Source organism: Canis lupus, chromosome 1, assembly GCF_011100685.1.
Source record: "Canis lupus familiaris isolate Mischka breed German Shepherd chromosome 1, alternate assembly UU_Cfam_GSD_1.0, whole genome shotgun sequence".
NCBI classification, from domain to species: Eukaryota; Metazoa; Chordata; class Mammalia; order Carnivora; family Canidae; genus Canis; species Canis lupus.
Genome location: NC_049222.1, coordinates 102,417,306 through 102,488,018, shown reverse-complemented (window position 1 = coordinate 102,488,018; position 70,713 = coordinate 102,417,306). Strand labels below are relative to the sequence as shown.

At 45.7% G+C, this 70,713-nt stretch overlaps 3 protein-coding genes across 3 annotated transcripts; all 3 read left to right on the top strand.

Annotated features, from left to right (window-relative positions):
- Positions 1-294: 294 nt before the first annotated feature.
- Positions 295-7,182, top strand: GALP (galanin like peptide). The gene is made up of 6 exons (XM_038527681.1): positions 295-576; positions 1,846-1,968; positions 3,897-3,945; positions 4,590-4,667; positions 5,237-5,314; positions 6,739-7,182. Exons 2-6 carry the CDS (start codon positions 1,885-1,887, stop codon positions 6,792-6,794), a joined length of 345 nt encoding a protein of 114 aa, XP_038383609.1. The 5' UTR covers positions 295-576; positions 1,846-1,884; the 3' UTR covers positions 6,795-7,182.
- An 8,511-nt stretch (positions 7,183-15,693) lies between these two features.
- Positions 15,694-20,003, top strand: LOC100686431 (zinc finger and SCAN domain-containing protein 5B). The gene is made up of 4 exons (XM_038527684.1): positions 15,694-16,103; positions 17,962-18,171; positions 18,643-18,787; positions 19,096-20,003. The coding sequence occupies exons 1-4, from the start codon at positions 15,756-15,758 to the stop codon at positions 19,812-19,814; spliced, it is 1,422 nt and encodes a 473-aa protein (XP_038383612.1). The 5' UTR covers positions 15,694-15,755; the 3' UTR covers positions 19,815-20,003.
- Positions 20,004-31,678: 11,675 nt separating this feature from the next.
- EDDM13 (epididymal protein 13) lies at positions 31,679-59,511 on the top strand. The gene is made up of 17 exons (XM_038527678.1): positions 31,679-31,839; positions 34,871-34,986; positions 38,054-38,071; positions 38,361-38,366; positions 39,157-39,165; positions 41,612-41,620; positions 41,981-42,007; positions 45,167-45,220; positions 45,812-45,829; positions 48,175-48,180; positions 48,940-48,948; positions 49,992-50,000; positions 50,354-50,380; positions 51,012-51,038; positions 56,126-56,247; positions 57,778-57,815; positions 59,205-59,511. The coding sequence occupies exons 2-17, from the start codon at positions 34,902-34,904 to the stop codon at positions 59,227-59,229; spliced, it is 489 nt and encodes a 162-aa protein (XP_038383606.1). The 5' UTR covers positions 31,679-31,839; positions 34,871-34,901; the 3' UTR covers positions 59,230-59,511.
- The last annotated feature ends 11,202 nt before the right edge of the window (positions 59,512-70,713 follow it).

The following is a 70,713-nucleotide window of genomic DNA, read 5'->3' as shown; positions in this document are numbered from 1 at the left end:
CTCTTTTCCAGGGAGGGGGAGATACTCCACAAACAGGAGCAGATGTATCATGCAGAACAGCAGCAAGGGACACAGTGCAGAAGTGGAGAGACTAGAGAGAACCCAGCGCTGCAGGGACAGAGAGAAAGGGGGTGTGGATAGAAATGGGGTACGCGGGGCCCCAGACACTCGCAGACCCAGGCTGGGGGATCCTTAACTAAACGCAGAGCCTGGAACACATAAAGAGGCACAGAAAGGGAGGAGGAGGGGCGGCGCACATTTCAGATCAGAGCTCCTGTAGGGGGAAATCCAGGTGAAGTAGAGAAACCCTTCCCTGCGGGGAGCGGGAGCGGGGAGCGGGAGCGGGGAGCGGGAGCGGGGAGCGTCCTGGTTCTGACCTCACAGGCCAGGTCATGAAAGCCCTCCAGTGAGCCAGCGATTACTCCCACCTCCATCCTCTCTCCCATCTTCCCCCTAATTGCTGACCACGGCCTCTCCCCCTACTCTTTCTGCCTCCTTTATCCTCTGGAGGCATAAAAGCTGCAGTGGAGGAGCTGGACCCCCAGAGAGCTGGAGAGAGCTGCCAACTCCGGAGAGGTGAGAGGATGGATGAGGTGGGAGGGCGAGTGAGGGTTGGGAGGACCAGGAGAAACGGGGCATGCTGGTGGGGACGGCAGAACCGGCACCGGGCACCGGGGCCGGGAGGATGGAGAGGGGTTAATGTCTCTGTGATTCTTGACACTTGCTCACTCAAGGCTGGGGTTTTGAGGGGCCCTATTTTACCTATCTGGTATCCTATCGCTCACCTACTTCCTTTGGGGCTTTCCTCAACCAACTCTCGTCTTACAGAAATAAATATGTTCCAAAATGGAGCTCCCCGGGATCCCTGGGTGGCGCAGCGGTTTGGCGCCTGCCTTTGGCCCAGGGTGCGATCCTGGAGACCCGGGATCGAATCCCACGTCGGGCTCCCAGTGCATGGAGCCTGCTTCTCCCTCTGCCTGTGTCTCTGCCTCTCTCTCTCTCTCTGTGACTATCATAAATAAAAAATAAAAAAAATAAAAATAAATAAAAAAAAAAAAAAAACAAAATGGAGCTCCCCAAAATCGGCAATAAACTCAGAAGAGTTCACTTTATTGTTTATTGTCTGTCATATATTTGAGGCGGAAAGACACGAAGTTAACCTTTGTTCCATAGTACAGATTGGGGACTTTACAGTTTAAGAGTCAGGCAGTGTACGATCTCACGTTTGTGTGGAATGTGGAGGGAAAGAGATCAGGTGGGTGGGGCACCAGAGGCAGGGCACCTGGTAGGAGCACTCAGGTGTAAGGCGAGGAAGTACTGGGGATGCGAGGACGGCACCGAGACTGGGACCACTGGGACCGTAGCTGCCGCTGCCCTGTGGTATCTTTGAGATGCCGAGAGAGAGAGAGAGAGAGAGAGAGAGAGAGAGAGAGAGAGAGAGAAGATCCCAAAAGCTCTCAACACAAAGAGAAAGTAGTTTTTTGTGTAACCATACGAGGTGACAGAGGTTAATGAAGCTTACTGAGGAGATCCTTTTTCCAATATACACGTTAAGTTATGCTGCACACCTTGACTTACATGGTGCTAGATGTCCACTGTATCTCCATAAAACTAGAAGAAAAAATATGTCAGGAGGACTGATCTGATGTTCACAAAACGAAAAATTGCAAGGAAATATTTGAAGGTGATGGATATGCCAACTGTCCTGATGACAGTGGTAGAATCTTGGGTGTATGCATGTGTCCAAATTCATCCAGAGGTGTATGTTCAATGCATGCAAAGAATAACAATTATACTTAATGACCCTATAAATAAATAAATGCACTCGCTGCCCTCTCTTGGCAGTGTCCTCTAGCTCCAAGCGCCCACCCTTCTGGCCACCAGATGGCTCCCGCCGTCCCACTGGTCCTGCTTCTAGCCCTCTTGCTCAGCCTGGCGGAGACTCCTGCCTCAGTACCTGTCCACCAGGTGAGACTTCCCTGCAGCCCTCCCCACCCCTGGCATCCCCAGTCACTGCCCTCCTAGAAGAGCTTTCCTTTCCTTTCCTTTCCTTTCCTTTCCTTTCCTTTCCTTTCCTTTCCTTTCCTTTCCTTTCCTTTCCTTTCCTTTCCTTTCCTTTCCTTCCCTTCCCTTCCCTTCCCTTCCCTTCCCTTCCCTTCCCTTCCCTTCCCTTCCCTTTCTTTTTTTTTTTCTTTTAAGATTTTATTTATTTATTTGAGAGAGAGAGAGACAGCAGACTCCCCCCACTGAGCAGGGAGCTGGACACGGGGCTTGATCCCAGGGCCCTGAGATCATGACTTGAGCCAGAGGCATATGCCCAACCTACTGAATCATGCAGGTGCCCCTAGAAGAGCTTTCTAATTCTCCTGGCTGAGTCAGGAGCCAGGAACCATGGGCTGTGAGTTCCTTGGCCCCGGGAAGGCGCAGGCATGGAGTAGCCACAGGACATGAAAGTCAGGAAGCAAAAACTTGCTAAGGATTAGCATTGCCCAGAGGGTACAACAAGATGCCTTCAATGAGTTCTTGGTCATTCATTCTAAGTTGCTTGGTCACCAAGGGGTGGCCCTGCCCCAAGGGTTTCTGTGGAGGCCAGCTGATGCTCCTGACCCCAGGGTCATATTCAGAGAGTCTCTGATTGGGAGCACGGGCTGTGGAGGCCGCTGAGTTTGGAATCCCGGTTCTGTCCCTTTTTAGCTGCGTGACTCCCGGCAAGTTGCCTAATTAATGTCTCTGGCCCTCCAAGTTCTTTAAAAATTCACAGCACTGTGAGGGTTAACTGAGTTCCTCCATGCCAGGTTAATTAGCTGGCGAATTCCCCAATCCAGAGGACCCAGGCTTGGCACTCTGCCACCCTGGGTTTTGGTGCTAGCTACCTACCATGCCGCCAGGGTCCTCTGCAGGCCAGTTAAGTTTCTCTGAGCCTGCCAGAACCTGGAGCCGGAGCTGGGCTTTGGATGCGCAGCCCTGCACGGACTCTGGGATCGCACACCTAGAAGGCACCTGTGCTGGGTTTTGTGCTCCACTGTTGCCATCTTGAAACCTTTAATCATGTTTGAGCATGGGGCCCCATATTTTCATTTTGCTCTGGGCCCCCTAAATTAGGTTGCCAGTCCTGCTTAGGACACATGCTGGCATGTAGTAAACCCACAGTGAATATTAGCTGCTGCGATCATCAAAGGAACACAGCAGCTTGCCTAAAGTCATCCAGCCATGTACCCGTGCGTGTGTGCGTGTGTGTGTGTGTGTGTGTGAGAGAGAGAGAGAGAGAGAGATTTGTGATGATATGTAAAAGGCTTGTAGGAGTGGTATTTTAAAGCCTTCTTGGGGCACCTGGGTGGCTCAGTGGTTGAGCATCTGCCTTTGCCTTGGGCTCAGGTCGTGATCCCGGGATCCAGGGATCAAGTCCCACATCAGGCTCCCCGTGCGGAGTGGGGAGCTTGTTTCTCCCTCTGCCTGTGTCTCTGCCTGTCTCTATGTCTCTTATGAATAAATAAATAAAATCTTTAAAAATAGGAAGCCCTGGTGGCTCAGCGGTTTAACACTGCCTTCAGCCCAGGGCGTGATCCTGGAGACCCAGGATCGAGTCCCACGTCAGGCTCCCAGCATGGAGCCTGCTTCTCCCTTTGCCTGTGTCTCTGCCTCGCTCTCTCTCTCATGAATAAATAAATAAAATCTTTTTTTAAAAATCTTTAAAAAAAACAAAATAAAGCCCTCTCTTCATTCCAAGCTGCTATATTTTAGGAAGCCTTCTGTTTCCTCACTGGTGAAATATGGATTAAGTGAACCCACTTACCAGGCTCATGAGAAGGTGGCAGCTGGCACACATGACCCCGGGCCTGTGGGATGACTGCCACCCTTTCTGCCTGTCTGAGTCTGATCTCTTGGTCTCTGTCCAGGGGCGAGGAGGCTGGACCCTCAACAGCGTGGGCTATCTGCTAGGTCCGGGTGAGTGTGCCTGCTCTAGTGTTGTCGCTGGCGGTGGGAGCCTGTAGAGACCCTCAGATTCCTCAAGGTCCATGGGTTTTAATTCCAGAGCCATCTTGAGAGTTAGTCTCTCAGAGTGACAGGCGAGTGAGGTCCTGGGGCCACAGCCTTGTGTTCAGATCCCAGCTCTGCCACCTACTTGGTGTCCACGCCCTATTTCCCTCATCCGTGAAGATGGGTACAGTGATGGCCCTGCCTAATGCAGGGTGAGTTAGAGTAATACCTGGGCATCTTCATGGTACACTTGTGTATGTGGCAAATAAAGCTGTACATGTCTGTGATGCTCAAGGCAGGGACGACTCATCAATTCAGGAAAGCCTGGGCTCCTGGGAATATGTGGCAGCAAGGACTTGAGGTTTGGATCCAGATGTGGGTGATTTCAGGCTCCAGTGCTGCCACTTAGCCATGGGGTAACTTGGGGTGAAGGACTTGACTTCTCAGAGCCATAGCCTCCTCACTTGGCTGGAAGGATGCTCGGAAGGCCCACTGTCCCATGGACTTGGTCACAGTGCTCCGTGTAGTGAATAGTGTCACAGGATTGCTGGATTCCCTGTTACTGTTGCCACCTCACAGACCATGGTCCTGTTGTCCCCCCCTCTCCTCAGTGCTCCACCTTCCCCAGAGTGCAGACCACAGCGGGAAGAAGACAGTCCTGGATGTCCTAGACCTGTGGAAGGCCATTGGTGAGTGAGTGGGAGTGAGCAAGTAGGAGTCATCTCCATCACCCTCCTCCTCCACCCACTGCCTGGCAGATGTGGGGTCCATCCCTCACTCTGTCACTTGCTGGTCGGGGGAGGTTGCACAAGACAGTTCCTGGCCCCATAACAGGTCTGAGATCCCCCTTCCTTCCCATCCACATCTCAAGGGAAAGAATCGCAGGGCACGCAGGGTTCAGACTCTGGGGTAGGCACATGGTGAATGCAGCATGTGACCTGAACCGAATCTACCTGCTGCTGTTGCCTCCCAGGCAATCCAGTGTATCTGAGGCTGATGTCTCACCCTTGCACTGTCATCACTTGGTGCCCAGAACTCTGTGTTGTGTGTGCAGGATGTTTAGCTGCATCCCTGGCCCCCACACCCTAAGAGGCTGCACGTTACCAAATATCCCCAGGTGACGGAGGGGAGGTGAGGGGCAAAATGACCCAGGATGAGAACTGCTTTGCACCACGAATGCCAAGGAAATATGGGAACTACAGCCATGCACTGAACCAAATGGCCTGGAGGGTCATTGGTTTTTGGGTTTTGTTCCCAGATGGGCTCCCCTATCCCCAGCCTCAGCAGGCCTCCCAGAGGAGCCCGAGGGAGCCCTTTGCCAAAGCAGAGACTGCAGGTAAGCACGGGAAACATGGAGGAAACAGATCCGAGAGGAGACCGGGACAGGAGAAACAGTGGGGTAGTTAGGGTCACCTGTGAACTCCCATGCCTGCTGTGTGGGCTCACTTCCGCTCCCCTCCTTCACATCACAGCCCAACACAAATTTCCCATCCCATCCCAGATATTTCCTCACAACCCTCCTGCCCCCGATTGAACTACATTTACTATGCTGGCCTTCCACATGATCCAGAGCACTGGATCCAGATCCAGAAAGAACACTTTCTACCTCACCCATTCTCCCCTAAAGAGGTTGGATACGCTAACCTCTGCTATTTGACATCAAGGTTTCTTTGACAAGGTGGCACTGCACTGCAGTGATAACCTCGCTCCCAAACCTTGATCTCCCTTATATCAGCCCACCCCCAGGCTTTAGCTACAACACTGACTTCAAGCCCTCACTTTCAAGTCAGACCCCTGTACTTAAATGCCCCCTGGACCCTGTGCTCACCTCTACTCATGCTCGAGCATCTTCTACTCCCACTGAATTCTGGTTTTCTTAGAACATGGGGTCCCTTTTACTGGAGGGAGGATCTTGGCACCAGTAGATACCTCAGTCTGGAATGTTCTCTTTCTAGAGCTTTGCATGTCGAGATCCTTCATGTCATCCAGAGGTCATTTCATCCAGATCCCCCACCTTGGAGTCTCCCCCTGACCATTTATCTGACATAAATCTACTTTTCCTCTATTCTTGCCATCCCGTCTAATTTTCGTAGTGATATTTGTCAGTATGTGCATCTTCTTTACATGGTGCAATTAGTTCCTTGTTCTCTGTCTTCTACCAATAAAATCCAAGCTCCACGTTATAGGGACCTTTCTGTCTTGCTCACTGCCTATGCACAATGGATGACGCATAGTAGGTGCCTGGAAAATATTTGCTAAAGGCATGATTTAAACTCTCCAAGTACCATCTTCCCACCCAACCGTGACCTAAGTCAGCGGTCAAGCCCCAGCTACATCTTTCCTCCAGCTGGGTCTTGACTCTAACTCTTTCAACCCTAACTCCGTTTTTGGAAATGAGCACCATGCTTCATTCCAGCTCTACTAATCCATCTGAAAAACACTGATTGGACATCTATCGGTTGTTGGATGTAACACATCTCCTGAGTTCTGATCCCCATGCCTACCTTGGCTTCCCTCTGGCTCTTGAAAACGCCCACCACTACCATGTGCCATTGAAATGGGGTAGAAAAGAGAGATGTGTGGGTAAATGCAAGAAAGGAAGGTAGAGCAAGAAGGAAAGAGGGAGAGAGAACAGGGAAGGCAATTGCATATGGGATGAGCCAAAGCCATCTTTGTCACTGGTTTCATTCCCAGCCTGGACTGGTTTGGGTGGTGGCAGTGAGCAGAACCATTCAAAATTCACCTCTTTCCCTCCTACAGATCCTGGCAAGCTCAGCAAGAAAGCCTTCAAGGGGGGAGAAGCCCTGTGGTCCTAGACATCTCCAAACCTCTGCTCCACATCCTTCTCTCCATCTCCTTCTGAACCCATGTGTAGCTTCCTCCACTGAGACTAAGATCCTGAAATTAAGTCCCCAAATTCCATGCAGAAACTTTGTAGTATTGCCATACTGTCTTGGGTTTCACTGATTTATCCTTGGAATAAGTATAAAGTGTTAACAAATTCAAGAATAATTCTGGAGCATTTAGAAGATTCGGGGAAGTAAGGGAATATTTCAGCCTGTGTAAAGTAATTATATTCTTTTGGAATCATCCCAATTATAGCATGAGCTATTGACTAACAGCATATGAATATCCCATTTGCCTCTGAGAGTCTATGATGTTTTGACTCAAATAGATTGTGCAAAGTAGCGGGCTCGCCTTCCCTCATTCCCCCACCTCAGCTGAGCCTCTCCAGCTGGGAAGGGGCAGAGGTTCTCCAGAGCAGAGTGGAGAGAATAAAACATTTCAAATAATCCATGATTTCTCGTGTTATTTGGCATGAGAATTCTTGGTGGCGGCAAGTTCAAAGCTGAGAGTGTCAGGTGTGGGGTTGGGGGAATATATCCTGTTGGAGGCAGTGGATCTCGGATGACCTCATGAGAAGGCCCAGTTACAATTCCAGTTCCACCAGCTGTCCATATCTGGATACCTGACCTACTCTCTGTTCATTAGTTCATTCATTTTAAAACATTTACATATTTTGAAGCTTTTTTTTTTACATTTTATTTATTTATGAGAGACACACAGAGAGAGGCACAGACACAGGCAGAGGGAGAATAAGGTACATCGGAAGGAGCCTGATGGGGGACTTGATCCCAGGACCCTGAGATCAAGACCTGAGCCAAAGGCAGACATTCAACCACTGAGCCACCCAGGTCCTCCCAAAGGCTTTTCTTTGGAAGAATTGAGTGTGCCCCCTCCCTTAGCCGCCCCTTCCCCGGCCTCCTTTCTCACGGAGGTGGTGAGACATCCCCTTGGACCTAGAGAGGAAATTTCATGGCTGAAGACAGCAGAGCCATCCTGCCAGCCCCAGACTGCCTTCTTCTGGACCATTCTGTGAACGCAGAATAAATATGTATCTTGTTTGTGTTACTGCATTTGGGGAGCTCTTTGTTATGGCAGCTTGGCTTGATGAATGTCCCAGATAATAAGGCAAAGCCCTGACTACCATGGAGACACTCAGTCAACTGTCCCAACTGAACCCAGCCTCCTACCCACAGTCATTGAGGTACCAGAAACGTGACCCTCTAGATAGGTCCAAAAGCAAAAGGCATTGACAAGAATAAAGGGAGGCATCATAAAATGATAAAAAAGACTCCTCCAGAAACTTATAAAACTTATAAATTTATATGATGATTAAACATAGCTGGGGCACCCAGGTGGCTCAGCGGTTGAGCATCTGCTTTTGGCTCAGGGTATGATCCCAGGGTCCTGAGATCGAGTCCTACAACGAACTCCCCACAGGGAGCCTGCTACTCCTTCTACCTATGTCTCTGCCTCTTTCTGTGTCTCTCATGAATAAATAAATAAAATCTTTTTTAAAATTTAATTTTAAAAACTTTAAGTTGTGGCAAATACATGTAACATGAAATTTACCATCTTTTTTTTTTTAAGATTTTTTTATTTATTCATGAGAGACACACAGAGAGAAGCAGAGACACTGGCAGAGGGAGAAGCAGGCTGCATGCAGGGAGCCTGATGTGGGACTCGATCCCTGGACTACAGGATCACGCCCTGAGCCAAAGGCAGATACTCAATGCTGAGCCACCTAGGCATCCCTCTTTTTTTGTTTTTTAAGATTTATTTATTTATTTGAGAGAGAGACAGCACACGAGCAAGGGGAGGGGCAGAGAGAGAGAAGCAGACTCCCCCAGTGAGTGCAGAACCAGATGGGTAGCTCAGTCCCAGGACCCTGAGATCAGGATCTGAGCTAAGAGTCAGACACTTAACCGACTGAGCCACCCAGATGCCCCTGAAATTTACCACCTAAACTGTGTTTAAGTGGCCAGTTCACTGGCATAAAGGACATTGACATTGACGCTTGTACAACCATCACCACCATCTGCAGAGCCCTTTTTGTCTTGCAAAACCGAAACTCTGCCCCCAATAAAGGACCACTCCCGGGAATCCTGGCCTTGCCCCTGGCACCACTGTGCTTTCTATCTTAAATCATACCATCTGTCCTTTTGTGTCTGGATTATCTCACTTAGCATAGTGTCCTCAAGCTTCATCTCTGTTGTGCGGTGTGATAGGATTTTCTTCCTTGTAATGCTGAATAATATTCCATATCTCTTGGGTGCTTAAAAAAAATCCTGTTTAAGCCCCACCCTAAAGTAAATCAGACCAAATGAATCAAGGGTGGGGCAAAGCCACGGGTCATCCTGTTTGTCCTGTATGTTCCTGGTGAACTCTGGCGGAGAACCTCAGGTGAAGGAATGCTTCCTTCCACTGCTGGTTTTCATGGGGCAGGGGGTAAATATGAGGCCCCAATCTATCTGGGGTTTTACTTGGTAGGATTATCCTAAAGGGAGCGTTAACTGTGGATTAATCTGTCACTGAGGGCATTGGAGCTGGGGACTGGTTAGTCTCTGGCTTTCTGGACTCTGTCAGGTTTATCAGCTAAAGTCAATAACCCTGTTCCAGGACTTCTCAGCCTTGGTACTTACTGAATTTTGGTTAGGATCATTCTTCTTGTGGGGCCGTCCTGTGCATCATAGGTTGTTGAACAGCGTAGTGGTCTCTACATACAAGACAGTAGTGGCATTTCCAGACATTATTGGATGTTCACCTGGGGCAAAGCCAACCTGAACTGAGAAATTATCCTATCCTAAAGGATACTGATTCATGGGGCCAAATAAGGACACAGCTAAGAATATAAAAGCTGGATTGCTGATACTTTCAGAAATGGGGTATTAGAATTGTCATCCAAGAAATATAAGTAAACATAAGAAACATAAAAAAAAAGTCAGCAACATGAAATAAGAATGAAGATATTTTTTTAGGGGCACCGGGGTGGCTCAATGGTTAAGTGTCTACCTTCTGGCTCAAGTCGTGATCCTGGGGTCTTGGGATTGAGTCCTGCATGGGGATCCCTACTCTGCAGGGGAGTCTGCTTCTCTCTCTGCCCCTCCCCACCTCTTGTGCTCTCTTCTCGCTTGTTCTATCTCAAATAAATTTTTAAAAAATATTTTTAAAAATGCAGTGAATATTAATTAGGAAAAAAATACACAATAGCTGAAAGAACACACCAGGTGGAACATATGGCAGGATGGACACAACACAGAAACAAATTAGAGAAGATGAACAAAACATTGGAGACTCTCCCAGCAGTGAGAAGGTATAAAGAATCCAGGACCAACTGAGGTGAACATGAGGAGGAAATATTTGTAAGAAATGGTAAAGATAAATTTCATATGTTAAAGATGAAAGAACTCTCAGACCGGTAGTGTTCTTAAGGCTGAAGAAGAAAAATCTACACCTGGTCACGAAAGATTGAATTCCAAAAATGCCTGAAAGAAAGAAAAATCCAAACCATTTCCATGGGAAGGCTTAAATGGCTTTCCGGTGGCAGCCCTGGGTTTGGATGACAGTGAGGCAAATGCTTTTCAGGAGATGAAGGAAAACAATGTAAATCTATAATTTTCTATTCAAGCAAATATTCGTCTCAGTGGATGATGTATGAAAAGTAGATTCTCAACTATATGTGGTCATTTATAGCCACTTAAAAAATTAGAAGATCTTTTTCTTTTTTTTAAAGACTTTATTTATTCATGAGAGAGGCAGATACATAGGCAGAGGGAGAAGCAGGCTCCCTGAGGGGAGCCCGATGTGGAACTCGATCCCAGCATCCTGGGATCATGACCTGAGCCGAAGGCAGATGCTCAACCACTGAGCCACCCAGGCATCCCAAGATTAGAAGATCTTAAGAAACAGCACAGAACCATGGTTGTGTCACCTGTGTGTATATGTATGTATATATCTACCTATATTCCTAACTATGTTCTATCCAATCTATTTATCAGTATTTATATCTGGAGCATCTACTGTGCAAACTCTGCTCTGCGTCCCAAGCATGGTCCTAAGCACTGACAGAGTAAATGGAAATAGCACCAATCTTACCGAGCTTGAAGTGAATACTAGAAGGATACCAGCAATAAGGAAATAAGCAAGTAAATGCATAATATGCATAACGGTAGTAAATAATATGTACAAAAATAAACCAGGCCCTGGGCACCTGGGTGGCTCAGTCGGTTAAGTTTACAACTCAACCCTTCATCTCAGCTCAGGTCTTGATCTCAGGGTCATGAATTCAGGCCCCACATTGGGCTCCCTGCTGGGCATGCCTACTTGAAAAAAATAAAAATAAAATAAGCCCGGCTTATGAAGTTTATCAACTAGGGCAATGTGCCCCCCAGGGGACAATTGGGCACTGTGTGAAGACATTTCTGGTTGTCAGAACCAGGGGTTGCTGCTGGCATCTGATGGACAGAGCACAGGGCTACTGCAGCTCAGCATCCTGCAAGGCACAGTTCAAACCCCACAACAGAGGATCATCTGGCCCAAAGAGAGGCTGAGAAGCGCTACTGTGGCATCAAAGCTCTGTGGGTGGTTGATTCAGCACAGGCAGGGCAGGCTTCTCTGAAGAACGGAGAACAGAGGATTGTGTTGAGATGGGAACCGAGTGTGGGGGTCAGCCATGCCTGCCCCAGGCAAAGCATCCAGACAACAGGAGTGTGAAGCGAAACTGTGTGAACGAAGTCCTAGAAGTATACCATGCCAGAAGTATACCTGGCATGCTAGGGCAGCCGCAGGGCAGCTGGGAGGGGGCTTAGAAAGACAGAGCATCTGCAGGTAAGGCGCTGAAAGCCCCTGGGCCCTGGGAAAGGACAAGGCTTCTCCTCCAGGTGCTCTGCAAACTGTGGGACAGTTCTGAAGGGGGAAGTGAAATGGGTGCCTGGGGTCTTGTCGCACAGTCTGGGCCCATGTAGCACACAGCCCTCGAGGGCAGGAGGGCAGACGGGACCACTCCAGAAAGCGGCTGCAACAGCTCCAGCGAGATTAGAAGGGGCAGCAGAAAGCCACCATCCTACTCACAAGGAATCTGAGGTTTGCAGGGTGTAGAGACTCCCATAGGCCCCCAAGGATTTAAACCAGAATCATCCAAAGCCTTCCAATTCATCTCAAATGTTACACAAAGGAGTTCACTATCTGAATGGATTTGTTGTGATTTGAGGACACCAAGAGCTTCCAAAATTGTAACCCAGTCATGCCCAACCCTTGACTAAAATTCAGTAGATGGGGGACTTGGGTGGCTCAGTGGTTGTGCGTCTGCCTTCAGCTCAGGTTGTGATCCGGGGGTCTTGGGATCGAGTCCCAAATCAGGGTCCCTGCAGGAAGCCTGCCTCTCCCTCTGCCTATGTCTCTGCCTCGCTCTGTCTCTCTCATAAATAAATTAATAAAATCTTTACAAAAAATAAAATACAATAAGATGAAGTAAAATAAAATTCACCCGTAACATGCAGACCCACCATTATAGCTTTTTAGAATTTATGAGATCTAATTCAGGAGCACAGAAAGGTCCATGAAGAAGCCCCAAGTATCTCAAAACCACCTTTCTCACCTGGGGAGGAAAGGAATGCAGAGCAGTGTCTATGTGCTTTTGTCTACTTTCCATTGTTTCTTTTTTTTTTTTTTGCCATTGTTTCTATAAAAGGGTAAGTTGACAAATAATCAAGTCAGTGATTTAATCTAGTTTGAGCAAAGCTTTAATCCCAAGATGTTGAAAATAGTAAAAATAAGTTCTAAAAAATTGTGAATATTCCTCATGTATCCATAATTGCTTTTCATTTTTAAATACCTTGGAATTTAATATGTTAGAGTTTTGCTTGAGCCAGATTATTCTTTTCAAAGATTTTGTTTTTATTTTTAAGTAATTTCTATACCTGGTATGGGGCTTGAACTCACCAACCGGAGATCAGGGATCTCAAGCTCCACCAACTGAGCCAGCCAGGAGTCCCTGAGCTAGATTAAATCACTGATTTGATACCAGCCTACCATCTCTCCACGATTTTTTAAAAATATTTTATTTATTAAAAAAAGAGATTTTATTTATTTATTCATGAGAGACACACAAGAGAGAGGCAGAGACATAAGCAGAGGGAGAAGCAGGTTCCATGCAGGGAGCCCGATGAGGGACTCAATCACAGGACTCCAGGATCAGGCCCTGAGCCAAAGACAGACGCCCAGACATCCCTCTCCACAACTTCTTGACTTGATATTTCTGCCTTCGGCATTTAGGAAAAGCATGCCCTGCGAAATTGGTAAGATGTCGTATTTTTCTCTACTTGCATGCAACCCTTGGTTTTCTAAATGCCTATTTCTTATACTTTGCCCGCCAGCTCATTTTAAATAAAATCTTAACCCAAAGTGCTTAAAACTTGCCACTCTACATTCCCCAACTCCTTTAAACACTTTAGGTATATGATAAATAATTCACCAGACCAGGAAAACCAATATTGTTTCCAAGTAGACTTATTTAATAAATGACTCTTTCTCTTAATGGAATTTCAATGGGAAATGTAAGCCGCGTGACCCTCTAAAATGGTTTATTCCATGGCCTTAAACCAATCCTTGGGCTGATGAGGTAACAACAGGAAGTATGGACTTTCTCTAGCTTTATATAAACAGAGACGTTACAGCTCAAGGCAGTTGGAAGAGGCTGGAGGCAGGAAGAGACGAATGAGGTTGGTTACAGGTGGGGAGGTTGGTTACAGGTGGGAACATCTAAGGGTGCTTGAAACCTGGGATAGATGGAGGTTGCTACCAGGAAGATTTGGGTCTATATTCCCTAGGCATTAGCTCTGAGGCCTTGTGAAAGCAAGGGATCTTCTTATACCCCATTATTAACTTTGATCCATTGTGGTGTGATTTCATTCGTGGTATGTGTGGTTTGTACTTTGAACTAGTATTAAACCAGGATTTTTCAACCGCAGATGATATCTTTGGCCAGATAGGGTTTTGTTTTGTTTTGTTTTGTTTGTTTTGTGTAGGGGAGGGGGCTTGGAAGGCTGTCCTGTGCATTGTAGGATATTTAGCGGCATCCTCCTCCACCCTCGGGTTATGACAACCAAAAGTGTCTCCAGACATTGCCTAATATCCCGAAGTTTGAGAAGAGTAGGGACAAAAGTCACCCTTGGTTGAGAACCATAGCCCTGAATGTTAGTTCCTCCATCTGGTAAAGATGTGCATGTCCTTGGCACCCTCTTATTTTATCCTCAATGTAAGAGGTAGGTTTTATGGTCCTCCATAAAGAAGGATTATGGTCTCCCAAGAGCTGATTGACTTGCCTAACAGCTGATTAAACCTAAACCATGGGATTAAAACACTGCTGAAGGAGGCTTCCTCAATCATCTGAAATAGTACAACAAAAGTCGACTCTTAGGGATTTTAGGCAAATGTATTAGCTTTACATTTTTTCTGGCATGTGGTTCTCTTGATTTCTAAACTTGCTGTACTGTTGCTTAAAAGCACATAGCTGGTTTTTTGCTATCCGTGAGTATAATCAAACCTTGAATTAAAGACCTCAACCGACTAGCCCAGCCAGAATAAGAGCCCCTTTCTCTAGGGGCTCTCACTGGTGTGCTGAGGCACCCCAGTCTTCCATCCCTTCCTCAGGTTGACCCCTGACCTCTCACTAGAAGGAAAATGTGGGTTGCATTCTTTCTGTAACTGTTCTTGGGATAAAATGGGTATCTAGAGTATCAGGGTGGTTCTTGCCTTTGGACTGGACGGTAGGTTGAAAACCTCCTAAAAGCTCTTCTTAAAATCTTGTTTCTTTGAAAATTTTGAAAAGCATTGGATTTTAAATCAGTTTTCTGGGATGAGATTAAGTATGTAACCCCTAGAGACTGAGACAAGATTAATGGATTACCAGGGGCTGAGGGTGGGGTGGGCGGGGAAGGGGCAGTGCCTGCTCATGGGGACAAGGTTTCTTTTGGGATGGGATGAGTAAGTTCTGGAGCTGGACAGTGGGAAATGGTTGCACAGCATTGCAAATGTAGTAGTGCCACAAAGTTGTGCACTTTAAAAGAGTTAAGTGGTGAATTTTATGTGTATTTTACCACTGTAACAAATTATCTCTTAATCCTGTTAGGATCCTTTAAAGTCCTCCTTTTCCTGGAACAAAGCTGTATCCTGGGCTCAACAAGGAAATGTGTTGGGGAACAATCTTAGATTAATATTTCCAATGTTGCTACACCACATGAAATTCTCCGGTTGTAAATATTTTTCTGTTAATTCTGCAGAGTTTTTAACTAAGGCAGTTTTGCCTTGTATCTTGTCCTGATGGGAAGTTTTATAAAGACCAAGATCATTAAATTTGAATTTAGGAGCTTCACACTTAGTTTATAGTAAAGAATTATGTTGTCCCAACTTACAGATGAGAAAACTGAGCCCACTTCTGTGCATTTAGTGCTCAGAATCAAGGGGACCATTCAGACATTTAAACCACCTTTTAGGGATGCCTGGATGGCTTAGCAGTTGGGTGTGATCCTGGAGACCTGGAATCGGGTCCCACATTGGGCTCCCTGCATGGAGCCTGCTTCTCCCTCTGCCTCTCTCTGTGTCTCTCATGAAGAAATAAAATTTAAAAATAAAAAAATAAACCACCTTTTAATATAAAGGTGAACATTGGAAAAATAATAGGGTTACTTTCCACAATATTAAATACAGGACAGGTTGGGGATGGTGTCTAGTATTTGGGTGAGGAGTTTGGAAGGGAGAGGGTGGTAAGAAGTTAAACTAAGCTGGTTCATTCTTCCCCCCCCCCCCCCCCAGATTTCTGAAAAAACAGGGTCTGTTGCTAAGGAAAACCAGAGTAAATCCGTTTAGGTAGGTCTTAGTTAGGCACCAGCTTCTGGAGAGTTTGCAGAGTCAAACTGGAAAATTCTGCAGTAAATATGTCTACAGACCAGGCATTTTCAGAGGGTCAGGGTCATGAGAAATCCCCAGGCAACCCTAGGTCAGAGCAAGACTGCAACTCTGAGATGTGGCATGTGAGCTTCAGAGCGTTCACCAGCTCGGAGAAGTCAGACCCCGTGGAGGAACTGAGGAGGCTCTGTGAGCTCTGCTACCTGTGGCTGAGGCCAGATATCCACACCAAGGAGCAGATTCTGGACACGCTAGTGATGGAGCAGTTTATGATCTCCATGCCACAGGAGCTTCAGGCCCTAGTCAAGGAAAGTGGTGTGCGGAGCTGCAAAGACCTGCAGGACCTGCTGAGAAGCAATCAGACCCCCAAGAAATGGGTGAGCAGGCCCTTCCTGATGGGAACAGAGCTGGTATGGGGGCTGCACAGTGCCCTTGGACGGGAAAGTTCATGAGGGGGTTGTTCTGGGTCAGTGGTTTTCATGTGGGAGATGGTTTGCCCTGCAGGAGACGCTTGGCAATGTCTAGAGACATTTCTGGCTGTCACAATGGGGAGGAGAGGGGAGGTTCTTGACATCTGGGAGGTTTCACGAGTCTAGGCACTTTACCATCATTCATCTTGCCCTACCTTTTGTGGGGACAGTTGTGTAAGGGACAGTCCAGAGATTCCAGGAGAAAGGAGCCTAAAACCACTCCATAACATTACATTTATAATTCTTGATATCACCAGAGACCCTCTTAAAAGTGGTCCTATTTGAGTAAAGTAGCTACAGGTTACAGAGAGGTATGATGAACATGTTGCCATGGTAATGAGAGTCCTGGGATGATGCTGAGGAAAGGAATAGGATTGTAGGCTTTCAACTCAATCCGGGTCTCAAATCAACTGGTGATACTGGAATGGACCATCCCTTGCTTGGACGCCTTCCTGGGCATCATAATGTTTAGTAACATCCTCGATGTCAATGGTAACCTTCCTGAGTTGTGAAAGTCAATAACAAAACAAAAGGAAATCTCTGGTTGCCAAATGTCCCTCCAATAGGGTCCAAATAGCTTGCAGGTAAGAATAACCAAGTAAGACCTTACGTGGGGGCATTTTCTTCCATCATGGCAGCTGGAGTGTGGCTGTGTGCTTTGTAGAAAAAGCAAAGGTCTGAAGGATCTAGGAAGGGATGGGACCTGGTTAGCACTGGTCATGGAGATTTAGGAGATGGGTAAGATAAAGAAGTAATTTTGTAAGGGGACAGGAGGGAACTAGTTCCAAAGTCAATCCTCCTTTCCCTGAGCACTCTTGGTAAGGTGATGAAATTCTCTGGGGTTAAGTGGAGAATGGGAGTTATAAGCTTCAACAACACTGCGGAAAAATAGCTACAGGAACTATAAAATGTTATTCTGGAATGATAAAGGAATTCTTAAGATCAGCTGAGTGAGATGTAAGTCAAACATCTGAATTCTCACATGAGCAGGGTTTTGGATTTTTCACCACACCATACCTCACATGCCTAGGTCAGGGGTGGTTAGGATGACAGTTTGAGGGCTGAGTATTAGTTGGGGTGGTGGGAAAAATGGGGAGGTATTGAGGCTGATTAGATAATGTGGGTAGGCCAATAGATGTCCAACACAAAGGGGTGGGGAAAGTACGTCTTCACCGCCTAGGGTGCATTTGACAATGTTTGGAGACATTATTGGTTGTCACAACTTGGGAGGTTGCCATTTTACACAAGTAATTCCAACAAAATCTAAGTGTTTAGTAGGTTCATACAGGGAATGTCAGAGCTTCATTCTGGTTTCAGTGAGGCTGATCTTGTTTAATTTTTTAAGATCTTGGGATCCCTGGGTGGCGCAGCGGTTTGGTGCCTGCCTTTGGCCCAGGGCGCGATCCTGGAGACCCGGGATCAAATCCCACGTCGGGCTCCCGGTGCATGGAGCCTGCTTCTCCCTCTGCCTGTGTCTCTGCCTCTCTCTCTCTCACTGTGTGCCTATCATAAATAAATAAAAATTTAAAAAAAATTTTTTTAAGATCTTGTTTATTTTAGAGAAGAGAGGGAGCATGTGCAAGTGAGTGAGTGGGGGAGGGGCAGAGGAGAGAATCTCAAGCAGACTCCTCACTAAGCAAGAGCCCAGTGGATGCCTAAATCCCACAAACCTGAGATCATGACCTGAGCCAAAGTTAAGAGTTGGTCGCTTAACTGATTAAGCCACCCAAGCACCCCTTATCTTGTTTGGTTCTTGCCCTCACAGACCATAGTCACCTTACAAGGACAGGAATTTCTTGTGCAAAATTCAGATGCTCAGATGGCTGAAGCTGAGGCCAGTGACAGTGACACAGACCTTGTGACAGATTTGTCCAAGAAGCCCCAATCCTCTGTAAGTGAGATACATCCAGAGGACAGCCAGAAAGTCAGAGAGCTGCAGAGTCTGCCTGGAATCAGTGAACTTTCAAGACAGCAGGTGAGTGATTTTTGATTGTCAGAAAGGAGGTATGGTTGGAGGATGGAATTGACATCTAGTGGGTAGAAACCAGGGAAGCTGATAATCATCCCACAATACACAGGACAGCCCCACAACAAGGAATCCATCATCCAACCAAAATATCAGTAGTAATGGGTAGGGACACCTGGACCTTGAGCCACCTTGCTTGCAGAGTTGGGCAGGGGAAGCTGGATAACTTGAGGAGGTACACTTAGATAATTAAGTATAAACACTGCCATGTGTGGATGTTATTTAAAGGTGAGGTGGGTACTGACTGACAGGGAGTCACGAGTGGCCCAAGGGAAGTCTGGGCACATATGCAGCACAGCATTATTGAGAAAATTAATGTCCTAGATTTAGGAGATGGGTAAGATAAAGAAGAGACAAGAGCTTTCCACATCCCAAATTAGACACGTTGGTAACTACACTTGGCTGTCTGTCCATTATCAGGGACAGAACGTTCTCCTGCCCGAGACCATTCCTGGAAAAGGTGTACTGGAGGGTCTGAGACCCAAGGAGAACTTGGAGAAGAATCTGGAAGATCTGGAAGAGACAATACTGAAATCCCAAGAGCCTCAGCTTCTGAAGGGTCATGGTGAGCATGGGAACTGGGGATTCAGAGGAGCTAGTGACTCTTTGTATGCTGGGTCAGGGGAGGGGGTTGGGAATCAAGCATTGACATCTCTTAGGGGGAGGGGGCTCTGAAAGACCAAGCCTTCTCCATCACTGACTTTCCACAGTGTCCTATATACGATCCTATCCCAGGTTTGTTGGATGATGGGAAGTTCTCAGCCCACAGCAGTGTTTGGTTCAGTGGTATCATTGAAAATACTCTTAAAAAAAAAAGAAAAGAAAAGAAAATACTCTTCATTAAGTGTTGTGTGTTAACCCTTCCTTCAACAGATTCCATGAGGGCAGAGGATGAGAAGAATCTCCAGGAAGGAATCTGTGTTACAAATATGGATGCTGACATACCTTCCACCCACATTTCAGAGAGAGTAATTTCTACTCAGAGTAGGAAAAGAAGAGATTCTCAGAAAAGTCCAAGAAATCCCAAAAGAAGAAAACAGAAGAAAACCTCCGTTCCCCAAAATGTGTCTCAAGAAGGGACCACATATTTGGACAAAGGAGAATCCTCGGGACAACCAGCATCAAACTCAGTTCATCCTGTGGTGGAAAAAGCCACAGAATCAACGCCAACTGCATGCAGCATATGTAAGAAAAGATTTCGTTATAAATCTCAGTTTTACATTCACTGGAGGACACACACAGGAGAGAGGCCTTTTAAATGTGATATCTGTTCTGGGGGTTTCATGCAGCCTTCAGACCTCCGAGTCCACCAGCGAATCCACACAGGTGAGAAGCCATACTCTTGTGACCTCTGCCTCAAGACGTTCACTCATGACTCCACCCTGCGGAGTCACAGGAGAGTCCACACTAAGGAGAGGCCTTACCCATGTGAAGACTGTGGGAAAGCTTTTAGCCACAAAGGAAACCTCAACGTTCACCGACGTACCCACTCCGGAATAAAACCCTATATGTGCCAGGAGTGCAACTGTGCCTTTCGTCAGCTGGGAACTTTTAAACGCCACCAAAAAACACATGCAAAAGTGAATTCCTGATTGATGATTCCGCTATCAGGTCCAAGTCCCTTCTGCCCCAAGAAGGAAGTTAATAATGGTGATTCATCAGACTTTGTAAAAATGACATGTGGACATCTTGAGCACTTATAGGGTTTCTGGAACACAATAAATGATCCCATAAATGTTACTGAGGATCTTGGAATGATAATATCTTCCCTAGTGACTTTCATTTTCGGTTTAATTATGTTCCATTGTGTCCTTAGGCTTTTTGGTTTATGTTGCTATTCTTCTAATGAAGACAAGCCTTATTTTTCAATATCTCCTTATAAAACTGTGGCTGCTGATTGTCTTCCTATAATCCATTATTTCCTTGTAAAATAGGATCCAGGGGCACCTAGGTGGCTCAGTCTGTTAGGCATCTGCCTTCAGGCCAGTCATAATCTTGGGGTCCTGGAACTGAGTCCTGCATCAGGCTCCCTGATTAGTGGGGAATCTGCTTCTCCCTCTCCCTCTGCCCCTCCCCCTGCTTGTACTCGCTCTCTTTCAAATAAATTATTTTTTTAAAAGTTCCCAAGTGATACGCATGCTTCCGCTCTTGGGAAATTTTGAAAAACAAGTTTAGCTCACCATTGGTTCCAGGAACCTTCAAAGCTCTAAGTCTGTCACTCCCCACAGGGGACAGTCTATTTACAAAAGTCCTGTTTTTTGTTTGTTCCATTTTTGGTTTTGGTTTTAAAGATTTGTGATGGTGGTTTCCTCAAGGTGAAGAGGCTGAGAAAAAAAAAAGAGGCTGAGAGATGTGTTCTCAGGAGAGCATCTACATAGATGTGTGTTATTGTCAATATTCTATTTCTTGGAGATGATAGGGGTTCCTGAATACTTTTTTTTTTTTTTACAAAAGTAAAATAAGTATATAATTAAAGAGAAACCGGGGCACCTGGGTGGCTCATCCCAGTAAACACTATTATAACAGCATTATATCCCAGATTATTAATCTGGAGAACCCATTCCTACTGGGGATGGGTCTGTTGAGCTGTCCCTAGTGTGAAAGTCAAAACTGCTGGGTGAGGACCAATGAGACATTTAGAATCTAAGCAGAGGTATGGCCAGATTTGCTGAAAATAATGTAGAAGCCAGTGGGAGGTGTTTGCTACAACTTTGTGGAAAAGAATTATGGGGTGTTTGGCTGTCTTGGTAGGTGGAACATGAGGCTCTTGATCTCAGGATCATGACCTCAAGCCCCATGCTGGACATAGAAATTACTTAAAAATAAAATCTTAAAAAAAGAGGAATTCGAATCATGAAGTTGATGTGCATGTCTGTGCATGTGCTTTTCTCTTTATTCAACAACAAATACATTTTGTGTACACTGCATGGGCTGGATTTAGTGTTAACTGCTGGAGATACAATGATGAGCTAAATTCACATATTTCCTATCATTTAGTTACTTTGGTTATCTTCAACATGGCCTACATAGATTTTCAGATCTACCCATATGTTAAAATTCCTGATGAGCCATTTCTTCAAATTGCTAAAATACCAACTTTATCTTCATTTTAAACTATCATGGGAAGATGTTATCTCAGAATTTGGAAAATGCTAATTATCTCAGAATAACACCTGACAGTTTTTAACCCGTGACTACCAGATCTCTAAAAAGTGTCTGACAAGGATGCCTGGGTGGCTCAGCAATTAAACGTCTGCCTTCAGCTCAGGGCCTGATCCCAGGGTTGGAGACTGAGTCCTGCATCGGGCTCCCTGTGAGGAGCCTGCTTCTCTACCTCTCTGTGTGTCTCTCAGGAATAAATAGATAAAATCTTCCAAAAAAAGTGTCTGATGGTCATTTAGTTTCCCATTCTATTGTACATATATGATGTAACATCCATATCTTAAAAAAATTAAGGGGACGCCTGGGTGGCTCAGTGGTTGAGCATCTGCCTTTGGCTCAGGGCATGATCCCCAGGGTCCTGGGATCGAGTTCCACATTGGGCTCCCTGCGAGGAACCTGCTTCTCCCTCTGCCTGTGTCTCTGCCTTTCTGTGTGTCTCTTATGAATAAATAATAAAATCTTTTTTTTTAAATTAAGGCTTCATATCTAAGATTAATTCAGTTACTTGAAGGATGTGTCAGAATCAATCGGATATAAATTATCAGTCACCAATCCTTCGCCCTGCTTCCAAGTAAGAAAAAATTAAATGTTCACAAAGATACCAGGTACTACTTAAAAAAATCCTTTACTCTTAAGACCATAATCATCAAACCTCATGTCAACAAGAAAGGTAGCGATATGTTTTAAAAAGCAATTTTTAAAATTTTAATTCCAGGGGCACGTGGGTAGCTCAGTGGTTGAGCATCTGTCTGCCTTTGACTCAGGTCGTGATTCTGGAGTCCTGGGATTGAGTCCCACATCGGGCTCCCCTCAGGGATCCTGCTTCTCCCTCTGCCTATGTCTCTGCTTCTTTCTGTGTCTCTCATGAATAAATAAAGTATTTGGGAAAAAAATGTCCGAAGAACATAGCTCCCTCAGAAAAGTTGCAATATCTCGGGTAGGAATGGCAGCATGGTGCTTTCATGTCCATAGGATCATAGGAGAACTCATGAGAGAATCCTGGGCACCAAATTAGTCCCAGAACTAACAGGAATATTCCAGAAAGATTTCTCAGTGGCAATCTATGTCCACCAGTGGACGCAATAAGGTTGCCTCCACCCAATGGTGCATTGGCAAGACACAAACTGGGTGGAGGTTTATGACACTGAGTAAGGCAAAATTTTTAAATGTTGGAAGGTTAGCAAAGTGAGATGGTGTGATGAGAGATTATCTCCTGTCACTGACATTAAAGAAAACAAGATTTCTTCCTTGAGGGGGTCCCAGGTCTGAGAAGAGGATCCCGATTTTTATTCACTCCTTTTTTTTTTAAAGTTTTTATTTTATTTTTATTTATTTATGATAGTCACACAGAGAGAGAGAGAGGCAGAGACACACACAGGCAGAGGGAGAAGCAGGCCCCATGCACCGGCAGCCGACGTGGGATTTGATCCCAGGTCTCCAGGACCGCGCCCTGGGCCAACGGCAGGCGCTAAACCGCTGCGCCACCCAGGGATCCTCTGTTCACTCCTTATAACAGGCAGCAGCACCAACAGCCACCAAGAGGATGGCTCCGTTGTGACATATTTGTATGGCATGAACAGAACATAAGGCAGCATCCCTTTGCTGGTCCCGGTTTTCCATAGAGCAAAGTGACTTAAGTCCAAGCTGGTAGCACCTTTACCAAACACGTCTTGGTTATTGTTATTTTGAACGTTTTAAATCGATTTTAGGGTCAATTTGTATATTAATTATGGCAATGCCCAGGAGATGGCAGCAAAGACCGTCTAACAGGTGCTCATTCATTTCTCTACAATATTTAAAATAACCAGGGCTTCAACAAAGAAATGTTTTTCTGATTACCAACAAATGAATATCTCTTTAAAAAAATTTTTTTTCAAAAAAAAATAATTTTTTCTGCTGTTAGTGTGGAGCTAAATATGACCCCTCATCTGGTAGTTCACATAATCCTGAGCTTTTTTCCCTTACTAGAATTGTATACTAGATTTCATCCTGATGATGGAGGGAGGGAGATGGGCTAAATGGGGGATGGGCATTGAGGATGGGCACTTGTGATGAGCCCTGGGTATTAAACATAAGTGATAAATCACTAAATTCTACTTCTAAAACCAATATTACACTATGAGCTATCTAGAATTTAAATAAAAATTTTGGGGGAAAATTTCATCATGAAATATTTTGTTATACAAGTTGTTTTTATTAACCCCAACGTATTACAGTGATAAAATTGTGATTACTAATAATGATCTTCTAATTAGATTATAACTTGTTTTACTTATTTATGCGATTTTATCAGACTGAAATTATCGTTATTCTCCATATTTTTAATTGCAACACATTCTAGGATAAACTGCTAAGCTATTTTCTCATCTCTCCTAATGTCAGAAAAAAAAAATTGTAAGACTTTATTTCACAGAATGAGAGAGAGAGCAAACGCAGAGGGAAAGGTAGGCAGAGGGAGAGAGGGAAGCCAGCATTCCGCTGAGCAGGGAGTCCAATGTGGGGCTCCATCCCAGGACCCCAGGACCATGAACCCAGCGGAAGGCAGATGCTCAACAGAGTGAGCCACCAGGCACCACTCAGAAAGAATTTCTTAAAGGTTCAGAGACAACAGATGATAAAGAGGAAAAATGAAAAAAAAAAATATTTATCTTGATCATATTCAAGTGTTCAATAAAATAGGTGGAAAAAAAATGGGTGGAATGCTATAGAGGAAAAGATTCTGAGCTTACTAATTTTGGCCAAAGATAGCAGGGATACAACACTGAGAGGCAGGAATGTTCCCAGACCATCTTCTACCTCCATGTTAATTATTCCACACACACACACACAAACAAAACCAAACAAAAAAACTAACAGAAAAATGAAATTTTGGTTCAAACGAATGTATATTTTTTTCAAAAAATTTTATTGTAGTAAAACACAACATAAAATTGACCATCTTAACCACGTTTCAGGGTCCAGTTCAGTAGCATTCTAAGTACACTCACATTGTTATGCAACCATCCTCCAGAATTATTCTCATCTTGCAAACCAGAAATTCTGTATCCGTTAGACAACAGCTTTACAGTTTGGCTCACATCACTGAGCAGAACATCCTCAGCGTTCATCTGTGTTGGGCCATGAGGCTGAAAAATATTACATTGTATAGATAACCCACATTTTTTTTTTAATTCCTTTGTCCACAGATGGTCACGTGGGTTGTTTCTACTTTCCCGCCGCTAGGAATAACACTTGTTATAAATATGGTGGTACTGACAGCCCAGCTTAGAGGTTTAGGGCGGCCTTCAGCCCAGGGCATGATCCTGGAGTCCCGGGATCGAGTCCCACGTCCGGCTCCCTGCATGGAGCCTGCTTCTCCCTCTGCCTGTGTCTCTGCCTCTCATTCTGTGTGTCTCTATGAATAAATAAATAAAATCTTTAAATAAATAAATAAATAAATAAATAAATAAAATCTTAAAGATAAAATACAAATGAAAAATCCATTATAAAAAAATAAAATAAAAATAAATATGGGGCCCTTTCACGAAGATGGCGCCGAAGGCGAAGAAGGAAGCCCCTGCTCCTCCCAAAGCCGAAGCCAAAGCAAATGGGCTTTGAAAGCTAAGAAAGCGGTGCTGAAAGGCGTGCACAGTCACAAAAAAAAAAAAAGAAGATCCGCACGTCACCTACATTCCGACGACCCAAGACCCTGCTTCTCCGAAGGCAGCCCAAATATCCTTGAAAGAGCGCCCCCAGGAGAAACAAGCTTGATCACTATGCCATCATCAAGTTCCCCTTAACTACTGAGTCAGCCGTGAAGAAAATAGAAGACAACAACACACTTGTGTTCATTGTGGATGTCAAGGTCAATAAGCACCAGATCAAACAGGCTGTGAAGCTCTATGACATTGATGTGGCCAAGGTCAACACCTTGATCAGGCCTGATGGAGAGAAGAAAGCATATGTTCGACTGGCTCCTGACTATGATGCTTTGGATGTTGCCAACAAAATTGGGATCATCTAAACTGAGTCCAGCCGGCTATAAATCTAAGTATAAATTTTTTCACCATAAAAATAAATAAATAAATAAATAAATAGGTACAAATATCTGTTTGAGTCCCTGCTTTCAATTCTTTTTTTTTTTTTTTTTTTAAAGATTTTATTTATTTATTCATGAGAGACAGAGAGAGAGAGAGAGGCAGAGACAGGGGCAGAGGGAGAAACAGGCTCCATGCTGGGAGCCTGACATGGGACTCGATCTGGTGTCTCCAGGATCATGCCCTGGGCTAAAGGCAGCACTAAACCACTGAGCCACCCGGGCTGCCCCCGGCTTTCAATTCTTTAAGGTACATACCTGAAGCAAAATTACTGGATTGTATGTAATCTTTTCCATATCGTTCAATGTTATGTTCCTTGCGCACTGACAGGGCACCAGGGTTCTAAATTTAACCTTTTGGTCAATACCTGTTATTTTCTGTTTTGTTTGGGTTCTTAAAATTTTTTTCTAGTGATGGTGTGAGGTGGTATCTTGCTGTGGTGATGGATTACACTTCCCTAATGATTCGTGACACTGAACATCTTTTCATGTGCTTACTAGCTATTTTTATCTTCTTTGGAGAAAAGTCTGTTGAGGTCCTTTGTCCAGGGTATTCTTTTTTTTAAGATTTAAAAAAAATTATTTATTCATGAGAATAAATACAGAGACATAGGCAGAGGAAGAAGGAGAAGCAGAGGGAACAGATGCGGGACTGGATCCCAGGACACCAAGATCACGACCCAAGCCAAAGGCAGACTCTCAGCCACTGAGCCACCCAGGTGCCCTTCCTTGCCCAGTTTGTAATTTGGTTATCAGGTCTTTTGTCATTTAGTGTTGAAATTTTTATATATTCTGGATATCAAGCCCCTTATCAAATATATGATTTGCAAATATTTTGTCCCATCCCATAGCTTGCCTTTTCATGCTGTTAATGGTGTCTTTTTGATACAAAAAAAAAAAAGGTGACTTTTAAAAAATATATTTGGGGGGCCAGGTGCCTGGGTGGCTCCATTGGTTAAGCATCTGACTCTTGATTTCAGCTCAGGTCATGACCTCAGGGTTGTGGGATCCAGCCCCACATAAGGCTCCTTGCTCAGCGAGAAGTATGCTTGTCCCTCTCCCCCTACCCCTCCTCTGCTTGTGCTCTCATTCTCTCTCAAATAAATCACCAAAATCTATTTATTTATTTATTTATTTATTTATTTATTTATTTATTTATTTATTTATTGCAGGGGACTGGGTGGCTAAGTTGGTGAAGCATCGAACTCTTGATTTGGGCTAGGTAATGATCTTGAGGTTGTGAGATCAGCTGCACGCAGAGCATGCATAAGATTCTCTCTCCCTCTTCCTCCCCCCAACCTCTAATATCTACGTGTGTGTGTATGTGTGTGTATGTGTGTGTGTATTTACAATTTTATTTAGGTATAATTGAGTTATGAAAACAGGGCTACGGTGGGGAGGGAATAGCAGGGGTAATGGGCAGGGAGATTTGAGCTTCTTCTGCGTTTTTAAAGCTGCTGCCTTTGGAAACAGCAAAGATATTTTTCTTTTGTTTAAAAGCTTTTGATGACTATTTAACTAGTGAAAAAAATACACAAACATGTACGTAAATGTGAGTGTGATCAAGATCACCTCAGGAAACTGGGGTGGGAAACAGGGAAGGGAAGCTGACCAGAGGGAGAGATCACTGTGACCTCTGGCCTCAGAGAATCAGAAACTCCAGCCAGCAGCCCGGTCAGCAGCAAACACAAACGGAGCAAAACAAAAACAGCCTCAGCATTCACAGGTGCGAACTGCCTAACTGCAGCCCGAGGTAATTCTCTTTGCTATTTCAAAGTTTTAATCCCGCGATGAGTTCAAATTTATTTATTCCCAACGCTCTCTTGCCTGTGGCCCAAGAGGTTTTCCCTTTGGCATCTCAACACTGCTCTCCTATCCCTAAAAAGATTTTAAAAAAAGAAGAAGAAGCTGTTTTCCTGCCAGCCTCTGGATGCGTTGAATGAGCCATCGTAATTACACAGCTGCCCCAAAGGTGAAGAACTCAGCTTCCTCTACTTTCAGGGTCCCCATGAGGGTTGTTAAGGCGATTTTAATGAGTCCCAGGGCGTGAGGCTCACTTTCTGCCAGTTGTGGTGCTAAATTGGCATCAGAAAGTACATTCTGAAGGTCTGGAAAACATTGTCAATTGCTAGCCTCCAGGGTGGCCTGTTTTCTTTCAAATGCTTATTTAAAAAACAATGATCATTGTTAGCTTCTGATTATGAAAATAATAAATATATGTTTATTGAAATATTTGAAAAAGGAGTAATGAAGAATAAGCCACCCATAATCCCACCATGTAGAAGCAAACTTTTTTTTTTTTTTTTTAAGATTTTATTTATTTATTCATGATAGAGAGAGAGAAACAGAGACAAAGGCAGAGGGAGAAGCAGGCTCCATGCTGGGAGCCCGACACGGGACTCGATCCCAGGACTCCAGGATTGTGCCCTGGGCCAAAGGCAGGCACTAAACCGCTGAGCCACCCAGGGATCCCCTAGACAAGCGGTTTTAATATTTAGAGTGTCCTCCCGATATTTTTTTCCTATGTGTTTGTGTGTATGTATAACGGGCGTGTTTATAGATACATACATACATCATACATAAATATATGTGTGCACATGTCTGCATGGAGATATATAGATATAAATGCACGATGCAAATATGAGCAGGTGTCCCGATGGCTCATCTGTAGCAGATGGTAGAGGAAAGCAAACTGGCTGCTTTGGGGTTCCTCCCAAAGGAGACACAAGATGAGCAATGGGTATGGGGGGAAGTTAAGTGCTCATTGTTAGGGGTCAGTAGGTCTGCGGGGTGTCCAGGGAGAGGCTTGGGGTCTGAAGGATACCTATGTGTAGGGCATGCACACCAGACTCGGCCCTCATCTCTGGAGGCATTAATGGGCCCAAATAACCAAGAATGTGGTGGGATCGCCTGGTACTGGGGTCAGGGACCAGAGCAGAATAAAGGGAGGAGAAGCGGGGACCAGGGAAACTGAGGTGGTGGCCCAAGTCATGACAGATGACCTGCATGGAGACCGCGGCAGAGTTCTGAGGGATATTGAGACCTGACAACTCCTGGAAGCAAGTGACTCCCTGGGGGCATTGGAGATGAACCCAAGGGCTGATCTCCATGTTCCCAGAAGTTGTGAGGAGGACAGGGAACACTTGTTTCTGGGACATGGGCTGCAGTCCCTTCTGTACCGACAGCTCACTGCTATGCACAAACTAGACGCCCACTGTCCTCACCTGATGGGCAAGCGGGCTGCCTTTGCCTTCTGCCCCTGTCCCTCCCTTACTGACAGCCTGATCTTCCTGGACACAGGCCCCGGAGACCCTGCAAGCCTCTGGCAGGCTTCCAGAGCTTTGCCCCCATCTGCCCCTTGGTGCCTTCCCTAGGGTGTGACAGGTTCCCCGTTGGGCCACCTAACTAGCCTTCAATACATACAAGCACCTGCCTACCATGTTCTAGACCCGTGTGGACACTGGGGAGACTGGTAGAAATCAGAGAGTGCCTACCTGTGAAGACCTCACCGTTGGTTGAATGGAAGTGACAGACAGACCAACACATGTGCTTTGGTTTTCAAAGACGGTCATGGCACTCTCTCCCACCTCGTGTGTTCTAAACTAGCCAGTTCCTGGTGGAGAAGTGGATCTGATTTCCCTCTTCTTGTGTCTGGCAGGGAGGTGATTTGCTTGCATCCAACACAACGTGGCAGCTAGGATAATACATCCTCTTCCTAACTTGAACTGAAGGGCTGAGCTGACCTCAGGACAACAGAACAAATGTGAGGAGGTCCCAACCAGCCCATTCCACATGGACATGCCCTAAGATGGCATGGAGAGAGAGGTGGTGGCCAGCCCCAGCTGTTCCAGCCACTGTGTGAAAGACCATGAGCCAGAACCATGAGGGGGGTCCTCCCCATACTCCTGATCCTCAGAAACCACAACAGATACTCAACTATTGTTGTTTTGAGTCACTGAGTTTTGGGGGTGACATGTTACTTGGTAATAGGTAACTGGAGCAACATCAGATCTCCCCACCCCGTACTTTTTTAAAGATTTTATTATTTATTTATTTATTTATTTATTTATTTATTTATTTATTTATTTATTCATGAGCGACACAAAGAGAGAGGCAGAGACACAAGCAGAAGTGGGCTCCCTGCAGGGAGCCCAATGCGGGACTCAATCCCAGGACTCTGGGATCACAACCTGAGCCAAAGGCAGATGCTCAACCACTGAGCCACCCATGTGCCCCTCCACCCTGCACTTCTGTCTCTGCCCTCTCCCTCCTGCTTCGTTCTCAGATAGTTCCCCTGGGGTCTTCATCCTCACAGTTCAGCTAACATTCTCTTTCAGATCTGGTGTCTGGTTATCACAGGCCTCTCCTCCATCCATCTTCAGATTTACCCTCTGCACTTCCTGTCTGTGAGAAGAACGTGTGAAATTCATGAGGACATATACATTCAAACTTTTAGTGCCTGAAAATTCACATGTTCGGGGCCTAAGAACATTTTTATAAGGATTTTCTTTTTTGGGATTTGGGTGTGTCAAGCAGTTGCTCTGAAACTAGAGTGCAGGTTCGAATCCTACCTCTTCCACCGACTGGTTTGGTGACTTTGGGTCACAAAATATCATAAATAAATATGAATATTAATAAATATTTAAAATGATATCTTAGGGCTTTTTAACATATTTAAGAATCCTGTGTCCTCCTACCTACTGTGGAGGTGCACATGTGTGTTGGTTGTTCAAGGAGAACATTCTGTGAACCACATTCAGTGAAGGTACTCCATTTGATTGAGATCATTGTTCATCTGGAAGAAAGTTTTGTTTTTTTTTTTAAGATTTTATTTATTTATTCACAAGAGACACACAGAGAGAGGAAGAGACACATGCAGAGGGAGAAGCAGGCTCCCTATGGGGAGTCTGATGCAGGACTCAATCCCAGGACCCCGGGATCATGACCTGATCTAAAGGCAGATGCTCAATCACTGAGCCACCCAGGTGCCCCTGGAAGAAAGTTTTTAAATTAAGGCCTCAAAAACTCATGGACTGTTTTAAAATTCAGTCATTTCTGTCAGCAGTGAAGCAAACAAATAAGTAAACAAAAATAAATCTTTAGAACATTTTCTACTAGCCTTTGGCTCTTGATTTAGTTCATTTTTGGTTTGCAGAAGCAAGCAATACCATAAGGAATTTTGCCCCTTCTAATTTGCCGAGGGCAATTTTTTCTAAAATGCATCATTTGGACATAGCGTCCTGCAGAAGAGACACCAGAGGCTAATGAAAAAGTGTGGGTTTCCAGGTCTTGCCTGTGCTTTAAATTCTTTCCACTCTTTTCTGCCTCTGAGGCTTTGCACAAGCTGTATCCAAGAGAGTCCTGCCCCCGATCATCACCCATTCAGACCTAAACCCGAGGCACCACATTGGTGAGGTCTTCTAGGACAATCCCAGGCTAAAGCATTATCCCAACACCCTCACTCTCTGCCACATGACCCTATTTTATTTACCTTCTTGCAACAATGACAGCAGCTGAAGTCTTCCTACATTAGAATATAAACTCTTCAGAGCTAAACATGGTGCATTCTCAACACTGGACTACTTGGTACAAACAGGATACCTTACTTACATGGTTCTGTCTTCAGGTTCACAACAACTCACAGGACAGATAGTCTGACAAGACTGAGAGGCAGCTTAGGGTCATGGTTTAGAGCAGGGCCATCCAAAATGGTAGTCACTAACATATGAAGTTATTTAAATTAAACGAGTTAAAATGAAAGCAAAGTAAAAGCACATTTTTCTTCTTGCATTGGCCGTCATTTCAGGTGTTAGAGTGTGCAATACATATTCAAATGCTCTGTTTCAAAACCCAGTCCTGCCAATTACCAGTATGTGATTTTGTGTTGAACTTTCACTTTCTGGGTCTTAGTTTACTCATCTTAAAACGGGGCTCATATGGTTTCTATTTTGTAGGGTTGTAGGAGTTACTAGATGCCAAGGCATTTAGAAGGGCATTGTGTTTATAGCCAGTGCTCTATAAAGTATTAGCTATTCTTGTCATGTCTCCATTTCTACTTCTCCAAAAATCAAGGACCAAAAAGGAGAAATAATTTTTCCAACTTCACAGAGCCAGGAGGTGGAGGAGATGACGTTTGATTCCATAGTCTGGCTCATTCCCATTTCATGTTGTAAGTCCCTTCTGGGCAAATCTCTTAAACTCATTGTCCTCTCACATGTTCAGTGGGGTAAAAGAGACTCCACTAGACCCTCCATCCGGGTCAGCTGTGCAAAAACTGAGCAGAGAACCAGCCAGAGCCCAGGAAGTGGACTGTCATTCCAGGGCCTAATCTTTGGCTTGCGATTCTTTGGAGGTTGGGAGAAGGAAGCCAGACCGCCCTGGTGAGATAACCGTGAATGTGGCCAAGCAGGTCACACCAGCTCAGGCTGCGACCACCTGTGTGGGTGCTGCTCCGTGGGAGTGATGGCCTCTGTGCTGGGGACACGATGTTCATCTCTCCCACTGTGATCAAGCCCTGGGATGGCTCCAGGAACTACATGGAAGGATTGGACTGGTTTTTCATTAATTTCTCTGCAGAGAGCTGGGAGGGGCGGGTGGTCCCGGGGCTGGTTTAATTTTTAAATTGGGTTAGTTTTAATATGAGCTGTTACTGTGCTTGTACTTCTTCTTATAATACAGGAGTATATTTGATTGTTATTTTGAGAAGCCTTTAATGTATTTTTCCATGTTTAAAATGTTTTTTAGTTGGGATAAAATTTACCTAACAAAAAGTCAATTATTCTTTTTAAGATATAATTTATTTATTAGAGAGAGAGAGAACATGAGTGGAGGGAGAGGCAGAAGGAGAAGCAGACTCCCCACTGAGCAAGGAGCCTGACATGGGACTCTATCCCAGGACCCTGAGATCTTGAGCCAAACTGTAAAGTCAATTATTTTAAGTATACAATACAGTGACATTTAGCACATTCACAATGTGCTAAAATTTCATCATCCCAAAGGAGATCCCATTATCATTAAGAACTTATGCCCCACCCCTGGTGATGACCACCATATTTTCTGTCCCTGGATTTACCCATTCCAGATGTTTATATGAATGGAGTCATAGAATGTGTGGTCTCCTATGCTGGCTGCTTTCACTGAGCATGATGTTTTCAAGGTGTATTCATGTTGTATATGTGTTGGTACTCCATTACCTTCATAGTTAAATAACATCCCAGGATTTGGACAGACCATATTTGCTTATCCATTCATCCATTAGTGGACATTTGGGTTGGTTCTACTCTTTGGTGATGGCAAACAATCCTGCTCTGAATATTTGTATGTGCTATGGACCAAGTGTACCCTCCCCAAATTCATGCATTGAAATCCTAATCCTCAGTGGAATGGCATTAGGAGGTTAGGACTTTGGGAGATGATTAGGTCATGAGGGCAGAGCCCTCATGTATGGAATCGGTGCATTCATAAGAAGAGACAGGAAGGCTCTGCTCCCTGCCAGGTGAGGACATAATAAGGCAGCCATCTGCAAGCAAAAAAGGGGCCCTCCCCAAATTGCTGTCACCTCCATCTCTGACACATAGTTTCTTCTATTATTATTTTTTTAAGATTTTATTTATTTATTCATGAGAGACACACAGAGAGAGGTAGAGACACAGGCAGAGAGAGCCCAAAATGCAGGACTAGATCCTAGGAACCCAGGATCATGACCTGAGCCAAAGGCAGATGCTCAACCACTGAGCCATCCAGGCTTCCCAAGTTTCCCCTATTATTAATATCTTACATTAATTTGGCACATTTGTTACAATTGATGATTGAATAGCAATACTTTACGATTAACTAAACTCTATGGTTACGTTAAGGTTCAGTCCTTGTACAGTTCCATGGATTTTGACAAATGTGTCATGTATCCACCACTACAGTATATTACTGAATAGTTTCACTGCCTTAAAACCCCCTCTGTCCCATCTATTTATAATATGCTTTATTTTTATGATGAAAAAAATTTAAAGCTTTGCTTATAACACCTTATGGTTAATGAATATTTGAAGTCTTGGAGAAATGTTCAGTATACATTGTGCATAAAGAATAAAGCACTTTAGGGATCCCTGGGTGGCGCAGCGGTTTGGCGCCTGCCTTTGGCCCAGGGCGCGATCCTGGAGACCCGGGATCAAATCCCACGTCGGGCTCCCGGTGCATGGAGCCTGCTTCTCCCTCTGCCTATGTCTCTGCCTCTCTCTCTCTCTGTGTGTGACTATCATAAATAAATAAAAAATTAAAAAAAAAAAAAGAATAAAGCACTTTAAATTCTGTACCCATGAAATGATCACTTAAGATATGCATGTATCGGGCAAATGGGTGGCTCAGTTGGGTGTCAGACTCTTGGTTTCAGCCCAAGTTATGATCTTGGGGTCGTGAGATCCAGCCCCCATTGGGCTCTGTGTCCAGCACAGGGTCTGCTTGGGATTCTCTCTCTCTTTGCCTCTCCTTCTGCCCCTCCCCTGGTTCACATGCTCTCTCTAAAATAAATAAATTCTTTTAAAAAATGCATGCATGAGATATCACATATCATGTATTAAGTGTATGTATAATCATATGTACATATATTTATTCTTGATATACATATATATAGAGTATCTGCACTGTTCCATGTGCTTTATAGATATATATACCCAACTGATCTTTTCAACAACTGATGAGGTTGAAAATACCATTATCCCCATTTTACAGATGAAGAAGCTGAGGCACGAGGTGGTTGAGTAACTTTTTCAGGGCACAGAACCAGTCAGTGTTAGGGACACATAAATGCACAAGAAAGTGAAAATATTTATCTCCAAGCAGAAATATGACAGGTGTTTTTATTTGCTTTGTTGTTTTCAGAACTTACAATTTGCCCAGGATGCAGTAGACAAACTGGTAGAATCCAATTGTGAATATTTTAGGTTTTGTGGGTCAGATGATCGCTATCACAGCTACTCAGCTCTCCTGTTGGAGCAGAAAGCTCCTGCAGCACTACAAAAACCAATGGGCTGCGTTCCAATAAAATGTTCTTTGTAGACGCTAGAATTCCACTTGCCATGAAATATTCTTTTGTCTTCCCTCCACCAACTGTTTAAAACTATAAGAAAACACTCTTAGCTCATGGGCCCTACAATAACAGGAGATGGGCAGGATTTGGCCTACTGGTCATAGGATAGCAAGTATCATGCTCAGCATTTTATCTATGATGTTTCTTTAAGATAAATAAGCAATGTCGGTGGCAGGAAGAGTGGCTCCTGCATCAGCAGCTCAGCGGCAGGGGCACAGGGCTGGGTGCCTGCCAACCTCCAGGCCAACTAGAGGGCATGCGTGGGCAGTTAGGTTGGCTCTGGGAGTCTGGGAGGACAGCGGGTGACCAGAGTCCTGTTTCTCTTGGAGGGAGAACGTCCATCTCAGATCCTGCCCCGCTATGCGCAGATGCGAGCTGTTTCTGAGGATGCCTCTGCTAATTCTGCTTTTCCTGGGACTGGCGGAAGCCTGTATTCCCCGTGAAGGTGATGTCGGCCCCCACTCTCCATCCCCCCTTCCTTTCTGCTTACAACAGGCAGGACCCCATGGCTGGCTCCAGATAGCCTCCCAAAGCCCAAAGCCCGAGCATACTCCTCCTGCTTGTGTCAGGTGTAGACATGCTCGGCTCTCTCTTCCCAGGTGGAGATGGGGAATGGGTGAGTCCTGTAGCCCTACAGCTTTATCACAGCCCCTGCCTTGAAGACTGACTTCAGTCTGAGCCCTGGCTTTGTCACGGGCTCTTTGTGACTTTGGCAGGGAGACACTGTTTTTTTTTTTTTTTTTTTTTTTTTTTTGAGACACTGTTTGAATAAGCCTGACTGTCCTCATTGGACCAATGGGCATCATAAGAATCTTCAGTCCCTCGGATTTCTATGTATCACCGATGTGGCTATGTTTGCTTAGTGCCTGGGAATTTACTTTATTATGGTCACAGACTTCTTTTTTTAAATATTTTATTTATTTATTCATGATAGACACACAGAGAGAGGCAGAGGCACAGGCAGAGGGAGAAGAAGGCTCCATGCAAGGGGCCCGATGTGGGACTTGATCCTGGGTCTCCAACATCATACCTGGGCCAAAGGCAGATGCTCAACCGCTGAGCCACCCAGGAATCCCCTGGTCACAGACTTCTAGCACTACCCCAGATCTTTATGATGTAAGGACACAACATATTGGAAAGAATCCTTGAGTTTCATCACAAAGCTGAATTCCTCTTGCCTCATTTGCTCCACAAATATTCATTGAGTTCCTGGTCTGTTTCCTATGCTCGATGCTGGAAATGCAGTGGATGAAAAAGATAAACATACTCTCATCTTCACAGAATTCTCATGTTACACAAATAAGCACATTCCAGTGTGGCCATTGAGAGAAGGCCTCTCTGGATAAGTGACATTTGAAGGGAGATGGGTAGGAGCTAGCCAGCCAGAGTTAGGGAGATGGTTCAGGTGGGGGGAATGATACATGCAAAGGCCCTGGGGCAGAAAGACACTGGGTCCTTTCATAGATCTGAGAGAAGCCTGTGTGTCTGGAGCATGGTAAGTGGGGACTGTTACAAGTACAGAAACCAACACACAGGAGCTCTTGGGGGTCAGATTAGGATGTGGATATTCAAAGTACCAAAGGAAACTGTCAGAAAGGGAATGTCATATTTAGGTGTGTGTGTGTGCGTGTGTGCGTGTGTGTGTGTGCGTGTGTGTGGTTAAATGATCAATCTTGCTCCTAATGAAGACTAGACTGGGCGGGAACCAGGGTTAGGGCTAAAGAGAGAAGTGAAGAAAGACTCCTATAGTTTTATTTTATTTTTTCATTTCATTTCATTTAATATTTTTGTAGCTGGATGATTGAGGCTGCTCTTAACCAAGATGGGAGATTTCTGTAGAGCAACTAATTGATTTTTTAAACTTTATTTTGAAATAATTTTAGACGTAAAGAAAAGTCACAGGGACGCCTGGGTGGCTCAGTGGTTGAGCATCTGCCTTCGACTCGGCGTGATCCCAGAGTCCTGGGATCGAGTCCCACGTCAGGCTCCCTGCATGGAGTCTGCTTCTCCCTCTGCCTGTGTCTCTGCCTGTCTCTCTGTCTCTCATGAATAAATAAAATCTTAAAAAAAAAAAAACAAAGAAAAGAAAAGTCACAAACTAGAGTTCCCAAATACCCTTCTGCCAACTTCCCTTAATGTTACCATCTTACCCAACCATAGCACAGAGATCAAAGCCAGGACCTTAACACCATTACAAAACTACTACCTAAATTACAGGCCCTATTCCTTTTTTTCCCCCAATATTTTATTTATTCATTCATGAGTGACACAAAGAGAGAGACAGAGACATAGACAGAGGGAGAAGCAGGCTCCCTGTGGGGAGCCTGATGTGGGACTTGATCCCAGGACCCCAGGATCATGACCACTGAGCTACTCAGGTACCCCCAGGCCCTATTCCAATTTCACTGGTTTCCCCACAAATGTCCCTTTTCTATTTGAGGATCCAATCCAGGATCCCACATTGTCCTAAGTCATCACATCTCCGCACTCTTGCCATTAGTCCTTAGAACTCATGGCTGAGTTAGTCAATCTTTCATGACATTGACCCTTTTGAAGAAGAGCCCTGATCAGATATTCTGAAGGATATCTCTCGATCAAAGCTTGTCTGAAGATGTCTCACGATTATGCTGAGGTTATGTATTTTGGGTAGGAACTCCACAGAAGTGGTGCTATGCCCTTCTCTGCACATGTTGTCAGGGATATTGATGTGTTTCATTATTCAAGATGTTAACTTTGATCATTTGGTTAAGGTGGTGTCTGCCAGGATTCTCCACAGTCCAGTAACTATTTCCTCTTTGTAATTAATGAATGTCCTGGGGGAGATAGTTGGAGATTATGCAAATGTCCTATTTCTCCTCAAACATTTGCCCTCCAATTACAGCATCCACCACCAGTGGATCTTGCCTGCAAATATGATCACTGTCATATTTCCTCCATGGTGGTTTTCTATTTCCCTTATTCCTTTTACACATATTAATTGGAATTCTACAAGGAAGAGCTGACCTGTGTGCTCTACTTATTTATTCAAGTACTTATTTATGTCAATATGAAGGCATGGATATTTATTTTATTAACAAGAAATAACAGATTACTTTTTGATGGTGGATGGGTGATGACCACGAATTCTCTTTGGGACATGCTATGTTTGAAGAGCCTGTAAGAAGTTCAGGACATCCACAGGTTGCACATTCCATGCTAGCAGGGCTTGAGATGTCTTGTTAGCTCTGTACCAGCATCTGTCTTCCCAACCAGTCTTGCAAATGCCTACAGAGCAGAGGCTCTGATTCATCTGCATCCCCAGCACCAAGCATAAGACAGTGGCCAGAGTCTGTGCCAAATGAATGTTGGTTGGGTGAATGAAGGATGGACAATGGGTGGACCTGAGTAGATGTACTGACACACACAGTGGGTGGGTTATCTGTCTCCTTGATCATCACAGTGATCTAACGCTGAATTCTCTCCTTACTTCCTGCTCCTGTTGGAACTTGGATGGCTAACACTTTTGCTTCCAGTCGCCATTGAAGAAAAAAGTAAGAACTGTGTAAACCCCCAAGTTTGTATTCCCATAGATAGCTCGTCTCAGATTCCTTCTGATGTCAATACCCCTCAGGGAATGCTGGGAAAAAGTGGGACTGGGGTCTGGCACACAGGTTTTGTCTTGGGGGAAGGGAATAACTGTAAGTAGTGAAGACATAAATGCTCCAAGAAGGAATAAAAAGAAATGAACTGAGATGGAAAATGTTAGCATTAATCCTACTCTCTCCCTTGCTTTTATTTTCCATGTTCATTCACTGATTCCTGGTTCTGTTGCCCTGCCAGTCAAATGTAAGTAAGTCCTATCTCCTTCCCCCTACCTATCCCTACCTAACTAGGGAGCCCTTCAACCCAGAGAAGGGATGTGAGGAAGAGGCAAGAATGCTGACTACCATGTTCAACAAGGGTACATTCTAAGAGATGGTCTCAGTGCCAACTCAGGCTTCAAACCCAGAATCTGCAGATCCCAGGGGGCAAATAGATGGACTTTAGGGAGGTCAACAAGCTTTTGCAATCTTGTGGAAAACTAAGTGTGCAAGAGCGAGAAAAAGGACTGAGAACTGGTGTGGTTTTCTGGGAATATGGACTTTATAACTGGTGATCAGATTTTCAGTAGAACCCCTGAACTTCTGCTCTACAAAGTATAATTGAATTGGATTGGATTGGATGTCTTCATTTGGTGGATTTTAGATGAGAAAAATACAGTGCAGAGTGGATAGGCTTCCCTCTTTTCCAAGTATCAACCTTCCTGGTCTCCAGTTGAGGAGTGGAGATGACAGTTGGTTGTTATGGAGACAGACCCTCCTTCTGGAAACCTCCAAAAACCCAGGTGGAAGGGGAGAACTGGTATCCCTGGGGTTTTTTGACTTTGGAATAAATGTATCTTCAAAGGGGTCCAGGGCTCTTAGAATGGGTAAAAGCTTCTCATTATCATTCCCTATCCTATCTCGGGACCTATGGGATACAATGAGGTATGAAGGATGACTTGATTGATTTCATATTCTTTCTGAACCCTTATTGGGAAAATGATCCCCACTGGCCGCCATTGGTCCTCTCCTTCCTGGGACTTGCACGTCAACAGTGCTGAAAGGTAAGACTTTTGTTCCACCTATCTCCCTTTGGTTTGATTATCCAGGTCCAACAAGGATAATTTCTGCTGACCTTCATTTTTTTTTTTTTTTTTTAACCCTAACCCTAACCCTGCCCGTACTCTGCTGACCTTCAATGGGTCTTTCTTCTCCTGGCTGTCTACAGCCCATCTTCTAATCTAGAAACATACAAAATTGAGTACTAGATTATCCTGAAGAAAACAAAGCACTGCACCCCTTCCTCCCTTCCCCCAGCCAATCAATCAAACAATCAATCAATAAAACCCAGTTGCCCAGAAATTAAGCACCTTTTCATGGTTTCCATATGACTAAAGGAAAGCCATCAGGCCATGGAGCTAAATTTGAGTCCACCTGACATCTAATATTTGGACAGATTGATTTCCATCTCTACTTTCTGAGTAAGATAGAAAAAGCTACATCATCACTATGTACCGATAATCCCCACAGACAATGCCTAAGGCAGTCCAGGTAACTATAACAGAATACCAGAGACTGGGTGGTTTATTTATCTTTTTAAGATTTTATTTATTATTCGTGAGACACAGAGAGAGAGGCAGAGACATAGGCAGAGGAAGAAGCTGGCTCCCTTTGGAGAGCCTGATGCGGGACTCGATCCCAGGACCCCAGGATCATGACCTGAGCCGAAGGCAGTTGCTCAACCACTGAGCCACCCAGGTGCCCTGGGACTGTAGTTTAAACAACAGTTATGTCTCCCAGTTGGAGGCTGGAAGTCCAAAATCAAGGTGCCAGTGATTCAGTTCCTGGTGAGAGCCTGCTCTTTGGCATGCAGACAGCTGCCTCCCACTGGGTCCTCACAGGGTAGAGAGGGGAGCCATCGTGGGATTCCAACCCTCCAGGCCTCATCTAAACCCAATTACCTCCCAAACGACCCCCCTCTAGATACCATCACATTAGTGGTTAGGGCTTCAATGTATGAATTTGGATGGAACACACGCATTCATTTGATAATAGATGGTGATCTAGAACCAGCTCAGGGAAATGAGACCATAGATTTACGACTGAGTCTGCCAGCTGGGAGGCAGGAGGCTAAGTCAGGAAGTGAGGTGATGACCAGCAGAAAGAGCACCGGCTCAGCACCAGGCACCTCTGTGTTCAGAGCCTGAGTCTGCCCCTTCCTCTTCGCTGGACCTGGAGAAGTCACTTCACCTCTCTGTGCCCATTTCATGTGGCTAAATGCAGTCACAGATGTTAAGCACTTTTTAATGCAACCTGAGAGAACCAGTTCAATAGTTCTTTCTGCTTCTATCCACCCATACACACGCACACACACACATACGCTAGCATAATTATCTCTAAGTAAGAATGCAATTATTATTACTACTACTACTTATATAATATTACTATTTATTTGTTTTTTTAAAAAGATTTTATTTATTTATTTGAGAAAGAGAAAGCATAAGTGGGAGGACGACAGAGGGAGAGGCTGAGCAGGGAGCCTGACGCGGGATTCAATCCCAGGATCCCAAGATCACGACCTGACCAAAGGCAGACACTTAACTGACTGAGCCACTCAGGTGCCCCCAGATTACTATTTCTAACATTTATAGAATGTTTACCTTGAGCCAGGAATTAGGCTAAGTCCCCGTCCCCAAACTCATTCTCTTCCTTCATTATTGCCACAGTTCCAAATGGGATATAATATCTGCATTTTTCAGAGGCATTGTGAGTTCACTGACCAGCTCACGATCACCCAGTTAGTAAAATATAGCCAGGATATCACATGTAACCTGATATTCCTGACAAGTTATCACCTGATTAAGTGATATGGAGAATGGTTTTGTGAGCTTCTCAAAAACAGGATTCTCCATTAGCAAACATAGTAGAAGTCCTCGGTATGGAGGAAACCTTACCACAACCCCACGACCAGTATCAATATTCCCATTTTGTGGGTGAGGACATGGAAGGTTTACGGAGGACATTGGAGAGATCTGAGCTTGAGTTCCTGCACCCACTCATCAGCTACATGAGGTCTCGAAAATTACATGCTTTCTCTTGTGTGATCTTCACAGACAACACAGGGACACTTTTCTGATCTGAGAGGGCTAGTGTGAAGTCACTAGGGCTAAAGACTCGACACCTCTTTTTAGAGTCAGGAACGGGTAGTCTCCCCCTCTCTTCCTAGCATGGCCGAGGAATGGCTCGTGACCCTTCCCCGGCTCACTTAAGCTCCGTCCAAAATCAAATGCAGAGACTCCAGCATGTCACAGAGTTCTGGATCTCAGTCCCTAACTGCCCACCACCACCCACAGTGGACTCTACTGCCCAGCCTGTTCCTGACCCCCAGCATCTCATTTTGTGTTTGGTTTTCTACCTGTGGCTCCATCTCCACGATCCCACCATTCTGTACCACGTCTGTAACCTTGGCCGCCACCACGCTGACTCTTCTTCTGGATGAGCTGCTGTCAGGAATCCTAGGTAAATATCTTGCCACACTCTGATGGCTTTGGACTAGGAACTTTGGTGCGGAAACTTTGAGCATGAATTTCTGAGCATCTCCAAAGATGGATCAGATATGCTCACCCCTCAGGAACTCAGGCACTGACAGAGAAGAGAGACAAATAGAAATTATATTAGAGATAAGGGATGCCTCATAGTGATGATGGGGGAAGGGGACAGTGGGGATATTGAGAGAAACCCTAAATCATGCCTGCAGCACCACAGCCATACTTCCCAAAGAAGACAGGTTGTTAAATGTGTTGAGCTGGGGAAATCCATTAATTAGGACTATGTCTTTGTGTCGTATTTGCATATCATGTGGTATATCTTCTTTCTCAGGTATGATGACCAGGTTGTCAACGGATGGTAAGTGAGAGGATTCTGGTGTTTCTCTTCTCTTACCTACATGGTCATGCAGATTTAGAGAGTCATTTACATTGTTACTTATCTACTTAAAATAAAATAAGTATTTTATTTACTCATTTATTTAGTGTCCTATTGATTTAGGAAAAGCCATTCAGACAGCATCCAGTTCCATTGTGTTTCTCTGAGTTTTTTTTTTTTAATTTTTTATTTATTTATGATAGTCACACAGAGAGAGAGAGGCGCAGAGACGCAGGCAGAGGGAGAAGCAGGCTCCATGCACCCGGAGCCTGATGTGGGATTCGATCCCGGGTCTCCAGGATCGCGCCCTGGGCCAAAGACAGGCGCCAAACCGCTGCGCCACCCAGGGATCCCTTCTCTGAGTTTTAAGGTGATAGAAAGCTTTTATTACCGCATGGCAGAGCTGGAACTCTACCCAGTAGTTATTATGCTGTAGATTAGATTTTTTAAAAGATTTTATTTATTCATTCATGAGAGACACAAAGAGAGAGAGAGAGGCAGAGACACAGGCAGAGGGAGAAGCAGGCTTCATTCAGGGAGCCCGACATGAGACTCGATCCCCAGTCTCCAGGATCACACCCGGGGCTACAGGCGGCGCCAACCACTGCGCCACCGGGGCTGCCCTTATGCTGTAGATTTTTGAAGACATAAAAATAGTAGGTGCACATTGGAAAAGTTAAGAGGACATACCATTAACGTCAGCATCTCCTCCTCATCCCATCCCAGGTATGTCTAGTCTCTGGTGCATTCGTACCAGAACTCTTCACACATACATATGGTTACCCTCAACGTTTTGAGTTAAAAACGTTACGCATTTCAGAATTTGCCTCTTCTTTCAAACACCTGAACAATATTTCACTCACTCTCGTGTAATTGAATGAGTCTCCTCTTCACAGAACTTTTGCTTTCCTCTTATTTTCATTTTGCATCTGCTTCAGTTTGTGTCTATGCTGCTGCGAGCAATGCCACATTCCTGCACTCTTTCCTTTTTCTTGTTTTTCTCGTTGTTTGCATTGACTTACGTTTGAGAGAAACTCCTAACAGGGAAATGGCTGGGTCAAAGGGCATAGGCAATCAAAATTTGGACAGAGGTTTAATACATTGACACTCCCACTAACAGCCAACAAGAATGCTTATTCCCCCACATGTTTGGCAACATGGGGAATTATGGAACTTCTTGATCGTCAGTGATGGGATGGCTGAAAAAACCGGGTCCCCATTTTGTACACCAGAATGAGATCCTGCCATATCCATGTACTACCCACACTACTGCTTATATTTTTCTTTAAATGGACTCAGTTTTTTTTTTTTACCTGCAAATAAACTCAAAAAGGAAACAAGACACCACATGAGTCAGTAGAAAGCCAGTATCTTTTGTTATAAGCAGACACTGTAAAAATAAATATAGTGAAAATAAAATGTTAGTAAATTATAATGCGATACTGGTTTCTACCGAGACTCTCCCTCTGAAGCCTGTTCTCCCCACTTTGGTAGAAAGAGTGTTGGAGAGGGAGTAACAGACAAGCCAACATCATTTTTGAGACTTCTTGTGGGCTCACAGGGGAATTGTAAAGGGAACCACCCCCCACTCTCCCTCTGTGTGGGAGTTAAAAGCTGTATTGGGCTCCCCTGAGATCTCCTTGGCCATCACCGAGGGCTCATGAACCACTTCCCAGGGGATGCATTTGGCCCCAGACGCCCAGGCAGAGTGGGTGTGAGCTGGCCTTCTAGAAGCATATCTGCCTGGAGCTCCAACCTTTACCAGCCGAGTAACCAGGGACAAGTCTATCTTCTTCCCACAAACCAGGGCTAGTGCTTATGATGTTAAGGCAAAATATATGAAAAACTCAGGTGCTAGGGAGCCAGCTAGAGCTGGCCCAACTCTGCCCACCCCATACTCTGTGGGTTCTGAAGTCCAGATCTCTCTTCACCAGTTTTGCCCCTTGAAGAAAACAGCTCTCATTAGTCAACAAGAATGCTTATTCCGCCACATGTTTGGCAACATGGGGGATTATGGAACTTCTTGATCATCAATGACAGGATGGCTGAAAAAAAAAAAAAAAAGGGGTTCCCATTTTGTACACCAGTAAGAGATCCTGCCATATCCATGCAGAACTCTCCTCCATTGGTTCCCACGAGAAATCCGAGAAATTGCTTGTATCTGCAAGTAATGAGATCTGAAGAGGATTAGAGAAGCAATAGAGGTCAGGACCCTGAGTAGATGGCATTCTCCCATTTCAAGGGTTCTATTCTGCTCCTTCTTCTTTCCTTCCTCCCTAACTCCTACTCTAAGGCAATCCACTTCATCCATAAACATCAGCCCCCTGTGGACCAGACCCATCCTCCTTGGAAGGCAGCTGCACTCTAAAAAAAAACTAAAATGTGCTACTTATTCTATACACCAAGTACCTGCTGGAAAGCCAAAGATCAATGTAATAAAGCTATTATTGGGCATGATAACTTAATACCTTCAACCTGAGCCATAGGCTCATGGAGGTGAAGATCATGTGACCACATATACAGATGGGAAAACTGAGGTCCAGAAGGAAGCAGAGCATCAGGGGCAAAGTGGCAACTAACAAAAGTTTCATTAAGCACCTTTAAAAAGCCAATGTGTGTTCAGGGCTCTGCTTGCATTGTTTCTTTAATTCCCTAACAGAGGTAGATGCCATCATAACCCAAAGTGACCCTATTTGCCCAGGACATTCCCAGTTTTAGCATTAAAACTCTCTCTCCTGGGAATCCCTTAGGTCCTGGACAAGCCTCAATGGCTGTTCATCCTGTTATAATTCCATTTTTATGACGAGGACACTGAAGCACAGAGCAGTGGGGTAAGTTGCTGATGGTCCAAAAGCTAGTATGTGTAGAGCCGAGATCTGGACAAGGATCCAAATCTTTCAATGCTGTGTCACTGTTCTTGGGATGAAGTCTGAGGGCTTTGCATCATCTAGCTCCAGATACTCTTGGGTCACGGTCATCTGATACCATTGTGTCCCCATGGAGGGGGTGAGCTCTTAATCCTTCCAAAGCCCCAGGCTCCTTCCCACTCAGGACCATGCCTACCCTGTTCCCTCTGCCTGGGATGCTTTTTTCTTTCCGCTTCCCAACATCCTCACACAATTAACCCTACTCATGTTTCAGGTTTCAGACACAGCGACAAAGCCTCCAAGATGCCCTCCCTGGCATCCCCAAAAGGTCAGCAACCATCAGCACCTTACAGGCTCCCACTGTAGTCTGCAGGTTTATCCAAACACACTCCCCTTGCTCATGCTCAGTAGATGACCTTCATCACTGCTTCTGTGACTAGACTCCCTGAGCAGAAGGACCTTGCCTACTTTGCTATCCAGGTGTCCTCACCCCTTGTACATGTAGATACTCCATTAGGTTTCATGGGAGAAGAAGACTGCATGATGGAGTCTGAGTCTTCTCCTGCCTCATATCCAGTAGTCCTTTTTTTTTTTTTTTAACTTAAAGATTTTATTTATTTATTCATGAGAAACACAGAGAGAGAAAGAGGCAGAGACACAGAGGGAGAAGCAGGCTCCATGCAGGGAACTCGATGTGGGACTTGATCCCGGGACTCCAGGATCACACCCTGTGCTGAAGGCAGACGCTAAACCACTGAGCCACTCAGGTGTCCCTATCCAGTAGTCCTTCTATCTCTGCTCTCTGCTAACTGGTCAGGGACACTTACTTGCTGGTATCTGGACTCCTAGTCTTAATGCCAATTTCTTTCTCTACTCTGCACCTCCATCGGAACCTGGCTGCCTGCACTCTCCCCTCCAGACAGATCAGAAGAAGAAAGTGAGTACTGTGTCCTTGAGATTATATTACTGTGACCCCCTCTGGGCCTTGGAATTTCTTAAAGATTCTGGGAAAGGGTTGGCCCAGACACTCACATTTAGACATTGGCCTGGGGTCAGGAGCACAGTCGATACAGATAGACTCCACCAAAGGATCTAAGCTGTGGTGTGCTGGCAGATGTTTAACAACTGTCTCTGTGAGGGATGGGGTGGGAAAGAGAGCTTCTCTACTTCTCCTCCAAGGCAAAGATTTGTCCGTCTTTTAAACCCACAGCCTAGAAAAAGGTCTGGGAACACAGCTGGACTATACAAATCTATCTATCTATCTTTTTCTTTCTTTCTTTCTTTCTTTCTTTCTTTTTCTTTCTTTCTTTCTCTCTTTTTCTTTGTTTCAAGATTTTATTTATTTATTCATGAGAGACACAGAAAGAGAGGCAGAGACATAGGCAGAAGGAGAAGTTGGCTCCCCACCACAAGCCTGATGTAGGACTCAATCCCAGGACCCTGGAATCAAGACCAGAGCCAAAGGCAGATGGTCAACCACTGAGCCATCCAGGTGTCCCTACACAAATGTTTCTTAAAGGAAATGAATGTTCTCTACTACTAGGAGAACATAGTAATGTACTGCTAATGCATGGTATTTTTGTTAATTGGAAGGAGTCGAAGAGAAATAATATTGGAACATCTACCTCTGTTATATTAGTGAATTTTTACAACACTATGAGCCAGATGGAGCCCAAGTTAGAAGTCATGGTTCCCTAACTGGCTGATCATCAAGAAAATGAAAAACAAAACAAAACAAAACAAAACGAAACATGATTTTCTGTGTTCTACCCACAATTTTTGCATGAGAATACCAAGGGGTGGGATCTAGGAATCTGTTCTTCAAAAGGATTTGATTCAGATGGTTTGAGAACCACTGAGCTAGAGCGTGAGTTGGCAAACTACAGCTTGGCCCACTTCCTTTTTTTTTTTTTTTTTTTTTTTAAGTAAGGTTTTATTACACCTAATCACACACATTCATTTATGCATCCTCTATGGCTGGTTTCTTGCTGCCAGGGCAATTGAGTAGTCACGACTATGACTGCTGACCTGCAAAGCCTAAAATAGCTACTATCTGGCCCTTTATAGAGATATTTGTTGGGACACCTAGGTGGCTCAGTCGGTTTAGTGTCCGACTCTTGATCTCAGCTCAGGTCTTGATCTCAAGGTTGTGAGTTTAAGCCTTGCGCTGGGCTCCACAGTGGGTGTGAAGCCTACTTTTAAAAAAAGATAGAAGGTGATGTTTGTTGACCTCTGAACCAGAGCAATGCCTCTCAGGATCTTTGTTTAGAATTAAGATCCCAGCTTTGCACAGTGACAGTATTGTAGCCAATGAGGTTTATCCAAGGCAATAATTAAAATTAAGATCCATCTCAAATCTACCTAAAGAGTCAAAGCATCTGGGGTGGAGCATCACATAACCAGATTGTTTAAGTGGGGTCCATCATAATTTATGGGGGTGAAGTGAACTAATAAAGAAGTGGTGCTTTCCCCTCCATCTTCATTCTTTTTTTTTTTTTCCATCTTCATTCTTTTTTTTTTTTTTTTTTAATTTTTATTTATGATAGTCACAGAGAGAGAGAGAGAGAGAGAGAGAGAGGCAGAGACATAGGCAGAGGGAGAAGCAGGCTCCATGCACCGGGAGCCCGATGTGGGATTCGATCCTGGGTCTCCAGGATCACGCCCTGGGCCAAAGGCAGGCGCTAAACCGCTGCGCCACCCAGGGATCCCCTCCATCTTCATTCTTAAGTCCCACTTCTACTCTCCCCTTGAGAAGGAGAGGCAGTGATTCACTGGTACCCATCTGCTTTGCGTCATTGTGTGGCTCTTCTAAACACCCTCAGTGACTGTATGAATCTTCTTTCACTTATAAAGCAAGGTAATGATGTCCATGCTATTTTAGGGTAGCTTCCCTATGACTATGAGGTAGATAAATATTTATCTAAAATTTAAAATAATTTTTTTTTAAAAAGTGCACAAGAAAACTGGTGAAAACCAAGTACATTCTATTGTCTGGGTACTGGTATGGTGCCAATGTCCATTTACTGGTTTTGATAATATACTATGGTTTTTTAAGATGTTGCCATTGGGAAAAGCTAAATGACAGTTACATGTGACCCCTTTGTACTATTTTTGCAATATTTTACGAGTTTATAATTAATACACAATAAAAAATTGAAGTTTTAAAATTATTTAATGAAGGAATAATGGAGTGTCCTTGGAGCAGTGTTAATGTTATTTTACTCTCTTGCCTACTCTTTTCCATACTGAATCCCTGACCTCTGGTTCCACTGTACCCTCCAGTGAAAAGTAAGTTATTTCTCCTTTTCTAGGGGTAACTGGGATGTGTTTGGGTGTTATGAAGTATATAGGAAGCAAGAAGGGGAAGGGCGTCTTTGAATTGTCCAATTCAGGGCCCAGGTTGAGAGAGACCCTCTGAGATCTCATTATACTGCCCACTGACCCCACCTCTGAAGGAGGCTCAGGATGAGCTGTAGGAGTCCACATGCCCCTTGAGGCTGTGGGGAAAATTGAGAGAGGGTGTCTGAGACTCAGGTGGGTCCGAGGCTGCAGGTATGACTGGGTATGTGAGCACATACACATCCAAGGTTCCCAGATTTTATCAGATTCTGAAAAGCCAAAGACCACTGCCCCAGAATTCAAGGATGTATTTTTTTTGGGTAAGGTGCAGCCTACTCTTTCCTGACCCTCAGGAGAGAAATGAGATAAAAATGAGTCAAGGGGATCCTTTGTTGATAATCTTTCTAATCTCTGGGGGACAAATCCCTAAGGAAAATGGGTACCTAGAGATTCTGACAGCCTGGATAAATGTCTCCAAAGGGGACAAGTATAGTAGAAGTAACCCGCCCTGGCCTCCAGCACCTCATGAAATCTGGTGGATACCCTCCTTTCCCTCCTATGGGAGGGTCTCTTTTGAGAACCATCAGGTTGGAGTGAGCTAAGAAGGGGCCATTAACACTTTGCTGGTCCTCTCCTCTCTGTTTTTGTTGATGCCCAACGACCTGCCTGTACTGGATGTTCTCCTCCTTGCTGCTCACATCTCAACAGTATTGAAAAGTAAGATTCTTATTTCATGTTGCCCCCCACCCCTACCCCTGCTTTGTTCCCTTTCTTATCTCTGCTAAGGGGTCCACTCCCAGCCATGGATCATCTCTCAGAGAACTTTTTTTAAAACCCAGGGACTTGGGGGGTGGGGGTGAATGGATGACAGGCACTGAGGGGGGCACTTGACGGGATGAGCACTGGGTGTTATTCTGTATGTTGGCAAAGTGAACACCAATAAAAAATAAATTTATTATTAAAAAAATAATAAATAAATAAAACCCAGGGACTTGAAAAAATAGCTGTACTACTTTGACTTTTAAAAAGGTGGGGTGGTCCTATGGGAAATAAGCCCCCTCCTCAAATCAGGAATATAGGCAATGATATGGCAATGATGGTGATTACAGCTAGCATCCCTTAAGAATTTCTTAAGTGCCAGGCACTGGAAGCAGCACCTCTAAGGTGTCATGCCCGTATTCTCCCACAAGTTCTTCACAAAGTAGACATTATTTGTCCAAAGTCTGTAGGGGTGCTGACAACACTGGGACACTCTACACAAGGAGAAGGATGGATGGCTGCTTCCCAGCCTAACCTTGCTCCCATACAAGTTCCTCAAGCCATTCAATTTCCCCTCCAACCCAGACAACAAGGATTTTTTTTTTTTTAAGATTTGATTTATTCATTCATGAGAGACACAGAGAGAAAGAGGCAGAGACACAGGCAGAGGGAGAAGCAGGCTCCATGCAGGGAGCCCGACATGGGACTCAATCCCGGGACTCCAAGATCACGCCCTAGGCTGCAGGTGGCTCTAAACCGCTGAGCCACCCGGGCTGCCCACAACAAGGATTTTGATGGTCTCCCCAGTTCACTGTCAAGTCCTACCACACCGCACCTGGGCTCTGCTCTCATGTGCTCCCAGTCTCCCCACCTTCTAATCTGATTTGTTTCCTCCTTATGGTCTCATCTTTCATGACCCTTTGGACTCAACACTCTGGACTTTGTCTGCGCCCATCATCTTGCTTCCTCAACCACCCTTTTTTCTGGATGGGCAACATCAGAAATCCTAGGTAAGAATCTCACTCTGGGCATGCCCTGGGATTTTAGTGGGAAGCTTGTCTGGCAAGAATATTTTTCAATAATCAGTATGGGCAGGGACCATGCAGGGTAGTAGAAACCCCAAAGATGAATCTGCCATGCTTCTGCATGTACTATGTAAACTTATAGTCTGGTGCAGGAGATGGATGGTTATAATGCAATATAGATCACGGTCCTGAGGGAGGTGCCAATGAAAAAAGGTGCCTGGAATCTAGCAGGGTTTCTCAGAGGAGAGGTAACTTATGGTGAGCTTGTCAAACTCATGGACCCAAGAGCAATTTCCATGCTGCCTTTTGTAATTCTGTTTGTGCATTGTCTTCTTTAGGTTTGCTGAGCCTCCAGGTGTTGAGTGGTGAGTAGTGATCGTGCTGTATGGGCCTTTTATTTGTTTTTACTTCTGTGCACAGAAACACAGAGTTGCTTCCTTTCTCGATGTTGGAAGAGTCTTTAGAAATCACTGAACCTCACACTCTCTCTCATCATCATCACAAACAGCATAAGTGGCTGATCAATACTAACTAGCTCCTCTGTGCTAAGTCCAGTTCTAGGTGTCAGGGAAGAGTAGGGAACCAGGCAGAAAGAAATTGGTGCCTGTGTGAACTTGCATTCAAGTGAGAGGAGAAAAAAGACAAAATAAGTAAAGAAGTAGATTAAGTGTCTGTTGGGTGTGGATGGGTCCTGTGAACACAGTGGAGAAAGAGAGATGGAAAGACAGTGTGGGAGCAGTTGACAGGTTTTTAGTGGGCGGTGAGGGAAAGTAACATTTTAGCAAAGACCTGAATGAGGTGAGGGAGCCAGTTGATTGCACAGCTGGGCCAAGGGTGCCAATGCCACCAAGCAGGAGAGTGCCTGGGGACCAAGGGGCAGCAAGGCCACCGCATCCCCTCCACTTCACATCAGAGGCCCCCAGAGGCCCTGCCTCCACCCCTTCCCTGCTTCCTTAGTGATTTCCTCTCCTCCTCCTTCTCCATGTTCATCTTTAGAAGAAACAAGTGGTTGCAGGGAAGAAGGTAAGTCATGGATCTGCACGTTTTCCTGCCTAAAGGACAGCGAACTCCTTCAGCCCGGTTTATGAAAAAGCTGCCAGAAGAGGAGAAGCCTCCAGGTAATCATGGGCAGAGCTTTAATACCCGGGAAGGTGTCCTTGTGAAGGGCATCCAGAGTCCTCAAGCTACCCTGTTCCTTCGTGCTGCCCATTGGTGCCAAGGAAACCCAATACACTGAGGTAAATGAGGGACACATTCCTGTTACCCCTGGAAATTACACATCAATCCCAAGAGTCAGAGCCAAAAGCCAAGAGAGGAAACCAGGCAATAAAAGTGAGCCTCCAGGTGGCACAGATAGTGGCCATAAGCACTTTAAAAAGCTTATGTTTATTAAGTTCACAAAAATAGATGGAGAATTTCACTGGAGAATTATAATTTGTTAGAAAAAATAGTCAAATGGCAAGTCCAGATTTGAAAATATGTAACTGAAATGAAGAATTTGATGGTTGGGCTTAACAGCAGAAAACAAGATTAGTGAGCTAGAAAACAGGTCAAGAGGAATTACTCAAAGTGAAGTGCAGTGGATAAAAGAATAGAAAAAGCACAGAAAGCATACTGGTAAAAATAACCATCAAGCAACAGATTTTTAAATTTCTGAGGAGCGCCTGCCTGGCTCAGTCAGTCAGAAGAACATGCAACTCTTGATCTCGGGATCATGAGTTCAAGTCCCATGTAGAGGTTAGAGATTACTTAAAAAAATAAAATCTTTTAAAAAAATTTATTTATTTATTCATCACACACACACACACACACACACAGGCAGAGGCAGAGATAAAGGCAGAGGGAGAAGCAGGCTCCTCGCAGGAGCCTAATGTGGGACTCAATCCCAGATCCCAGGATCAAGACCTGAGCCAAAGGCAGCTGCCCAACCGCTGAGCCACCCAGGTGTCCCAAAAAATTTTTTTTTAATTTTATTTATTTATTCATGAGAGACACACACAGAGAGGTAGAGATATAGGCAGGGGGAGAAGCAGGCTCCCCGTGGGGAGCCCGATGCAGGACTCCATCCCAGGACTCTAGAATCATGACCTGAGCCAAAGGCAGATATGCATCCACTGAGCCACCCAGATATCTTCAAAAAATAAAATATATTTTTTAAAAAGTTCTGAGAACCCCAAGGGAGTGAGTATAAAGAAAACCACTTCTAGGGATCCCTGGGTGGCGAAGTGGTTCGGCGCCTGCCTTTGGCCCAGGGCGCGATCCTGGATACCCGGGATCGAATCCGACGTCGGGCTCCCGGTGCATGGAGCCTGCTTCTCCCTCTGCCTGTGTCCTTGCCCCTCTCTCTCTCTCTCTCTGTGACTATCATAAATAAATAAATAAATAAAAATTAAAAAAAAAACACTTCTAGGAACATCATCACAGAACAGTTTATTTTTTTTTTATTTTTTTATTTTTTTAAAGATTTTATTTATTTATTCATGATAGTCACAGAGAGAGAGAGAGAGGCAGAGACACAGGCAGAGGGAGAAGCAGGCTCCATGCACCGGGAGCCCGACGTGGGATTCGATCCCGGGTCTCCAGGATCGCGCCCTGGGCCAAAGGCAGGCGCCAAACCGCTGCGCCACCCAGGGATCCCACAGAACAGTTTAAAACCACAGACAAAGAGAATATTTTTGAACCACCCTCCTATAAGAGATCTGTAAGAGAGAGACAGAAAATTTGAAAGAAAAATAGGGAGAATTCTATCATAATAAGTATATCCCTGAGCTGCTAACCTAAAGGAAGCCAGCATAACTATTCTGACACCAGACATTGCAGGTTCTGAGTCAAGAAGTATTTCTAGAGATGAAGAGGAGCATTGAAATCGATAAAAGGATTAATCCACCAGGAAAATATGTCAGTTCTCAACCTATTTTCACCCAGTGGCTGGTTTTTACATAAAACAAAAACAGGCCAAACTACAAGAAGAAATAGATGTATCCATGATCATAATGGAGAACTTTAACACCTCGCTCAATAGATGGTGGAATAGGTAGATAAAACAATATCAAAGGTCTAAAGAAAAAAAAGGTCTAAAGAGCAACAAACAAATGTGACATAATTGATGCAGAAAGAACTCTGAACCTGACACTGAGGGAATGCACAGCCTTTTATTTATTTTTATTTATTATTATTATTTTTTTATGCACAGCCTTTTAAAGTGAACATGGGATTGTTTTTTTTTTTTTTTCTTACCAAAACTGGCTGCATTTTGGTTCATAAAACAAGCCTTGGTCAACTTCGGATTGAAGTCATTTAGAGTATGCTCTGTAAGTGCAGTGGAGTTAGGCTGTAAATCAATGAAGTATTAGGAAATCTAAACTTATAAATTAATAAGTAAATAACCCATTGGCCAAAGGAGAAATCACAAAATAATCAGAATTTTGAATTTAATGACAGTAAGGATATTGCTATCAACACTTGGAGGGTACAGCCAAAGCTTTTTATTTTTTTGAAGATTCATTTATTTGTTTTAGGGGGAGGGAAGGGGCAGAGGGAGATGGAGAAAGAAAATATCAAGCAGACTCCCAGCTGAGCGTGGAGCTGGACACAGCCCCAAGACCCTGAGATCATAGCCTCAGCCCAAATCGAGGTGTCCCAAAGCTTTTATTTTAAAGATTTTATTTATTTGTAGGAGAGGGAAAGAGAAAGCGCGTGGATGAGTGAGAGGAGGGGCAAAGAGAGAAACAGAGGGACAAGTAGACTACCCGCTGAGCACAGAGCCCAGCTCCACATGGGGCTGGACGCAGGCTGGATATTGGGCTCAATCCCCGGACCCTGAGATCATGACCTGAGCTGAAGGCAGATGCTTAACCAACTGAGCTGCCCAGGTGCTCTGCCAAAGCTTTTTAGAGAGAAATTTATCATCTTAAATGTGGACATTAAGAGAAAGGAGGGAAGAAAGGTGAAAATGCAGGAAACCAATGGTTTGACTACCTAGCTAAAGGATTTTGAAAACGAGAAACAGATTAAACCCAAGGAGGAGGAAGGAAATGATAAAAAGCCTGTGAAAAAAAAATATGATAGAAATCAACAGTGCTAATAGCTAGTCTTTTGGAAAAAAACTAATACAAATGTATTTCTCTAGCACTGCTGATAAGAAACCAAAAAAACACAGGAGAAACAAATCACCAAAATCAGGAGGGAGGGGATGCTGCAGGTATTAAAAGAACGATAAAGAGGATAGTTTGAAACACCTTATGCCGATAAAATGGCAAGTGTAGACAAAATGGACAAAATCCTAAGAAAACTCAAATGACCAAAAGTAAAACAAAAGAAGGTGAAATATCTGAATAATCCTTTATCAAAGACATTTAATCTTTAATCAAGGAAATTTATTTTTTTAATAATTTTTTTAGACTTTATTTGACAGAGGGAGCGTGACTTCACACACAAGCAGGGGGAGCAGTAGGCAGAGGGAGAAGCAGACTCCTCACTGAGCAGAGAGCCCAACGTAGGGCTTGATCCTAGGACCCTGAGATCGTGATCTGAGCCAAAGGCAGATGATTAATCGACTGAATTAATCACCCAGACACCCCTAATCTAAGAAATTTAACCAAACAGACTTCCCACAAAAACACACAGGGACACCTGGGTAGCTCAGTGGTTAAGCATCTGCCTTTAGCTCAGGTCGAGATCCCAGGGTCCTGGGATCGAATTCTGCATCAGGCTCCCCGCAGGGAGCCTGCTTCTCCCTCTGCCTCTGTCTCTGCCTCTCTCTCTGTGTCTCTCATGAATAAATAAATAAAATCTTTAAAAACAAGCAAACAAACAAACATACTCCCAGGGTGGATGCCTTTAATGGTAAACTCATCCAAACACTTAAAGAGGAAATCACTGATCTTCTATAAAATCTTCCATAAAATTAAAAACAGGCATCTTCCAACTTAGTTTGAGGCCAGGATAACCTTGAAAGATTTGACAGACACCCTTTAAGAAAGGAGAATTTCAGGTTAATCTTCCCCACAAACATAGATGGCAAAATCCTAGATTCAATATTAGCAAATTCAATTTGGCAAGGTTCTTTAACAAACAAGCAAAAACCATGACCAAATTGAGTTGATGCCAACAATGCAAAGGTGATATATGGAATCCTACCCTATTAACATAAAGAGGGGAAAAATCATTATCATCTCAACAGATACAGAAAAAATATAATAAAATCCCACGTCATTCATAGTTACAAAATAAAATCTCAGCACACCAGGAATGGAGGGAGCATCTTCATAGGACAAGGAGGAGCTCCCAAAAATGTAACGGGAATAGCCAGTTTAATGTTAAAATATTGGAAGCAGGCACCTGGGTGGCTCAGTTGGTGAAGTGTCTGTCTTTGGCTCAAGTCGTGATCCCGGACTCCTGGGATCTAGTCCCACATCTGGCTCCCTGCTCAGCAGGAGTCTGCTTCTCCCTCTCCCCTTGCTCATGCTCTCTCTCTTTCTCTCAAATAAATAAATAAACAAAATCTTTAAAAAATAAAAAAGAAATATTGGAAGCTTTTCCCACCTGGAGCTTGCAAATGGTTCTTGCAGTTAGCATTTCCATTGTACATTACACTGGATGGTCCATCCTGTGCAAGTCCTTCCCAGATGAGAGATATGAACTAAAAGTCACAAAGACTGCAAAGAAAGAAAGCAAACTCATCTTACACAGACATGACTGCACACACATGCAATCGTAACATGGTTATCATAAGAATTTGAGGTTTTCTGCATATTTTGCTAAAATATTTAGAATGAAAAAAGCAGGAAAGAATGTTGGGGGAGGTGAGAAGGACATTTGTACACCACGTTAGGTCAGAAGCAGGGAGGTGACAGGGTCCAATCTGGGTGTGAGGAAGATCCTCCTGGCACACCCTCCTGGCTGATGGCTTCAGGGACAGAAGTGTGGAGCAGGAGGCCAACTGGCAAGGCTGGTGCCTGGGGGTGGAGAGGAGGGAGGGGGAACCTACAGCTGTAGGCCAAAAATTGCAGGGGCAAGCGGAAATGGGGTGTGAGGTTCAAGAAGGGCATGGGTTTCCAGGCAGGAAGGGCATGCCTTCAGCATGCATTCTTTCCACCGGGTTCTCCCAGAGAAGCTTTCCCCAGCCACCACCCCCAAGAAACCACCAAGCAAGCGGACCAGATGGAACATGTTGAAATGCACCTACATGATGGTCACCTTCTTGTTCGTGTCCTACAACAAAGGAGACTGGGTAAGAAGGAGCTTCTCATCTAAGGGGGGATGGGGAGGGAGGGGGATGGGCAGAGAGAGAAGAAGGTACAGAGAAGGAAGGGAGTGAGGGGTAGGAGAGAAGACCTCTCTCAGTAAATTGAACGCCCCTCCCTCCTTCCCTCACTCCCTCCCTGTCTCCACCGCCCCCCTCCTCCCTGCCTCCATCCTCAGGCTTGGCTACAAGCCACTCCCTTCTATACTAACACAGCCCCAGAGAGTACTATGAAATACTATCATTCATTGATTCATTCATTCATTCATTCTCTTTGTCTCTGACTCTGCCTCTCTCTCTCTCTCCACATAAGGTAGGTTCTTAAGGACCAAGTAATTTGCTAAACAGTAAAAAGAGGTATAGGGGTATCCGTAAGGGGCCAGAGGCATGGAATAATGACTACTGGGAAGAAATGGCCAGTAGTCATTCATTTCATCCATACATTCAAATATTTATATATGCAGCAGGTCCCTCACTGGATGCTGGGGAGCATAAGACCCACAAGGTCCCTGGACCCACAGAGCTCACATGATAGGAGGACAGGCATGAAATGAGTGATGAGCTCCAGAAAAGGAAGCAAATCAGGGGACCTCTCACAGCATGTAGGGGAGTAGGCTGCTTTACCTGAGAAAGCAGGATGAGGTTGTAGATGCAGCCTGCCTTGAGGATTTTAGGGATAGCTGTTGTGAGTGAAGGGAAAATACAATGCAAAGACCCTGAGGCCAAAATGCATGGTTGTGCCTTTGAGGAACCAAAGGAAAATCTGCACGAGTTGAGAGGGGCAGAGGGATCTGTGTCCAGATCACAAAGCGGCCTCCTAGATCATGGCAAGAAGGAAGGTGGAGAGCCATTTGCAAGCTCTGATTTGAAGTCAAAAAGGTCACTCTGGATGTTGTGTGTGGACAGTAACATGGCATCAGGGCAAGAGTGAGAGCAGAGAAACAGAGAAGGCCTGGGTGATCCCAGCAGGATACATGGTTATGGTAGTGGGCGTGAGGAGGACCTTTTGTAGAGGTCCTTGTAGAGCAGTTTTACAAGGAAAAATGCTAGTGGGTTGGGTGTGATGGGTGAGGAAGATGGGACCAACAAGATGAGCTTTGGGCTTGGACTTGGGTCCTTGGTTAGACCAGTGGTTCTCCAATGGGAGGGTGACCTTGCCACCAGAGGATGCAGCAGCATCTGGTGATACTGTTGGTTGTCACGCCTGGGGATCCAGGAGATGCTACTGGCCTTTAGTGGGTGGAGGGCCAGGGATGCTAAACATCCTACATGGCATAGGACAGCCCCCACAACAAACAGTGATCTGGGTCAAAATGTCAGTAGGGATGAGCTTGAGGAACCCCACTTCTGGGGATGGGGAGAATCTAGGTGGAAGATGGGACAGAACATGGGTCACAACAAGAGCAAAGGAGAAGAGAGAGCAGGGAAGAGGACAGAAGGGAGGGAAGGAACGTGACCTGCCTCACCCCTACTGTGTCTTTCTCTGTTTCCGGTTCACTTCTTGGTCAATCCCCCAAGTGTTACTGCCACCACTGTAACACAGAAATGGACATCAGGTATGTCATGGCCGGGAAGGGCATTGTGTCCACTGCTGGGCTGGGAGGGCTTGCTCCTGGTTGCCTCAAGTTTGAGAAGGGAACCCCTGGTGGGTTAGAAAACTCCAATTGTAGAATTCCAGAGTTTTATGAAAAGTCCTGAGTTCATTGATTGTCCTGAACCTCAAGCCGATGCTTGACGTGGCCAGTAAAGAGCACACAGGTAGCGGGCCTTGGAGAGCTGGGGGAACTCAGTTATGAATCTGCTCAATGAATTTTATGTTGGATTTGTTTACCTTGTGGCAAAACAGACCTAACATAAAATCTACCAAGAGTTAACATTTAGTTAATTCACAATGTTGCACAACCTTCACCACTGTGGAGCTACAAAACGTTTTCATCAACCACTAGTGAGCTCTCCGTGTCTCTGTGGATTTGCCTCCTCTGGACACGTGCTGGAAATGGAATCACACACCACGTGGCCTTTGTGTCAGGCTTCACTCACCCGAGCACCGGGATTTCAAGGTCTTCCAGGCAGTAGCAGGGGTCAGTGCTTTGTTCTTTCTTATGGCTGAGTAGCATTTCCAGGGATGAACAGAGCACATTTTGTTTATCCACCCAACAGCTGAAGGACATTTGAGTTGTTTTCACCTTTTGACTATTGTGACTGGTGCTTCTACCAACATCTGTGTACACTTTTTTGTTGCAACACTTGTTTTCAGTTTTTTCGGGAATATACCAAGTGGCAGAAATGCTGGGTCACGGGGTAATTCTGTTTAACTTATGAAGGAACTACTGCTGGATGGATCCTTGATCAGTTAAAACGGTTAAATAGTGAATTTTATGTGATGCAGATTTTACATGATTTTAAAAACTACAAAAAGTGGGGGAGGCTAGAGTTACCCTTAGGCTGTAGCTTGCGGCCCCCTGCTCTATATTGTGAGACCCTCTGGAGCAAGTAGTCGAACTGATCCATCCCAGGAACTCCAGGACACAGGGCAGACCTTATGTATCTACTCCTTGCTCCAACCCTGCATGGCTCCAGTGTGCCAGGCTGGGGGTACAGTGGAGCACGGGGTGCAGCGGGGCTGGGGGTGGGAGAAGCAGGGGAGGTCCCGGTGGTCACTGAGTGTGCTCTCTAGCAGGAGGGTAACTGGCAAGCAGCGGAGGAGCCTGGAAGGCCTGGTGGTGGGAGGACATATGTAACTAGAGGGGCAGCCCTCTCCCAACTGGTGGCTGCAAGAACCCCTGGGAGGGGAAAGTACCTACTAGGGGTGACAGGGAGGGACCCCCCATCTCCTTGGGCCGGGGGATGTGCATTCTACGTGATGGAACAGCCCAGTGAGTAGGACGCGTAGGACCCAAAGCCAGGCGCACCCGCATTTCTCTGCTCTTTCATCCCTTCCTTAGGACGGACCCCTGCTGCTCCTTCTAGCAGACCCTGCTCATCTCAGCTCAGCAGTCGCCAGTCCCTCATCTGCCAGGTAGTCTGGCCTCCTCCGGGTCCCAAGAAGCTGGTCTGATCCAGATGACCAGTGTGGAGGGTAACAACATGGGTCCTCTGAGGATGACACTGCGGGAACGTGTCCCTGGGTCTGAGGGTCCGGACAGACCCAGGGGTGTGAGCATCTGCAGGGGTCTCCCCACAACTGCTCTCCATGGCCTTTCTCAACCTCCCCCCATTGTTTCTCTAATTAAACCTACACTAGTTGAAGCAGCTGAGGGCTCAGTTCTTCCATTCATGGGGGGGCAAGGGTGCCAAGAATCATAAATGCCACTTAATTCTAGCGACAACCCTGTAAGGAGCTTCTGTTATGCTGCCCACTTTGTAGGTGAAGAAACTACAGCCTAGAGAGATTGACAGTTTGCCCAAGGTCACACAAATGACAGTGCTGAGGTTTGACTCATTCCAAAGTCTGTTTTGTGTGTGTACAAAGATTCAGGTCTCCTGGGACACCTGGGTAGCTCAGTGGTTCAGCATCTGCCTTTGGCTCAGGTCCTGATCCTGGGGTCCTGGGATCGCATCAGACTCCCTGCAGGGAGCCCGCTTCTCTCTCTGCTTATGTCTGCCTCTTTCTGTGTGTCTCTCATGAATAAATAAATGAAATCTTAAAAATTAAGTCAGCTCCTACTCATAACCCAAGCAAAGTCATGAGCAAGCATGGAAGGACATTTTACAGAACACCTGGCTAGTACCCTTCAAAACTATCGAGATCATGGAAACAAGGAAAGTCTGAGAAATCAGTTAGCTGGGGAGACAGGGCAACTCCTTGCAACATGGCTCCTGCTGGACTCCCGGAATAGAAAAGGACTCCGGATGAGTGGGACAACGTGAATGGCCTGGAGTCCAGTTAATAGCATTGTTCCAACTTGAAGGATTTGTCACAGATGTGCTGAGGTCATAAGAGGTTAACAGTAGGGGAAGCTGGAAGAGGCAGGTGGGCACTCTCCACCTGCAACTTTTCTCCAAACATAAAATTATCGCCTATTTAAAAAGTTCAGAATTAAAACATCCAATTTTTCGGTGGCACTTCCTTGGATGAGCACCTGCCATAACCTCATCCACATCCCCCTCGCTCCTCCCACAAGCCAACCTCACACCTTCCACCCCCTGCTCCGGCGCCTGCTGCCTTCTCGTCCGGCTCGGAGAGTGACGTCACCACGCAAGAGGCGAATCGCGAGCCCGAGGTGTTACCATAGTGACCGCGGACCCGCTCAGCGACGCCCACAGTGAGGACCGAGCCCTGCCACAACTGACCGCCAGGTCGGCGAACAGGTCGACCCCTGTGGCAGGACTTGGCGAGTGAGGGGCCAGGGGAAGGAATCAGGAACGCCTGAGTCGGAGACTTTTCTCATTCCCAGGGGCCCTCTCGTTTCTCTGCCCCTCAGAGACTACAACACCCAGAAATCCCTGGACCTCTTAGGCCGTCCGTCTGGCGGTTGCCCTGGAGACAGCGAGACGCCGGAAGACCGACGCATGAGGCGGGACCAGGCTGGAAGGAGGGTTCCGATTGGCAGAGCCGCCGCACCGGCGGCTTTAAACGACCCGTAGGGCGGTGCGCATTGAGTTGGCCCTGCTCCCAACCTCGGTCCGTGGTGCCCGGAGGTCCGTAGGCCTCGGTCATCCGGAGGGGCGCCGGGTCTGCTCAGGCGGGGCGCTCCCGGCCTGGCTCCTGAGGCCGGAAGTCCGGGCTCGGAAGAAGAGCCTCGGGAGGTGAGTGCGAGCCGCGTTTCCCACACCCCGATTTCCCTTGGGATTCCAAAGCTTCTGGTCACGATCCGCGTGTGATGTCATGGTTCCCCACGGCGAGGAGAGGACAAAGTTGAAGAGGTCGTGGATTCTGACCCGCGCGCCCTCCCATCTAGCCGTTCCCCCTACCCCCCACGCGGGAAGTTTGGCCCCAAACTGTTTCATCCTCTGTGGGCCTCAGTTTCCCCTGTTGTGACATGACCTTTGGAGCCTCTCTACCCCTTACTAGCTCCAACCCCGGAGGAGGTGCGCACTCTGTGCCTCAGTTTCCCCATCTGAATTAGGGATGATGATAGAATTTGAGTTTCTAATGAACCTTTAGACGGTGCCCCGCTCACAGTGACCCCTTAATGTTAGTGTCTGATTGTCATCATCATCATCATCATCTTTTGTTCAGGAATTTGGACAAGTTCTATTCCTCACCCAGGAGACTCAGTATGTTGACCTGAGAAGTGAATGCGGTGGGTTATGAGCGCTAATCTTGCCTCTCAGCACACAACCCATGAGTGTGCTCCCTGAGGGATGCTCTAGGGTTTGGTGGTGAGACGCTGGAATTCCAGAGACCTGCCCTTGTCACGTCCACTGCTCATTGGCCCTGGTCAGTTCTTGTCCTCGATGAGCTCTGAGTTTCCTCCAGTGGAACCTGCCGGGATGGACCTGCAGTTCTAGCTTCTTGTCCAGGCACTACTCTACCTTTGCTGGACCAGCTGTCTGGCAAGACTGCATCATCTGTAGGATAACCAGGGCACCGGTGCTTGGTTGACTTGGAGGTCACTTTCTTTTTTTTTTTTTTTTTTTTATTTATGATAGTCACACAGAGAGAGAGAGAGAGGCAGAGACACAGGCAGAGGGAGAAGCAGGCTCCATGCACCGGGAGCCCGACGTGGGATTCGATCCCGGGTCTCCAGTATCGCGCCCTGGGCCAAAGGCAGGCGCCAAACCGCTGCGCCACCCAGGGATCCCTGGAGGTCACTTTCATTGCAGTCAGAAGATGTGGTGCTCCTGCCTTCACCCCACCTTACCCTCCCTGTAGTATCAAGCATCTTTTTCTTCTTAGTCTCAGATATGCCTTCATTGCTTATTAGTATTAGGTTTTTTAAAGGTATCTAGCGAAATTGGGCCAACCCATGTTTCCCTCACCTTGTCTCTGAAATCAGGGTGTAACCTCATGATCCCTGGAGGGGTAAAGCCTGGCAACTCTGAATCCTGTGGTCAGGAAGTTGGTGGGTTTTTTTGTTTGTTTTCGTTTTCAGGCTTTCGTTTTTCAGTGAAGGAGTAAGTTTATCTGTAGCAGTTCTCATGCTTACCAATCCCTTTATTTCAGGTGGTATCTTTTTTTTTTCACAGTAGTCACTGTTAGGACTATCTTTATGGCAAGTGATATGGAATTTCCATCTGGGACAGTGCAATGAAGTTTCATTTTATTTATTTTTAAATTTTTTTTTATTTTTAAAAGATTTTTAAAATTTATTTATTCATGAGACACAGAGAGAGAGGCAGAGACATAAGCAGAGGGAGAAACAAGCTCCCTGTGGGGATCCTGATTTGGTACTGGATCCTAGGACCCCAGGATCATGCCCTGAGCCAAAGGTAGATGCTCAACCACTGAGCCACCCAGGTGTTTCATTTGAAAAATAAGCTTTGTACAGGGTCACCTGGCTAGCTCAGTGGGTGGAGCATGCCACTGTTGATCTCAGGGTTGTGAGTTTGAGCCTCACATTGGGTGTACAGATTACTTAAGAAAAAAATAAAATCCTTAAAAGAGCCGCAAACTTTATAGATTCATTGGTCCTCAATCTTGTTTGTGTATCACAATCACTTGGGAGCTGTCAAAAAATACTACTGCCCACAGCTTCACCTCTGGAGATCAACTCAAATTGTTGTGGTCATAACGCATTATATTCTGAAACTCCTCAGAAGATTCTAATGTGTAGTAGGATCGAGAAACATTGACTAGACCATCTATAAAATCTGCTGTGCTCTAACATTCATGAATGTTTCCATTCCTAAGTCCTAAAGAAGTCTTTGGCCCACTTTGGCATGTGGACTATTTGGGGCTGAATGCTATTGAGACCCTGCAGGCTGAAGAGAAATTTTTGGCCCTCCCCTAACTCTCTAGAAGATTCTACACTGGGGGGTCTTTTCCAGAATTAGAGCTATTACCAGAGAGGTAAGTTTTATCTGAGTGCCTGTCAGACTTCTGAAACCTGTGTTCTCCTTGCCCTGCTCCCCTCTGAAGCCCCAGCCCCCATCACTGCTTAGCTCAGGCTGGCACAGGTGCCTTGTCTTACCTTTCTGTCTAGGACCCTTTCGTGTCTGTGGGGATCCTGTATGTACAAAATTTGATTTTCTCCTGTGAATCTGTCTTGTTGTCAGTTTGATTTGTAGACCAGCCAGAAAACCCTCTGAAGGGTAGAGGAGAATTTTTTCCTCCCAGTTGATAAGTCACCCCTTGTCCCAAACTAAGCTCCTGGGGAAGACTCTCTTTCTCTGCTTCTTCCGGGCTTGTAGAAGCTGTTGTGTCCATTATCACTCCCACCCATTCATATGTTGAATCCCTAGTTGTTAATATCTGGGTGCTCACCGGTGGGGCCTTTGAGAGGCTATTGGGTTTGGCTGAAGTGATGGAGCCCCTGTGATGGATTGGTGTCCTTATAAGGGGATGAAGGGGGCAGCCCAGGTGGCTCAGTGGTTTAGCACTGCTTTGGCCCAGGGCGTGATCTTGGAGACCCGGGATTGAGTTCCACGTCAGGCTCCCTGCATGGAGCCTGCTTCTCTCTCTGCCTGTGTCTCTGCCTCTGTGTGTGTGTGTGTGTTTCTCATGAATGAATAAAACAAAATCTTAAAAAAAAAGGGGGGGGGGGATGAAGGGACCAGACCTTTCTCTCTCTCTGATCCATTGCTTAATCTGAATCACATGGCCACCTGGAGGCAGGAATTCCAGTCCATTTTATAGATGAGAGCTAAGCTACCAGGTCTTAGAGTTGTTGGAGGTGGAGCTGGGATAAACTGGTTTGGAGGTAGGCCCCAGAATGGGGACCCTTCCTGCACATCACTCTGCTAAGCTAAGCTGTGGAGGGGGTAGGAACACTTATCTAAGAACTGAACTTCATTTTCCTTTTTGGATACCCCCTGGATGACATGTGCATGTTCAGACTCTTTCAGCTGTATTGACTGATGGGAGGCAGCAGAACAAGGATGTCTGGGGAGGGAACTCCTGCAGATAAGATGGAGGCTGAGGATGGAGGCCACTCAGCCGCTGAGCCCGGAGGCCTGGAGGAAGGAGCTGCTGGGGGGATGGGGGAGGAAGCAACCATCGTGGAGGATGAAGGCCACCAGTGTTATGAGTTTGGTAGGGACACTGGCCCCACTATGTACCAGCCTAGGAAAGATCCCTCTGAAGAGAGGTGTCAGGTTTAATCAGATCGGTAGTGAAATGGAATAGAGAGGCCAGGCAAAAGTTGGTTGAAACAGGCTTTTAATGGGACGCGCTCTCGGGCAAGGTTCTGCAGCCCGCAGGGGAGGGAGAGAGCGAGCGGAGCGGGGGAAGTCTCAGGCTGGGGTAGTCGCACCCTGGCAAACCGCAGGGGGGTCTATAGAGGTTTCCTATAGAGGTTTCCGGTGGGGAAGATGGGGGCAGGGCGGCATTCCGATTAGGGCAAGGGTTACAGGTCTTTGTGTGCTAAGTTAGGGTAGGGCGGTAAGGCGCCCTTATTGGGAGGTTGCTGGCCTGGGGTCGGCCATTTTGAGGTCCCCAGTCTTACCAGCCCAACAAGAGGCATCAGTATGTAGTCTGCAGAAAGAACTTGAGCGGCATTCAGACCTGCTTAACTACCAAAGGATCTACTCAGGGAAGAGGCCATTCCAGTACAGCAAGTGTGGGAAAGCTTTCAGCTATCTGTTGTCACTCTTGGCCCTGACCATGCACCAGAGCACACACCCTGCGGTAAGGCCTTCAGCCGCAGCTCCCTGTTGCACCTGCCTGGATGCACACACTCCCGGGCAAGGCCGTTCCCGTGCAAGTGGTATGGCAAGGCCTTCGGTCGCAGCTTGGCGCTGCACCTGCCGGGGCACACACACATACTGGGATGAGGTCTTTGGTGTGCACAGTGCGCCAAGGCCTTGGGCAAGAGCTCTCACCTGGCATGGTGTTGTGCCCAAGATATGGGGCTTTCAAAGGTGTTAAGCTGCTTTTTTCCTGTAACTGAAGTAAGGTAAAGTTCAGCTCTTATTCACGGGGGCCTGGGATGGCTGTACTTGTGCTAATGCTGAACTTAAAGTGGAATGGCCTTAATTTTTCTCAGCCTCCACACCCTCTCAAGCACCAGAATAGTGTGTGAGATACACACAGACACACACACAGACACACACACGACATGACTTTGGACAGATAGAAGGCTATTTACCCATATACATGTAAAGGCCGAATGCCCCCAGGCCCCTCTAGAAGAACATTCTGAAGCACCCTGACCTCCCTGACACTCCTGCCCTCATGGAGAGGAGCAACCAAAGGCCTGGTGACCTCTCACCCCTATACTCTCAAGTTCAGCTCCAAAGTAAGAGGTTTAGGACCCCAAAGTTAACAAAATAAGGCTTCCCAATATCTTTCCAAATAGAGGATATAATGAAGCTTCTAAAGTTGGCTCTGCTGTCGACTGACTCCCTGCCTTAAATCTCTCTCTTCGTTTCTGCGAGATACTGAACCTGGTGGGCCCTGTTCCAGGATGTGGGACAGTGAGTGAGCAGTCACTTGGTGCCATTGTGGAGGCCCAGAAAATTAAGGCCATTCCACCTTAAGTTCAGCATTAGCACAAGTACAGCCATTTCAGGCCCTCCTGAATAAGAGCTGAACTTTACCTTACTTCAGTTACAGGAAAAAAGCAGCTTAACGCCTTTGAAAGCCCCGTATCAGAATGCAAACAGAACTCGAGAAATTCCTCCACCCCTTCTGGAGGTCCCCTAGACCAGCCCATAAAAACCCAGCTGGAACCCACCTCGGGGTCCAAGTCCCTGCTCCACTGTGTTGGGTATACTTGGACCCAAGCTTGAGCTTGTTAATAAATCCTCATGTACTTGCATCGGTGTTGGCTCCTTGGTGGTTTCTTGGATTTGCAATTTTGGGCACAACAAGGGGATGCACTGAATCCTTGCACCACTCCTGTAGTGATGCTACAGTCACCTCCGTGTTACAGAAGACCAGGCGCTAGGATGACCCAGGCTGGTGGCCCTGCCAGATGGGCCCAAGAAGTTCTTAACCACTTGGCAACTAGAAATCAGGATGAGACCCCTTCAGCCCTTGTCAAATACCCATGCACATCCTGTCATTTCATTTTTCTGGCAGCCTCCTGGAGCTTGGTCTCCCTATCCAACAGATGGATTGGGGTTTATTTATTTATTTAAGATTTTTTTTTTAAGATTTTATTTATTCATGAGAGAGAGAGAGAGAGAGAGGGAGGGAGAGAGGTGACACACAGAGAAGAAGCAGGCTCCATGCAGGAAGCCTGATGTGGGACTTGATCCCGGGACTCCAGGATCATGCCCTGGGCCGAAGGCAGGCACTGAACCGCTGAGCCACCCAGGGATCCCCGGACTGGGGTTTAAAGAGCTCAGCCAAGGCTGCTGGCCCTGCAGGGCTCTTCCCTATGTGCTGTCTCCCAGGGGCCCAGAGCCACTGGCAAATTGAAGTCAACCTTAGCAGTTCTCCAAGATTGTGTTTGGGGAATGGATGGGTGTTGGCCCATGCCTCCTCTGGGATGTCCAGTCTGCCCAGCCCTATGGAGGCTTCTAAGTGATGGTGGCTACTGTTCCAGTTTACTTTCCTGAGAATGGTTATTCTTTGCCTTTTAAAACCTCTCCATTGTTCATCATAGTAACTAGTTTTTGGTCTTGCAGATTGCAGGATGAAAATAATTTGGTAGGCTTTTGTTCCCAGGCTCCTGGGATGGAACCCTGGAACCTTTGGAATCATTTAGTGGTAAGAGTGGCTTTGTTATTCCAGGGTGGGTCCCTCAGGCCACACCTGAGTTTATGCTAAGAAGGTCCTAGACGGGGCTGGTCATGTGGGAAAGACCCACCCAACAGTGTGATTAGAGGTTTGGGGCTTTAGGCTACCAGATAAACTCAATCTCCAGATAGAGGGGAGAAGCTGGACATTGAATGGATTACTTATGCCTACTTAATGAAACCCCAGTAAGATCCCTGGGGCCCCAAGGCTTGGGTGAGCTTGCAGGTTGGTGATACGTATTAATATGCTGGGAGGGCAACTCATTCTGAGGACACAGAAGCTTTGCATTTGGGACTCTCCCAGACATCCAAGTGGCTGGTCCTGATTTGTATATGAAGGGGTTCAGGGCCAAGGCAGAATTCTTGAGAGGTCTTTGGTGCAAAAAGGTGGTTTTATTAAAGCATAGGGAAGGACCCTGGGTCAGAAAGTTGACCTGGCGTCTTGAGGAGTGGCCCATTATATACTTTCAAGTTGGGAGGGCGTTAGAGATAGTGTAATAGGGCAGCCGGGGGTGGCTCAGCGGTTTAGCGTGGTCTTCAGCCAAGGGTGTGATCCTGGAGTCCCAGGATCGAGTCCAAGTCCCACATGGGGCTTCCTGCATGGAGCCTGTTTCTCCCTCTGCCTGTCTCCGCCTCTCTGTCTCTCATGAATAAATAAGTAAAATCTTTTAAAAAAAGTCTTTCCAAAATGTGCCACTTTGGCTTGTGGTCTATTTGGAGCTAAAGGCAATCCAGAGACCCTGCAGGCTCAAGAGAAATTTGAGAAACTTAACTCCAGAGAAGACTCTACATTGGGGGTCTTTTCCAGAATTAGAGTTTACCAGAGAGAAATTTTATCTGAGCGCCCTGTCTGTACAGCGTGTGAAGGCCGAGAAATTGGGGCCATTGGGTTTAACATTATATTTTGTCAGCCATCTCAGACCAAGAACTGAACCCCAACCCGGTTACAGGAAGAAACCACTTCCCCACTCTAAACAAGCCACCGGCTCATAAAGGAATGTGGAACCCCCAACCACCGAAGAATGTAAACCTAGCCCTTTGCCCGCCAAACCCCTGCTCCAGTGCTGACCAGAATTACAGGCTAGTTCAAACGGACCCTGTAGGATGAATTGTAATTCAATTGGCCACCTGCTTGTGGACCGACATGACCCTGTAACTTTCTGTATGTGTTACAATCCCCATTGGCCACTGGCCCCTATAAAACTGCTATGCCTCTTAACCTCGGGGTCCAAGCCCCTAGTCTGTTGTGTCCAGTATACTTGGACCCAAGCTCGAGCTTGTAAATAAACCTTCATGCTTTTGCATTGGTGTTGGCTCCTTGGTGGTTTGTCAGATACTCAATCTTGGGCAAACATCGACTTACCAAACCTGTGTTTTCCTTGCCCTACTCCCCTCTGAAATCCCAGCCCCCGTCCCACTGCTTAGCTCAGGCTGGCATGGGTGCCTCATCTTATCCTTCTGTCTCAGGACCTCTCGTGTCTGGGGATCTTGTATGTACAAAATTAAATTTTATTTTCTCGGGCAGCCCGGTGGTTCAGCGGTTTAGCGCCTTCAGCCCAGGGCGTGATCCTGGAGATCCAGGATCGAGTCCCACGTCGAGGTCCCTGCATGGAGCCTGCTTCTGCCTCTGCCTGTGTCTCTGCCTCTCTCTCTCTGTCTCTCATGAGTAAATAAATAAAATCTTTAAAAAATAATAAGGTAACAATGATCCATATTATCTGTTTTTTTTTTTAAATCTTTTTTTTTTTTTTAATTTATTTATGATAGTCACAGAGAGAGAGAGAGAGGCAGAGACACTGGCAGAGGGAGAAGCAGGCTCCATGCACCGAGAGCCCGACATGGGATTCGATCCCGGGTCTCCAGGATCGCGCCCTGGGCCAAAGGCAGGCGCCAAACCACTGCGCCACCCAGGGATCCCCATATTATCTGTTTAATACAATTCATATTGCTAATGCTAGTTGCCATGTGCTGAATATTCGTTATGTGCCAAAGCATGTAAAGCATTTATATTACTAAACTTCCACTGTAACCCCACTAATGTAGTTTACCCTCCATAGTGCCCACTTCACCCAATAAGAAAATCAAGCCTGGAGCAGGCTTTCTCAGTGGGCAGGGACACGGAAACGAGTGTATAGCCCAGTACTTCTGCTGAATGTCAGAACCTCAGGCTAGCCATGTTATCTTCCTACCTTGATATTATAATGTTAGTGATCTATAATAACAATTACTTCGTCTTCATCCACATTTCTGGCACAGAGCTCTTAAACCTTGGAATTCCTAAGAATTGACAGTGAGAAAGGTGCCTTTAACATGTTAATGAAGTGACTTTTGGAAAACAGCTGGGAATCAGGCTGGTTGCCAAGGGAACCAACTCCATCTTGGAGGGCTGGAACTTCCTGTCCCATCCATCCCCTCACTTCTTGGGGTGGAGGTTGAATCGAAAACTAATGGCCGGGATCCCTGGGTGGCGCAGCGGTTTGGCGCCTGCCTTTGGCCCAGGGCACGATCCTGGAGACCCGGGATCGAATCCCATGTTGGCTCCCGGTGCATGGAGCCTGCTTCTCCCTCTGCCTGTGTGTCTCTGCCTCTCTCTCTCTCTGTGTGACTATCATAAATAAATAAAAAAGAAAAAGAAAACTAATGGCCAATGATTTAATCAACCATTCCAATAATGGAGCCACCATAAAAACCCAGAAGGATGGCCTCCCAGGTTGGTGAACAAAAGCAGATGTGGGAAGAGCTCTACACACCCTTTCTCCATGCCTGGCCCTATGCATCTCTTACATCTGGCTGTTCTCGATAAACCAGTAATCTAGCAAGTAAGGGGTCTCTTTCAATCCCATGAGCCGCTCTAGCAAATTAATTGAGTCTGAGGAGGAGGTCATGGGACCCTCTGATTGGTAGCTGGTCATTCAGAAGCACAGGTGACAGCCTAGATTGGTGTTTGAAGGGGGGGTGGGCAATCTCATCGGACTCGGTCCTTCACTTGTGGGATGAAATGCGATGTCTGGGGATCCCTGGGTAGCGTAGCGGTTTGGCGCCTGCCTTTGGCCCAGGGCGCGATCCTGGAGACCCGGGATCAAATCCCACATCAGGCTCCTGGTGCATGGAGCCTGCTTCTCCCTCTGCCTGTGTCTCTGCCTCTCTCTCTCTCTCTCTCTCTCTCTCTCTGTGACTATCATAAATAAATAAATTAATTAAAAAAAAAAAAAGAAATGCGATGTCTGGTAAACAGTGTTAGAACTGAGCTGAGTCATAGGACTTCCTGCTGATATCAGAGACTCGTTAGCGATCGCCAGTGCAGAAAACCCCCAAACATTGCAGTTGGCGTCAGAATCAGAACATGTAGCTCCATCTAGATCCCTGGGGCCCCATTCCCCCAAGAAAGGCCTTTTCTTTCTTTTGACTCTAGCAAGACCATGACAGAATAATTAAGGGTCTGTTCAGCACTCAAAACACTTGCTCTACTTCATGCACTTTTGAATCTCCTGGGGGCGGGGGTGGGAGAACGGGTAGTAAGGGGGAATCCATCCCAAGTGGTGCTGAGGTAGAAAAAATGTTAGGGTTCAAAACTGACAGCCAAGAAAGAATTCTTGAGACATCTTTGGTGCAAAAAGGTGGTTTTATTACAGCACGGGGACAGGACCCATGGGCAGAAGGAGCTGC

Bases quoted from the DNA above. Each gene is read 5' to 3' on its own strand.
- GALP (XM_038527681.1), top strand. From the start codon at position 1,885: ATGGCTCCCGCCGTCCCACTGGTCCTGCTTCTAGCCCTCTTGCTCAGC. The intron at 1,969-3,896 runs GTGAGACTTCCC...GTCTCTGTCCAG, and splicing joins CCTCAGTACCTGTCCACCAG to GGGCGAGGAGGCTGGACCCT. The intron at 3,946-4,589 runs GTGAGTGTGCCT...CCCTCTCCTCAG, and splicing joins GGGCTATCTGCTAGGTCCGG to TGCTCCACCTTCCCCAGAGT.
- LOC100686431 (XM_038527684.1), top strand. From the start codon at position 15,756: ATGTCTACAGACCAGGCATTTTCAGAGGGTCAGGGTCATGAGAAATCC. The intron at 16,104-17,961 runs GTGAGCAGGCCC...TTGCCCTCACAG, and splicing joins ATCAGACCCCCAAGAAATGG to ACCATAGTCACCTTACAAGG. The intron at 18,172-18,642 runs GTGAGTGATTTT...GTCCATTATCAG, and splicing joins GTGAACTTTCAAGACAGCAG to GGACAGAACGTTCTCCTGCC.
- EDDM13 (XM_038527678.1), top strand. From the start codon at position 34,902: ATGCGCAGATGCGAGCTGTTTCTGAGGATGCCTCTGCTAATTCTGCTT. The intron at 50,381-51,011 runs GTGAGTAGTGAT...GTTCATCTTTAG, and splicing joins GAGCCTCCAGGTGTTGAGTG to AAGAAACAAGTGGTTGCAGG. The intron at 51,039-56,125 runs GTAAGTCATGGA...GGGTTCTCCCAG, and splicing joins AAGTGGTTGCAGGGAAGAAG to AGAAGCTTTCCCCAGCCACC.